General features: G+C 41.0%; 2 protein-coding genes across 7 annotated transcripts; one reads left to right on the top strand and one right to left on the bottom strand.

Annotated features, from left to right (window-relative positions):
* Positions 1 to 36,015: 36,015 nt before the first annotated feature.
* On the bottom strand, positions 36,016 to 52,692 carry LOC135619346 (CRAL-TRIO domain-containing protein C3H8.02-like). Of its 6 annotated transcripts, none has more exons than XM_065121264.1 (6): positions 52,533 to 52,692; positions 50,660 to 50,812; positions 49,674 to 49,850; positions 37,587 to 37,739; positions 36,556 to 36,678; positions 36,016 to 36,416 (listed from the first exon to the last, which is right to left on the bottom strand). In XM_065121264.1, exons 1-6 carry the CDS (start codon positions 52,665 to 52,667, stop codon positions 36,339 to 36,341), a joined length of 819 nt encoding a protein of 272 aa, XP_064977336.1. In that variant the 5' UTR covers positions 52,668 to 52,692; the 3' UTR covers positions 36,016 to 36,338. The 6 variants fall into 6 exon arrangements, with proteins under 6 accessions (XP_064977336.1, XP_064977337.1, XP_064977338.1 ...); XM_065121265.1 differs by having other exon boundaries at positions 49,689 to 49,850; XM_065121266.1 differs by having other exon boundaries at positions 49,674 to 49,835.
* A 3,048-nt stretch (positions 52,693 to 55,740) lies between these two features.
* On the top strand, positions 55,741 to 58,709 carry LOC135619345 (protein neprosin-like). Its single transcript, XM_065121263.1, has 7 exons — positions 55,741 to 56,202; positions 56,281 to 56,367; positions 56,449 to 56,667; positions 57,243 to 57,407; positions 57,625 to 57,678; positions 57,794 to 57,940; positions 58,164 to 58,709. The coding sequence occupies exons 1-7, from the start codon at positions 55,789 to 55,791 to the stop codon at positions 58,542 to 58,544; spliced, it is 1,467 nt and encodes a 488-aa protein (XP_064977335.1). The 5' UTR covers positions 55,741 to 55,788; the 3' UTR covers positions 58,545 to 58,709.
* The last annotated feature ends 13,380 nt before the right edge of the window (positions 58,710 to 72,089 follow it).

Here is a 72,089-nt window from a genome sequence, read left to right as displayed (position 1 = left end):
CGCCTATTGAAGGAAGGCCTCTAGTGGAAGTCGATGACCTCGTCGAAAGAGGAAGCCAAAAGTGAATGTAGGTCAAGATTGATCGAACCACTCTAAAATTGTGGTGCTCTCTGGTTTGCATTTCCTCTTGCTGCTTACCTTACTGCAAACCTTCATATGTGCTTTACTTATTACTTTTGTTGCACTCCTTTACGAACTCGCTTTCAAATTAAGTTTCCGAAAACGGTTTTACGTCGGAAATGATTTCATCGTACGAATGCAGTTTTTAAACATCGAAAGTTTTCCGCTGCACTAATTCAAACCCCCCCCCCCCCCTCCTCCCCCCTCTTAGTGCTCTTGATCCTAACAATTTGTATCAGAGCGGGGTTAACTCTCAAACGGATTAAAACCCAAGAGAGATGGCATACGCCGGAAACCAAGAGGGCCACTCTATTACACGTCCACCTATGTTCAATGGGATGGACTACACCTATTGGAAGACCCGAATGAGGATCTTCCTTATTTCAATGGATTTTGAACTTTGGAATCTTGTCGAAAATGGATTTTTGAAGTCTTCTTTTCTAATGATTGATTGGAATGAATTGGAGAAGAAGACTTTCGCTTTTAATGCAAAGGCTATGAATGCCTTATTTTGTGCGCTTGATAAAAATGAGTTCAATCGTGTTTCGATTTATGAAAACGCGTTTCATATTTGGCATACACTCGAAGTGACTCACGAAGGCACAAGTAGCGTGAAAGAGTCAAAATCAATTTTTTGATGTATTCTTTTGAACTTTTCCGAATGAAACCGAGCGAGACTATTGGCGACATGTACATTCGTTTCACGGATGTCGTCGATGGTCTAAAAGGACTCGGTAAAAGATTTTCCGATTTTGAGCTCATAAATAATATTCTAAAATCCCTTCCTAAGAGTTGAGACCCTAAAGTTACTATTATTCAAGAGGCTAAAGATTTAAACAACTTCCCACTTGAAGAACTAATCGGGTCATTAATGACCTATGAAATGATTTGCAAGGCTCATGAAGAGCAAGAAGACATCCTTCTAAAGAACAGGAAGGATATGGCACTTAGAACTTTAGATGACCACTTGAGAGAAAACTCAAGTGATGAGGACTGTGACGATGACTTGGCACTTCTAACAAGGAAATTCAAAAAATTTATTAAGAGAAACAAGTTTTAAAATGACACAAAAAATAAACTTGAACCTAAAAAGGACCAAGTTATTTGCTACGAGTGCAAAAAGCTGGGACACTACAAAAGTGATTGTCCCCAAGCCAAGAAGAGAACATCAAAGAAGAAGGCGCTCAAAGCAACGTAGGATGACTCAAGCGCATCCGAATAAGAGGAGTCCAACACCGAGCAAGTTGCTCATTACGCCTTAATGGCCATCGGAGAGGAGGTAACAAATTTAATTGATGCAGATTTATCATTTGATGAATTATTAAATGCCTTCCATAACTTATTTGATGAATGTAAAACAATTCGTAGAAAATATAAATTGCTGAAAAATAAGCATGATAGTCTTGTTAGCAATTTTGATAAATTAAAAACTGAATATCATGATAGTTTAGCTCAATGTGAAAAATGACATGATCTAGAAACTCTCCAAAAGGAGAACTTGCTACTTAAGGATGCCTTGAAGAAATTCGAGGTTGGTAGCAAGTCTTTGAACATGATCCTTACAAATAAGGATCACGTTCCCAAAAGAAGTGCAATCGGATTTATGAGAAGTCCTCACCAAAATCCAACCACCTTCATAAAAGGCCCCATCTTACATGTTCGACACCAAAGCAAATGCAACTTTTGTTGCAAACATGGACACAAAATGCATCAGTGTCCATTCAAGAAAATTAGTCCGAACAAATTAATTTGGGTTCCTAAAGGAACCATGATAAACTCTATGCAACATAATAAACAATGTAGATCAGTTTTTGAGGCACTCAAAAATAAATGGGTACCTAAAAATTATCCTTTCTTGTAGAGACATACACCATCACAAGCTATGAGCAAGAGATGGTACCTTGATAGTAGATGCTCAAGGCATATGACCGGAGATCCATCTCAATTCTCTAAGCTCTTTAGCATAGATGAAGGTTATGTCACCTTCGGAGACAACAAGGGTAAAATCATTGGTAAAGGAACCATAGGTAACAAATCCAACTTCTTTATTGAAGATGTTTTGTTAGTTGATAGTTTAAAACATAACCTCTTGAGTATTAGTCAATTATGTGATAAAGGATATATCGTCAAATTCGAATCTAATACTTGCATCATTGAAAAACCACACAAAAACACTTCTATGATTGCATTAAAACAGAATAATGTATACACCAATAATATCAATTATCTTTGCAATGAAATGTGTTTCTCGGTTTTGAATGAGGATGCTTGGCTTTGGCATAGGAGATTAGGTCATGCTAGCATGAAACTAATCACTCAAATATCATCCAAATAACTTGTACGAGGAATTCCTCACATCAAGTTCATCAATGATAATGTGTGTGATGCTTGTCAATTAGGAAAATAAATTAAGAGTAGTTTCAAATCTAAGAATCAAATAAGCACATCTAGGCCCTTACAATTGATCCATATGGACTTGTTCGGACCAATATCTACATCAAGCCTAGGAGATAGAAAATACGCCTTCATCATTGTAGATGACTATAGTAGATACACATGGACTTATTTCTTGAAACACAAAAATGAATGCTTTAGATATTTCACCAAGTTTTGTAAACTTGTTCAAAATAAAAAGGGTTTTATGATTTTATCAATTCGAAGTGATCACGGTGGTGAATTTCAAAACCGTGATTTCCAAGAATTTTGTGAATCTAATGGATACAACCATAACTTCTCTACTCCAAGAAATCCTCAACAAAATGGAGTAGTAGAAAGAAAGAATAGAAATTTATAAGAAATGGCAAGAACCATGTTGAATGAACATAGCCTACTCAAATATTTTTGGGCCGAAGCCGTAAACACTACATGCTATATTTTGAATAGAGTTCTAGTAAGACCCTTACCCACCAAAACTCCCTATGAGTTGTGGAACAATAAAAAACCCAATGTTCCATATTTTAAAGTTTTTGGGTGTAAGTGTTTTATATTGAATGAAAAAGATGCCTTAAGAAAATTTGATGCTAAATCCGATGAAGGAATTTTTCTTGGTTATTCTTCAGTTTCTAAATCTTTTCGTATCTTCAATAAAAGGACTTTAATTATAGAAGATTCATGTTGTTTTTAATGAGATTTCCGAAATCAAGAAAAATGACTTTGATGATGATGTTAATTTCGATTCTTTGAATTTAAATGAAACCCCTTCTCCAACTAGCAACTTGGATGCATTCACTTCCGAAACATCCTTACCCAAGGATTAGAAGTATGTAGATCCTCATCCTAAGGAGCTAATCCTAGGAGACACATCTAAGGGGGTTCAAACATGTTCATCTCTTAAAAAATTTTGTACCAACGTCGCTTTTCTCTCCCAAATTGAACCTAAATGTATTGACGAAGCCATGAAAGATGATTCATGGATTATCGTAATGCAAGATGAGTTAAATCAATTTGAGAGAAATGAGGTGTGGAAGCTTGTTCATAGGCCAAATGACCATTTAGTTATTGGTACTAAATAGATCTTTAGAAACAAACAAGATGAATATGGTATCGTGGTTAGAAACAAGGCTAGATTAGTGGCCAAAGATTTTAACCAAGAAGAAGGTATCGATTACGACTTACCAACAAAAAAAAACTTACCAAAAAAAAAAAGGTATCGATTACGAAGAAACCTTCGCTCCTGTGGCTAGATTAGAAGTCATAAGGATGCTCCTTGCCTATGCTAGTAATAATAATTTTAAGCTGTTTCAAATGGATGTTAAAAGTGCTTTTCTTAATGGCTTTATTTCTGAAGAAGTTTATGTTGAACAACCTCCCGGATTTGAAAATAATAGCCTCCCTAATCATGTATTTAAATTAACCAAAGCTCTCTATGGTTTAAAACAAGCCCCAAGGACTTGGTATGATAAACTAAGTACTTTTCTTATTGAAAATAATTTCACAAAAGGCAAGGTTGATACTACATTATTTATCAAAAATTTTGAAAATAATTTTCTCATTATTTAGATTTATGTTGATGATATTATCTTCAGTTCTACGAATGAATCTCTTTGTGAATTTTTTGCTAAAACCATGAGTCTCGAATTTGAAATAAGTTTGATGGGAGAATTAACCTTTTCTTAGGCTTACAAATTAAGCAACTAAGCAATGGCATCTTTATTAGTCAAACTAAATATGCTTTAGATCTACTGAAAAGATTTAATATGGATAGCTCAAAAGCTATTAACACCCCTATGAGCACCTCCACTAAGTTAGAAGCTGATGAGAGTAGAGAAACCTTCAATCAAAAAACTTATAGGGATATGATAGGAAGTTTATTTTACCTCACTGCAACTAGACCAGATATCATGTTCAGTGTAGGACTTTGTGCTAGGTTTCAATCGAACCCTAAGATATCTCATCTCAAAGTGGTTAAAAGAATACTTAGATATCTTAAAGGTACCACAAATCTAGGATTATGGTATCCAAAATCTAAGAATTTTGAGTTAATTGCTTATGCTGATGCGGATTTTGCTGGGTGTAGACTAGATAGAAAAAGCACATCAGGAACATGTCAATTTTTGGGACATTCCTTTGTTTCCTGGTCATCTAAGAAACAAAACTCGGTTGCACTATCAATAACTGAAGCTAAGTATATTGCAACTGGTGCATGCTGTGTACAAGTTGTGTGGATGAAAAACACCTTAGAAGATTATAAAGTCCATCTTAAAAATATTCTCATTAAATGTGATAACACAAGTACAATATATTTAACAAAGAATCTCATTCAACACTCAAGAACAAAACATATTGATATTAGACATCACTTTATACGAGATCATGTTACTAATCATGATGTAATCATAGAGTTCATAGATACTAAGCATCAACTAGCTGATATTTTTACAAAACCTCTAAGTGAAGAACAATTTGATTTCAAAAGAAGAGAATTAGGAATGTTGATGTATCCGAATGCATAAACTTATTAAAATTATTTTTCAGACTTTATTGATTGAATGATTGAATCACTTGATTGCCATTACATGCCTAAAATAACATGTTGGAAATTAATACAAAAATTTCCATAACAATAAGCATGTTTTGTCTTCATGATTGTATTTGAAAATCTATAGTATAGTCTTGTTCAAATGCATGAAAGTGTTAATTTCATTTTCGGATTCTCTTAACTAGTGGTATCCTAACAATCGGATTCTCTCGATACATTATCCTCTTCCGAACTTAATAAGCATATATCATATCGAGTTTGATTCTCATTATTGATTTTTGACATATGGAATCAACTAGCAAATACATCTCTCATACACTTATCATGTGAAAAATATTTTGAGAAATGGATGATTCCTGCTTGTAAATTCCTTCTTGAAATATGGATGTTAGTATTTTTACTTGCAAGGATCCTTGTAAAAATGAAGTATGATTTAATCTCTCATCGATTTTAACTTCATTTAAAGTAAACTTACAAATAGCTAGTATCACAAATAGCCTTCCTCCTTCATGCAAAAAGATAATAACAAATAAAAAGGAAGAAGTATTCAAAGCTATCTCCATGTCATGTTTTCCTTGAGATGTTTGCATAATTGGTATCCTATCACTCACTGTTGGAAAATGACAAGAACCTAGTTATGGCATGAATAATTACTGCACTTATGCATAAAATTTACATATATCGTTCTCCTTTTTGTTGATGACAAAGGGGGAGAGATATATAAATTGATGCTACGAGCATTGATGCTATGATTATGGCATGCTTGCATCATCAAAAATATATGAATTGATGATAACTATGATTGCCATATTTGCACTATGCCATATTTGCACTATGTTATTGCCATATTTAGAGCATACATCGTAATTCTACAAATTGATATCTTGTCATGTGATGAAATGCTATGATTGCTAAAAATGTTTGTATCATGTTAAAGATATCAAAATCTTACTTCGAAATTTTACATGTTGATATCTTACCATATGATAAATTGCTACCATTACCAACATTCACATTTGAAATTTGAAAATAAATATCAAGCCTTGACATCATTTTCAAAGAGATACATTATGATAGGAATCATGATGGGAGTATTGATAAAGTTAAATGATTTTAACTTATCAATATGTCTCTTGAATTCAAAGGCTTTGAATTCAAGAATGACTTATCTCAAGTATGGAATATAGATAGAGGGAGTTAAGGTTAACTCTGTTATCAATTGATTGTCATCATAAAAAAGCGAGAGATCGTTGAATCTCGGATTTTGATGATGAAGTCAATTGTCATTTGTTATCTAATCCATATATTGAGATAAGTGTGCAGGATTAACTACGATGGAAGAAAGACATGCAGCAGAAGTTACATCGGAGTCAAGACTATGATCACGTTGGGAGTTCGAGAGTTCGACGGAAGTCCGGACGATCGTCGGAGGTTCTACGGGAACAAATCCGAGAAGTCCAGGAGCTTGCCAAAGAAGCTCGTCGGAACTCGCCAAGTAGATCATCGCAAGTCCAAGAGTTTGCCGGAAGTCTGTCGGAGCATCGCCGAAGGTTCGTCGGATGTTCGTCGGAAGTTCGCCAGAAGCTCACCGGAAGAAGCGATTGATGCACCGGAGCAAGTTGTAGTAAATGTCTTAAGAAATATCGTAGTTAGCATATAGATTAAGTTAGGAATGGGAGGTGATCCCATTAACTTAATCTATGGGCAATTGGGCCCTTGACAGACCCAAATTTGGCCGAATGGATCAACCCATTCAGACCAGAATTCCTACCAAGCGGTGGCACTGCCCAGGAGATTGTCTCCCAGGAAAGCTGGGCGGTGCAACCGCTCTAGTCAGGCGGTGGCACCGCTTGGGCTCAGTCTCCGAGCGAGACTGGGCGGTGCAACCACCCCTATCAAGCGGTGGCACCGCCTGGGCTCAGTCTCCGAGTGAGACTTGGCGGTGCAACCACCCCAATCAGGCAGTGGCACCGCCCAGAGGCTCAGTCTCCGAGCTGCCAGGCGGTTGTACTGCCCCAATCAGGAGGTAGTACCGCCAGGACCCCGGAAATCCGGGAAAAGACATTTTTGAGCTCCAAATTTAAACTAGTTTGGGACCTATATACACCCTACCCTTTCTTGCATGAAAGAGCACCAAAATCCAATCTTACTCTGTGATTTTTAGAGCTCAAAAGTGTTGTAAAGACTAAAAGTTCTTCTCCCTCTTTTCTTCCAAATTTTGATCTTTCAAGAGAGGAGAGAAAAGTTGTAAGGGTTGTCTCCTAAGCCTGTCAAAAGGAATGAAACCATAAAAGGGTGGTTGGTCTTCGCCTATTGTAGAAAGGCCTCTAATGGAAGTCGATGACCTCGTTGGAGGAGGAAGCCAAAAGTAGATGTAGGTCAAGATTGACCGAACCACTCTAAAATTGTGGTGCTCTCTGGTTTGCATTTCTTCTTGCTGCTTACCTTACTGCAAACCTTCATATGTGCTTTACTTCCTTATTACTTTTGCTACACTCCTTTACGAACTCGCTTTCAAGTTAAGTTTCCGAAAACGATTTTATGTCGGAAACGATTTCATTATACAAACGCAGTTTTTAAATATCGAAAGTTTTCCGCTGCACTAATTCACGCCCCCCCCTCTTAGTGCTCTTGATTCTAACAAACATGGTTTCAAAATATTTAATATTTTTATTACATAATTACATCATTATGCATCATCCAAATTGATTTCATAAAGTATTTTTCTTTTTAGGTGAATCAACTTTTCATGCTTAGTTTTCCATACAAAAGCCATGCATCATCATTAAGCATGATATCAAACTTCTTAATATTTTCATTAAGACATCAAGCATGGTTTCACTCAAATTCGAAAATTATCAAGATACATATTATTTATTCTTAAAAAAAACATACATATGATCATTATTAGATTTAAATCTAACATTCTATTCCATTATAAAACATGCAATTTTCATTATCATTTTTAAAATTACTAGCATGATCCTAATTTTTTATATTTTCATTATATTTTTAAACATACATTTTTCAAAAAATAAATTTTTTAAACTAAAAAAATGCATCATAAAAAGCATCATGTAATTTTGAAATAAATTAAGGAAGTTTTGATTACCTCATCATTGAAAGCCATTAAGGCATAGTTGGCCACCTCGCCTTTCTTGATTTTAGACGAGCTCGATTCATCCCAATTTTTATTCTTCTTCTTACGTTCAAAGCAAGTAGTTGCATTCTTTTTATTTTTTAATTTTTGTTTTATGAACTTTTTAAATTTCTTAGTGAGTTCAAGTTCATCATCACTTGAGCTTATGTTCGAGTGGTCTTCAAATGTTCTAAGTTCAAAATCCTTCCTATTCTTTGGAAGGTGGTTCTCGAGTTCTTCACGTGCACTGCATGTCATTTCGTAGATCATCAAACATCTTATTAGTTCTTCGATCAAAAAGTTATTTAAATTTTTTGATTCTTGAATAGCGATTACTTTTGAATCCCAAGTTTTAGAACGTGAGCGCAAAATCTTATTAACAAGTTCAGAATTCAAAAAGCTTTTACCAAGTGCTTTTAGACTATTGACGACATCCGTAAAACGGGTGTACATGTCTCTAATAGTCTCTCTTGGTTCCATACAAAACATCTTAAAATCGTGCATAAAAAAATTTACTTTAGAATCTTTTACACTACTTGTGTCTTCATGTGTAATTTCGAGAATATGCCATATATTGAAGGTCGTTTCGCACAAAGAAACCTAATTAAACTTCGATTTATCTAAGGCGCAAAATAGAGCATTCATAGCTCTAGCATTTAAAGAAAAAGTCTTCTTCTCCAAATTATTCCAATCTTTCATTGGAAGAGAAGACATTTTAAAATTGTTTTCGACTATATGCCATAAATCGGGATTCAATGAAAGCAAGAAAACTCTCATTCGAGTTTTCTAATCAATGTAGTCCATCCCATTGAAAAAGGGAGGACGAATGAGAGAGTGACCCTCTTGAAAGCCGAAAAAAGTCATTTCTCTTGGGTGTTAAACCAAGTGAGAAATAATGAGACTCTGACACCAATTGTTAGGATCAAGAGTCGGCACTAAGAGAGGGGGTGAATTAGTGCGGTGGAAAAATCACGTCTTCAAAAACTTCGTTTCGATTAAAATCGTTTCTAACGTAAAATCGTTTCGTAAAGGTAATACTTTAAAAGCATACATAAGAGAGTAATGGATGTAAAGAGCAACTAAGGAGGTTTGCAGTTAAAGTAAATTACTCAAAGAAATGCAAACCAGATTTTAGAGTGGTTCGGTCAACGTGACCTACATCCACTTTCGACCTCCTCCTCTGATAAGGTCACCGACGTCCACTAAAGGCCTTCCTTCAATAGGCAAAGGTCAATCATCTTTTACACCCCTCTTCTCCTTTTACCGGGTTTAGGAGACAACCCTTACAAGCACTCACTCTCCTCTCTAAACAAAAATCTAAATTTAAGCTAGAGGAGAGAATACACTTATGATCGCAGCAGCGTTTTCTCTCTTTTAATCTCTCTATGCTTGTGTGCTTTAACCAAGGATGAGAGGGGTATTTATAGGCTTCAAGTTGATTCAAACTTGGAGCTTAAAACTTTCTCATCCTGTGTTCCTTAGGCACGGGCGGTACCACCGCCTGCGTTGGGCGGTACCATCGCCCAGTGTCAGTCTGCCCTAGGCGGTACCATCGCTTGGGGGGCAGTGCTGGGCGGTACCATCACCCAGACTGGCGGTACCACCGCTTGACATAGTCTCAAAGATTGTGCCACAACGGTGAGACTTCTTGGGATATTATTTGGGCTTCTTATTGGGCTCAATACAGTCCTTACATGGGCCTAGCTGGCCCCTAATTGGGTTGCCCAAATCCAAGCCCAATTACGTGCTAACTATGAAATCCTAAGACATTTGTTAAGCTAGACAAGTCCCTATGCCTATTCTTCCGGTGAGCTTCCGGCGATCTTCCGGCGAACTTCTGACGATCTCTCAGTAATGTTCTGGTGGACTCCCGACAAGCTCCTGAACTTCACGACGATCTTCTTGGCGAGTTCCGATGAGCTTCTCTAGCAAGCTCCAAGACTTCTCGGTTGGTTCCACCAGAACCTCCGACGAACGTTCGGACTTCCGACGAACTCTTGAACTCCCAACGAAGTTGCATCCTTGACTTTGGGACTTTATTTTGCTTCATGCCTTGCTATCGTAGTTAATCCTGCACATGTAAAAACACACTTCGATCTAGACAATTAATACTAAGCATTAATCAAGTTGTTCGGCATGTCATTGGTCCCTTGACACTTCGTCCGATTCTTCAACGCATCGTCCTCTCTTGCGACCTATTGCCTAATCGGCCAGTTGACTCCGCAACTCCGATATCCTTGGCGCACTATCTGCTCTTCTTGGTCCGATGCTTGAATCCACAGCCCGAAGCCTTCCATCGATACGTCGACCGATCCACCGGCCCGATGTCCAATCTTCTTACATGTTCCTCTGGCACAACATGATTTTTCCTGCTTTAATTGTCTCATTCTAATCGAAGCATCCTGCGTCACTCAAAACGCAGATTAAACATTGTTAGGATCGGAGCGGCACTAAGAGGGGGGGGGTGAATTAGTGCAGCGGATAAAAACTTCGATTTTAATCAAAATCTTTCGTACGTTAAGAACGAAACTTGAGAAATTTAACTTGAAGGCGTATTCTTGAAGTTGCGCAACAAGAGTAATAAGGAACTAAAGCAGTAAGAAGATTTGCAGTAATGTAAATGACAATAATAAAGAGCAAACCAGAGATTACGCCGATTTTTAGAGTGGTTCGGTCAAATGACCTACTCCACTTGCGAGGCCCCTCTTCGATGAGCCTCCCACCTTCCACTAGCAAGTCTCTTGAAATGGAAGGGTAAACACCCCTCTTACAACCTTTTACAAGCAGCTCAACCTCTTACAAATTTTCAATAAGAAAGAAGGAGGAGAACTCTCTAGCAAATTGAAAACAAGACTTGCTAAGACTTTCTAAGACTTTTCTCTCAATCAAAATGCTTCTCAAAAGTTGTAACCTCAGTTGAGATTTGAGGGGTATTTATAGGCCTCAAGAGGATTCAAATTTTGGGTTTCAAAATTTGAATTCTTTTAGGGTTCCCGGTGCTGGAGGTTCCACCGCCCAGCCAGGCGGTGCCACCGCCCAGCACTCGGGTACTGGACGGTGCAACCGCCCAGCCAAGGAGGTGTCACCGCCCAACTAGGCGGTGCCACCGCCTACAGTATTTTCAGCCCAACTACAGTGTTTTCAGCCACTAGTTGGGCTTCAATCTTGGCTCTCTAGTTCGCTGGTTTAGCTTAATTTTTAGCCTAAACCAACTCTGACTTTGGGCCCAGTTGGCCCCTAACCAGGATATAGGATTATCTCTTAATCCTAATCCTAATTACAAGTGGACTACATAACCAAAACACATCCTAAGCAAATTTTCAACCGCGAACGTCGAGTCTTGTTCCAGCGAGCTTTCCGATGAACTTCTTCCGACGGACTCCCTGCAAGCTCCCAATCTTTGTGATGACTTTTAACGAGTAGCCGAGCCTTCTCGATGATCTCCGCGAGCCTCCGACGATTTCTTCGGCGAACTTCCGACACGTTCCCGATTTCTTCTCGGATGGTTCCGGCAGCATCTCCGATGATTCTTCGGTCTCTTAAACGTCCATCGAGCTCGACTCCGGTATCCTTGCTTTATGTTTTCTGGTTATCGTAGTTAATCCTGTGCACTTAACTCAATAATATGGATTAGATCAATTAACCCACCAATTGATTATATCATCAAAATCCAAGATTCAACAATCTCCCCCTTTTTGATGATGACAATCAATTGATGACGGAGTTAAACATAACTCCCCCTATCTATATGCCATATTATGAGAAGATAAAAAAACACTTGAATTCCATCCCATTGGATTCAAGCATAACCCGATAAGTTCTAATCGTAGAACTCTATCGTTATCCTCATTAAACAATAGTAAGTACGAAACTTTGATGAAAATCTTTTTCAAGTCGAAAGATAAGAGACAAATTTTACTATAACAAGAGATAAAGATTTTCAACTTGAATTGCATGATTATACATTTTAGACATGCATTCAATATGATCAATCAATCTTACGATATTTTCAAGGATTTTGCAAGGCATATAAGATAATCATCGATCGATCACTTTTCTCAAGGATTTTGCAATTCATATTTTGTCATGCTATTAAGAATGATATAAGTCATCACTTTTCTCCCCCTTTGTCATCAACAAAAAGGAAAATGAGACTTGAAGCACATATTTTGTCATACAACGATTTTATCATTGAAAATTAAGTATGCAAAAATATTTACGCAGAGTTCATTTTAGAGGAAAATTCAGCATGCATTCATATTATCTAATCTCTTCTTTCTATGAATAATAGAAATTGTAGATGTATAAGAGAGAGATTGGGATAAAAAATTCAAGTAGTAATTTCACGAAGTCAAGATCATAATTCGAATACAAACTCATTCAAATCGTCAAATTCATGAAAATCTCAACATTACTTTTTAATCATCACATAAGGCATTTAAAGAATTTTTGAAACATAGGAGAATGATGAATTTAAGCATACAATGTTTCAATCAAATTCAAGTCATGAATACCAATACTTTCATATTTGTAAGTATCAATTCATGAATGCCAAGAGATATTATTTGTGATTCCAATTTTGCAAGATCAAGATTATGATTTAGATAAAACTTATTTAAATCAAATCGCTAACTTGAAATTCATAATCAAGTCATCAAAGTCGATTTCGAGATTTCACAACATGTCATATGGAATTTGAAGGAGAATGAGAGATGGAAAGAAGATGAAAAACTTTACAGAAAATCCAATCAAACAAGTTTATTGTTTAGGGACAATTTAACATACCTAATTCCCTTCTAATGAATTCAAATTGGTCTTCATTCAAGGCTTTTGTGAATATATCTGCTAATTGATGCTTTGTGTCAATGAATTCTAGAACAACATTATTGTTAAGGACATGATCGCGTATGAAATGATGCCTAACGTCGATGTGCTTAGTTCTAGAATGCTGAATTGGATTTTTAGTAAGGCATATGGCACTAGTATTATCGCATTTTATGGGAATATTTTCAAGGTGAATTCCATAGTCTTCTAATGTATTTTTCATCCAAATTACTTGTGCACAACATGCACTTGCAGCAATGTATTCGGCTTCCGCCGTAGATAGTGCAACTGAATTTTGTTTCTTGGAAGTCCAAGAAACAAGTGCATGTCCTAAAAATTGGCATGTTCCGGATGTACTTTTTCTATCTATCCTGCATCCGCCAAAATCGGCATCTGCATAAGCTATTAGATCAAATTTTTCAGATTTTGGATACCACAATCCTAAATTTGGAGTTCCTTTAAGATACCTAAATATTCTTTTAACACTCTTAAGATGAGATAATTTAGGATTAGATTGAAACCTAGCACAAAGTCCTACACTAAACATAATATCCGGTCTAGTCGCAGTGAGGTAGAGTAGACTACCTATCATTCCCCTATATGTTTTTTGATCGAAACTTTCACCATTTTCATCCATATCTAACTTAGTCGTAGTACTCATAGGGGTGTTTATTGCTTTTGAATTATCCATGTTAAATCGTTTTAACAATTCTAATGTATATTTGGATTGGTTAAGAAATATACCATCACTAAGTTGTTTGATTTGTAATCCCAAAAAGAAAGTTAATTCACCCATTAAACTCATTTCAAATTCAAGACTCATACATTTGGCAAATGATTCACATAGGGATTCATCCGAAGAGCCAAACACAATATCGTCAACATAAATTTGCACAATAAGAAAATTATTTTCAAAATGTTTAATAAACAATGTAGTATCAACCTTGCCTTTGGTAAAATTATTTAAAATAAGAAAGGAACTAAGCCTTTCATACCAAGCTCTAGGAGCTTGTTTTAAGCCATAGAGAGCTTTAGTCAATTTGAATACATGATTAGGAAGAAGAGAATTTTCAAATCCGGGAGGTTGTTCGACAAATACTTCTTCGGAAATAAAACCATTCAAGAAAGCACTTTTAACATCCATTTGAAATAGTTTAAAATTATTACTACTAGCATAGGCAAGGAGCATCCTTATGGCTTCTAATCGAGCCACGGGAGCGAAGGTTTCTTCGTAATCGATACCTTCTTCTTGGTTGAAACCTTTGGCCACTAATCTAGCCTTGTTTCTAACCACGATACCATTTTCGTCTTGCTTGTTTCTAAAAACCCACTTAGTACCTATGACTAAGTGGTCACTTGGTCTAGGAACAAGCTTCCATACCTCATTCCTCTCAAATTGGTTCAATTCTTCTTGCATTGCAATGATCCAAAAATCATCTTTTAAGGCTTTGTCAATGCATTTAGGTTCAATTTGAGAAAGGAAAGCGACGTTAGCACAGAAATTTTTGAAAGAAGAACGAGTTTGAACCCCTTTTGATGTATCTCCTATAATTTGCTCTTTTGGATGAGCATCTACATACTTCCATTCTTTTGGTAAAGAAATTTCGGAAGAAGATGCATTCAAATGGCTATTTTGAGGAGAGGGTTCATTTAAATTCAAATTATCAAAACCAAGATCATCATCAAAATCATTTTTCTTTAAATCGGAAATTTCATTAAAAACTACATAAATAGACTCTTCAATTACTAAAGTTCTTTTATTAAAAACCCGAAAAGCTTTAGAAACGGAAGAGTAACCAAGAAAGATGCCTTCATCGGATTTAGCATCAAATTTTCCTAAAGCATCCCTTTCATTTAAAATAAAGCATTTACAACCAAAAACTTTAAAATAGGAGATGTTTGGTTTTTTGTTATTCCATAATTCATAGGGAGTTTTGGATAAGGATGGTCTTATTAGGACTTTATTCATGATGTAGCAAGCCGTATTTACGGCTTCGGCCCAAAAGTACTTAGGTAAACTATGTTCATTCAACATAGTTCTTGCCATTTCTTGTAGGTTTCTATTTTTCCTTTCAACTACTCCATTTTGTTGAGGATTTCTTGGAGTTGAGAAGTTGTGATTGTACCCATTACTTTCGCAAAAATTTTGAAAGTCACGGTTTTGGAATTCACCACCGTGATCACTCCGAATTGATGAAATCATGAAGCCTTTTTCGTTTTGAGTGAGTTTACAAAATTTAGAGAAACACTTGAAGCAATCACTTTTGTGAGCTAAGAAATAGGTCCAAGTGTATCTAGAGTAGTCATCCACAATCACAAAAGCATATTTGCTTCCACCTAGACTTGTTGTATCAATTGGTCCAAATAGGTCCAAATGGATCAATTGTAATGGTCTAGTAGTGCTAATTTGATTTTTTGGTTTGAAGCTTGTTTTTATTTGTTTGCCTAGTTGACATGCATCGCATACTTTGTCCTTAATAAACTTTATATTTGGAATTCCTCGTACTAATTCTTGAGATGAGATCTTAGATATTGTTTTCATGCTTGCATGGCCTAATCTCCTATGCCAAAGCCAAGCATCATCATTTATGACGGAGAAGCACATTTCATTACTTAGTTCATCAAGATTGATGGTATAGACATTATTTTGTTTTAAAGCAATCATAGTCATGTTATGATTTGGTTTTTCAATAATGCACATATTTGATTCAAATCTAACGATATAACCTTTATCGCATAGTTGACTAATACTCGAGAGATTATGTTTCAATCCATCAACTAGTAAGACATCATCAATGGAAAAATTAAATTTGTTACCAATAGTTCCCTTGCCAATGATTTTGCCCTTGTTGTTGTCTCCGAAGGTAACGTACCCTTCTTCTTTGCTAGTGAGCATAGAGAAATGAGATGGATCTCTAGTCATATGTCTTGAGCATCCACTATCGAGATACCATCTCTTGCTCCTAGCTTGTGGGTTTGTCTACAAAAGAGGATGATTTTTAGGTACCCATTTGATTTTGGGTGCCTCAAAAATTGACCCACTAACTTTGTTATTTATGATTGAATTCTTTATAGTTCCTTTAGGAACCCATATTAATTTTTGTGAACTAATTTTCCTAAATGGGCATTTGTAGGCAATATGTCCGGATTTGCAACAAAAGTTGCATTTCATATAAGAGGAAACATGTAATGTAGGTCCTTTTATGAAAGTGGTAGGATTTTGATGTAATCCTTTTACAAATCCAATTCCATTTCTATTTGCGATGTGACCCTTGTGTGCAAGGATCATATCTAATCCTTTGCTACCAACCTTAAACTTGTTTAAGGTTTCCTTAAGAAGCAAATTTTTATTTTTTATTGCTTCTAAGTGCTCACACTTAGAGCATGGAGGAGTTTGAAGACTATCAAACTTATCTTGTAGCAAAGCATGCTCTTTCTTTAAGATACTTAACTTCTTGCTAACAGTTCTACATTCATCAAATAATTCATGAAAAGCGATAGATAGTTCTTCAAAAGATAAATCTTCATTAAATAAATCACATACCTCTTCTCCTAACGCCATTAGCGCGTAATGAGCAACTTGCTCGGTGTTGGACTCCTCTTCTTCGGACGCGCTTGAATCATCCCATGTTGCCTTGAGCGCTTTCTTCTTTGATGTCCTCTTTTTGGCTTGAGGACAATCGTTCTTGTAGTGTCCCGGTTTTTTGCATTCATAGCAAATCACTTGGTCCTTCTTTTGTTCAAATTTATTTTTTACATTATTTTTAAGTTTGTTCTTTCTTAAATATTTTTTAAATTTTTGAGTCAAAAGTGCAATGTCATTGTCACTATCCTCATCACTTGATGTTCCTTTCAAGTGGTCTTCTTGTGATTTGAGTGTCATATCCTTCCTGTTCTTTGGAAGGGGGTTCTCAAGCTCGTCATGAGCTTGACATGTCATTTCGTAGGTCATTAGAGACCCAATGAGTTCTTCAAGAGGGAATGCTTTAAGGTCTTTGGCCTCTTGAATGGCCGTAACTTTTGGATCCCAACTTTTAGGGAGGGATCTTAAGATTTTAGTTACTAGTTCAAAGTTAGTAAAATCTTTACCAAGAGCTTTGAGTCCATTGATGACATCCGTAAACCGGGTGTACATGTCTCCGATGGACTCACTTGGTTTCATTCGGAAAAGTTCGTAAGAGTGCACAAGGATGTTGATTTTGGACTCTTTCACTCGGCTAGTGCCTTCATGAGTGACCTCAAGAGTTCTCCAAATATCAAAAGCCGAATCACACATTGAAACACGATTAAATTCGTTTTTGTCTAATGCACAAAACAAGGCATTCATAGCCTTTGCATTTAAAGCAAAAACCTTCTTCTCCGATTCATTCCATTCACTCATCGGAAGAGAAGATTTTTGAAATCCATTCTCAACAATAGACCAAAGCTCAAAGTCCATAGAAATGAGGAAGATCCTCATGCGAGTCTTCCAATATGTGTAATCCGACCCATTAAACAAAGGTGGTCGTGCAATAGAATGGCCCTCTTGCATGCCGGAATAAGCCATCTCTCTTGGGTATTAAACCAAATATGAGAGATAACCTCGCTCTGATACCACTTGTTAGGATCGGAGCGGCACTAAGAGGGGGGGGGTGAATTAGTGCAGTGGATAAAAACTTCGATTTTAATCAAAATCTTTCGTACGTTAAGAACGAAACTTGAGAAATTTAACTTGAAGGCGTATTCTTGAAGTTGCGCAACAAGAGTAATAAGGAACTAAAGCAGTAAGAAGATTTGCAGTAATGTAAATGACAATAATAAAGAGCAAACCAGAGATTACGCCGATTTTTAGAGTGGTTCGGTCAAATGACCTACTCCACTTGCGAGGCCCCTCTTCGATGAGCCTCCCACCTTCCACTAGCAAGTCTCTTGAAATGGAAGGGTAAACACCCCTCTTACAACCTTTTACAAGCAGCTCAACCTCTTACAAATTTTCAATAAGAAAGAAGGAGGAGAACTCTCTAGCAAATTGAAAACAAGACTTGCTAAGACTTTCTAAGACTTTTCTCTCAATCAAAATGCTTCTCAAAAGTTGTAACCTCAGTTGAGATTTGAGGGGTATTTATAGGCCTCAAGAGGATTCAAATTTTGGGTTTCAAAATTTGAATTCTTTTAGGGTTCCCGGTGCTGGAGGTTCCACCGCCCAGCCAGGCGGTGCCACCGCCCAGCACTCGGGTACTGGACGGTGCAACCGCCCAGCCAAGGAGGTGTCACCGCCCAACTAGGCGGTGCCACCGCCTACAGTATTTTCAGCCCAACTACAGTGTTTTCAGCCACTAGTTGGGCTTCAATCTTGGCTCTCTAGTTCGCTGGTTTAGCTTAATTTTTAGCCTAAACCAACTCTGACTTTGGGCCCAGTTGGCCCCTAACCAGGATATAGGATTATCTCTTAATCCTAATCCTAATTACAAGTGGACTACATAACCAAAACACATCCTAAGCAAATTTTCAACCGCGAACGTCGAGTCTTGTTCCGGCGAGCTTTCCGACGAACTTCTTCCGACGGACTCCCTGCAAGCTCCCAATCTTTGTGATGACTTTTAACGAGTAGCCGAGCCTTCTCGGTGATCTCCGCGAGCCTCCGACGATTTCTTCGGCGAACTTCCGACACGTTCCCGATTTCTTCTCGGATGGTTCCGGCAGCATCTCCGATGATTCTTCGGTCTCTTAAACGTCCATCGAGCTCGACTCCGGTATCCTTGCTTTATGTTTTCTGGTTATCGTAGTTAATCCTGCGCACTTAACTCAATAATATGGATTAGATCAATTAACCCACCAATTGATTATATCATCAAAATCCAAGATTCAACAAACATAAACACATATTGATTGCTTTCATCATCAAAATCCGAGATTCAACATATAGATCTCTAGAAGAGGGTGAAGGAGGTCAAGCGCCTTCCTCTCTATCGGTGATCCACACAACAGGGCTACAACGATGCTCCTGTAGTCTCCAGGCCTACTATCTGAGGTGGAGAGGGGGAGGAGAATAGGAGAGGCAACCCAAAAAGGCTCTAGCCTACAAACCATTGGTTCCCTCCTATTTATAGTGTTCTCTTATCATCTCAACCCAAATGGATCCCACCCTATTGGGTATTGAATCTCCATCCAAATACTCATGCATCTTAGATTAATGGATCTCTATCTAATAATCTCTCATTGTCTCTTATTGGATCACATCCATAGGATCCAATAATTCAAGGGCTTATTGGATATCCAATAAGATAGGGGCTCTAGCAGATATCTCATATTCGAACCTCTACTCATCGCAATGCTTACCATATGTATGTGACCCTCTATGCCCAATATCAAGCTAATCGTGTGTCATACTTGTCAAAACTCCTTCTGGCTCAATGAATTATTATCTCTATAATAATTCACTCGACTCATCGACTGCGGACGTACTAGACCACTACGCTGCAGTCCCCAGACGATACAGGGGAATCCAATCTATTGGACCTGTCTGTCCTCAGTTACCGTATACCTATAGTCTCTCATTCATCTAATATCCCAAAGACCGTATACCGGGCATGGTGTTGTTAAACCCATACGGTTTTTACTCGAGTCTTGCTCTAATCGAATTCTCCCAGAGAACTCTTTCTCTCTTAATATGAATGACCCTGGCCAGGGATTTATCTAAGCAAGAACACATGGGATATTCCTCTCATGACACTGAGAGTAGATAATCCTCTATCGATACTCAATAGTCCTCGTAAGGTTAGCTACCACTCCCAATGATCGGTTGTGCTAGATCTGGAACCTCTAGACCTATAAGTCTGGTATTAAAGAATGGAGTACTCATACAAGATATCCTTAGTGTCTCAAGTCTAAGGACCAGATACACCACTAGGACTACGAAATCGTTGTCTGACAATAAGGCATCATCAACCTGTTAGGATCGAGAGCACTAAGAGGGGGGGGGTGAATTAGTGCAGCGGAAATCTTACAGCAATTTAAAAGCTAAAGCTGCGTTCGTCCGATAAAAAAATGATTTCGATATAAAAGCAGAATTACAGTGCAGTTTGCGTCTAAGCGCAGTTTTGCGTCTAAGCGCAGTTTACGTCTAAACACAGTTTGCGTCTAAGCGCAGTTTGCGTCTAAGCACAGTTTGCGTCTAAGCGCAGTTTGCGTCTGAGCGCAGTTTGCGTCTGAGCGCAGTTTGCGTCTAAACTCAGTTTTACGTCCAAACGCAGTTTTACGTCAAAACGCAGTTTTACGTCTAAACGCAGTTTTACGTCTAAACGCAGTTTTGCGTCTAAACGCAGTTTTACGTCTAAACGTAGTTTTACGTCTAAACGTAGTTTTACGTCTAAACGCAGTTTTGCGTCTAAATGCAGTTTTACGTCTAAACGTAATTTTACGTCTAAATGTAGTTTTGCGTCTAAAAGCAGTTTTGAACCTTGAAAAGCGTTTTACGTAGAAAGCAATTTGCAGTTATAAATGGAATCCGAATGTAAGAGTAAACTGCAGTGTGAAGATCGTATGAAAACATGATTTACGTTTGAATGCAGATTCTGAAAGATCAGAGCTTAGAAACTCGTTCGTAAAGGCGCAGAGGGCAGTAGCAATGTAGGAGGTTTGCAGTAATGATAAAGTGCTCAAGGTAAAAGCAAACCAGAGATTTAGAGTGGTTCGGTCAGTCTTGACCTACTCCACTTTTGGCTTCCTCCTCCGACGAGGTCACCGACGTCAACTAGCTGCCTTCCTTCAATGGGCGAAGGCTAACTGCCCTTTTACAGTTTCTCTCCTTTTGACAGGCTTAGGAGACAACCTTTACAGATCCTTTCTCTCCTCTCTTTACAATTCAAGACTTAAAGAACAGAAGGAGGAGAACTTTAGGACTTTACACAAATTTGAGCTCTTAGAATCACTGAAAAGATCAAGAATTCGGTGTGGATCTGTTTCCTTTCAGTGTTGAATGGGTAGGGTATTTATAGGCCCCAACCCAATTCAAATTTGGAGCTCAAAACGATCAAATCCCGGAATTCCGGGATCAGGCGGTTGCACCTCTTGACTGGAGAGGTGGCACCGCCTGGCAGAGCTCGAAGACTGAGCTCAGGCGATTGTATCTCTCTGCCAGAGCTCGAAGACTGAGCTCAGTGGTTGCATCGCCTGGCAGAGCTCGAAGTCTGAGCTCGGTGGTTGCATCACCTGGCAGAGCTCGAAACTGAGCTCAGGCTGATGCACCTCTCTGCTAGAGGTGGTTGCACCTCTCTGCCAGAGGTGGTTGCACCTCTCTGCCAGAGCTCGAAGACCGAGCTCAGGCGATGCATCACCTGTCCAAAGAGGTTGCACCTCTCTGCCTGAGCTTGAAGACCGAGCTCGGTGGTTGCACCTCTTGGCAGAGCTCGAAACTTGAGCTCTGGCGGTGCTACCTCTTGACAGAGGAGGTTGCACCGCCCAGTCTCGCTTGGAGACTGAGCCCTGGGCGGTTGCACCTCTTGGCTGGGGCGGTTGCACCGCCCAGTCCCGCTAGAAGACATGGCCTGGGCGGTTGCACCGCCTGGCTGGGGCGGTTGCACCGCTCAGTCCAGCAGCTCAGGCGGTTGCACCTCCTGTCGTAGGCGGTTGCACCGCCTGGTGCAATCAGGGTCCGAATGGTTCGCTCCATTCGGCCCAATTTGAATCTTTTCAGGGGCCCAATTGCCCCAAGATTAAGCTAATGGGATCACCTCCCATTTTCAAGCTTAATCATCGTGCTAACTATGATTAACTCTAAGACAACTTCTGCAGCTATGCTCCGATGCGTCAATCGCTTCTTCCGGCGAGTTTCCGACGAACTTACGTCGATCATCCGATAAACCCTCGGTGATCCTTCTGCGGACATCCGGCATACTCCTGGACTTTGCGACGATCCGCTTGGCGAGTTCCGACGAGCTTCGCTTGGCAAGCTTCTGGACTTCTCGGATCTGTTCTCGCTGAACCTCCGACGACCGTCCGAACTTCCGTCGAACTCTCGAACTCCCAACGTGATCATGATCTTGACTCCGGCGCAACACCTGCTGCTTGTCTTACTCTTATCGTAGTTAATCCTGCACAACAAATCAAAACTTCGATCGAGACAATTAATCCTAAGTAATTAACCAAGTTGTCCGACATGTCATTGGTCTCTTGACGCTTCGTTCGATTCTTCGGCGCATCGTCCTCTCCTGCAGCCTATTGCCCAATCGGCCAGTTGACTCCGCAACTCCGATATCCTTGGCACAATACCCGCTCTTCTTGGCCGAATGCCCGAGTCCACGGCCCGAAGCCTTCTGTCGATACGCCGACCGATCCACCGGCCCGACGTCCAATCTTCTGACATGTTCCTTCGGCACAACATGATTTTCCTACTTTAATTGTCTCATCCTGATCGAAGCATCCTGCGTCACTCAAAACGCAGATTAAATCATAAACATATATCAAGTAGTTTCATCATCAAAATACGAGATTCAACAATCTCCCCCTTTTTTATGATGACAACCACTTGATGACGGAGTTAAACTTAACTCCCGGAGTTTAAACAAACTCCCCCTATCAATATGCCATATTGATAGAACCTTGAATTCAAACTGAATTCAAGTCATTGCAATATTCATCATGAATACTTGCAATACGTCAACATGAACATATGCATAAACTTATGCATCACATGTCATGTCATCAACATACTTTCATCAACATACTTCTCCCCCTTTGTCATCAACAAAAAGGAGAAGTATCACAATCAAGTGTTTGTGTGTGATATTGGTTCAACTCTTTGCATGAAAATCATAATATCAAGTTTTATCATCATGCAATCTTGGAGCTAGAAGATTTAGCAAGTGTTACATCATGCTTAGAACATTCATGCTATCAAGTTTTAGATATTCAAGTTTTATAACATATAAGATAGCACTTTTGGTAATGTTCAAGATAGCAAGTTCTATATCATGCAAGTTAGCAAATTAGAGATGTTCAAGAAGGCAACTCTTGCTTCTTGAAAATTTTGCTCACTTTGCTAGATGCGCAAGTTAGCATTTTTGCCTCTTGAGATAGGCAAGATAGCACATTTGTTTCTTTTGAGATAGCAACTTTTTGCTTCTCTTTAGACCAACAAGCTAGCAATTTTTATGATATACAAGTTTCACAATATATAAGCTAGCAAAGATTTCGAAAGCAAATGCAAGATAAATTTCTTGTGTAAGCTCATGATTCTTGCTTCCTATTGCAATGTGCAAATTGCAAGTTTTGCTTCTTGAGATATTCAAGATAGTGATGTTCAAGAAGACAATTTTTCTTCTTGAAATAAGCAAGTTAGCAATCTTTGCTTCTTAAAATAGGTAAGCTAGCAATCAAGTTTTTGCATCTTCTTGACTTGTACAAGCTAGCTATCTCCCCCTTTGTCATTGTAAAAATGAAAGAGAGAATACAGTTTTGTAGTTCTCTTTTCCTTTTAGAACGATTTCAAAATCATGACAATTGATGGATAATCAAGTTATGAATGTCAAGACAATTTTTCATCATGAATATTTTATCATTGCATGCATCATTATCATAACTTGAAGTATTACATGCATGATATCATATCACCATTCATAATTACATTAATATTTCAATATAACAATTTCTTCTCAAAATGTGTAACTTGGCACTCATAGCATTTTAAATCATGATTTACATCATATACAATACATCACATCATAATTAGAAAGCACAAGTATTGCATGCATAATTGTACATCATAAATGTTTCATATCATGATGGTATCAATTTTGTCAAATTATATCCTACCATGCATGATCAAAACTTCTCCCCATTTTATCATTGAAAACAAGAAGAAAGTAGGGGGTAGAGCATAAAAGTGTTAAATATTTCAATCATTTCAAGGCATTTATATCATAGATCAAGTCATGATTCGTAATTCATCATAAAGCAGATTAGTTTTCAATCATCACATAAGGCATTTAAGGAATTTTTGAAACATAGGAGAATGATTAAATTAAGCATACAATGTTTCAATCCAATTCAAGTCATGAATATCAATGCTTTCATATTGTGAGTATCAATTCATGAATACCACAAGATATTATTTGTGACTTCAATTTTGCAAGATCAAGATTATGATTTAGATAAAACTTATTCAAATCAAATTATTAATTTGAAATTCATAATCTAGTCATTAAAATTAATTTTGAGATTCACAAAATATCATGAAATCATTAATCTCGATCAGATGGGAAAAGAATTTTTTAAGAGATTCTTTTTCACCTAAGCATGCCTTAGTCTTTATATGCCAAATTAAGATAAGCATTAAAGTTCAAGACATAAGGCAAAGAAATCTTGTATTATGAAATATATGATATCAAGGCTCATGATTCATTCGAAAAGATATAGTACAAAGAGCAACTTGAAACATTCTTATCAAGATCACATTTTAAAATATTCCAAGTTTCAAGATATCAATATGACACTTCATTGAATTGCATTTCATTTGAAGAACTCCTTTTTGATAAATGTAGGGAGCATAATGAACGATCTTGATTCATAAAGAGCTTCATGTTATCAAGATCATGATTTTAATAATTATTCTCTTTAGCAAAGAATCACAAAAGCACTTTATTTTTGCATAAGAAATCACATTGTGTTATGATTTATAAATTCTTTTTCTGCACACGAATCATAGGAGATATGAATGTGAAACAAATCTTTGCAAGCAAAAACACTATCATTCATATTTCAAGATGGAGTTTATAAGCATAAATCATTTCATCAAATCCATTTTAGAAAAATATCTTTCATAAGTGTATGAGAAAATCCGATTGTTAGGATACCAATTGTTAACTGAATCCGAAAATGAAATTAACACTTTCATATATTCAAACATGATTTTTGCTATAGATCTTGAAATTAAGTCAAGAAGATCAAACAAGCTCATGATCATGGATAACTTAAAATCACATGCATAAAATTGTTAATAACCATTTCATATTACATCTATATGCATTACTTTAAATCAAACGTGATTTCATTCAACAATGTTAATCAAACATGATACACATTATTACTTCTTAACCATGATCAAAATCATTTTGTTTGTTTATCATAAAATATGCAATATTATTTTCGAAATTATCAGCATGATCATAATTTTTGTATTTTTATTTTTAAACATGTAATTTTCAAGAAAATTAGTTCTAAACTAAAAAAGAAAATATATCATGAAAGCATCAAGTAATTTCAAAATAAACCAAAGGCATTTTAATTACCTCAATGTCGTAAGCTAGTAAGGCGTAGTTTGCCGCCTCGCTTTTGTTGACTTTCTCGTCTTCAGATGAGCTCGATTCATCCCAATTTTTGTTCTTCTTCTTGCGTTTAAAGCAAGTAGTTCCATTCTTTTTGCTTTTTAATTTTCGTTTCATTTGTAGTTTAAGTTCACCATCACTTGAGCTTATGCTCGAGTGGTCTTCAAATGTTCTATGTCCCAAATCCTTCCTGTTCTTTGGAAGGTGGTTCTCAAGTTCTTCACGTGCATTGCACGTCATTTCATATGTGATCAATGAACCAATTAGTTCTTCAAGTGGAAAATGGTTCAAGTTTTTCGATTCTTGAATAGCAGTTACTTTTGAATCCCAAGTTTTAGAAAGTGAGCGCAAAACTTTGTTAACGAGTTCAAAATCCGAAAAGCTTTTACCAAGTGATTTTAAACCATTGACGACATCCGTAAAACGGGTGTACATGTCAACAACGGTTTCGCTTGGTTTCATATGAAAAAGCTCGAAATCAAGCAGTAAAATATTAACTTTCGAGACTTTGACTCTACTAGTTCCCTCGTGCGTGATTTCAAGAGTGCGCCAAATATCGAAAGCCGTTTCACACGTAGAAATCCGATTGAACTCATTTTTGTCCAATGCGCAAAATAAGGCATTCATAGCTTTTGCGTTTAAAGAAAAATTCTTCTTCTCCAAAACCGACCATTCATTCATCGGTTTGGAGGGAAGTTGAAAACCGTTTTTAATGATATTCCATAAATCCAGATTTAAAGAAATTAAGAAAACTCTCATTCGAGTTTTCCAATAAGTGTAGTCCAATCCGTTAAAGAACGGTGGACGAAAGACCGAACAGCCCTCTTGAAAAGTCATTTCTCTCGGGTGTAAATCCGAAATAAGAAATACCCTGCTCTGATACCAATTGTTAGGATCGAGAGCACTAAGAGGTGGGGGGTGAATTAGTGCAGCGGAAATCTTACAGCAATTTAAAAGCTAAAGCTGCGTTCGTCCGATAAAAAAATGATTTCGATATAAAAGCAGAATTACAGTGCAGTTTGCGTCTAAGCGCAGTTTTGCGTCTAAGCGCAGTTTGCGTCTAAACATAGTTTGCGTCTAAGCGCAGTTTGCGTCTAAGCACAGTTTGCGTCTAAGCGCAGTTTGCGTCTAAACTCAGTTTTACGTCCAAACGCAGTTTTACGTCAAAACGCAGTTTTACGTCTAAACGCAGTTTTACGTCTAAACGCAGTTTTGCATCTAAACGCAGTTTTACGTCTAAACGCAGTTTTACGTCTAAACGCAGTTTTGCGTCTAAACGCAGTTTTACGTCTAAACGTAATTTTACGTCTAAATGTAGTTTTGCGTCTAAAAGCAGTTTTGAACCTTGAAAAGCGTTTTACGTAGAAAGCAATTTGCAGTTATAAATGGAATCCGAATGTAAGCGTAAACTGCAGTGTGAAGATCGTATGAAAACACGATTTACGTTTGAATGCAGATTCTGAAAGATCAGAGCTTAGAAACTCGTTCGTAAAGGCGCAGAGGGCAGTAGCAATGTAGGAGGTTTGCAGTAATGATAAAGTGCTCAAGGTAAAAGCAAACCAGAGATTTAGAGTGGTTCGGTCAGTCTTGACCTACTCCACTTTTGGCTTCCTCCTCCGACGAGGTCACCGACGTCAACTAGCTGCCTTCCTTCAATGGGCGAAGGCTAACTGCCCTTTTACAGTTTCTCTCATTTTGACAGGCTTAGGAGACAACCTTTACAGATCCTTTCTCTCCTCTCTTTACAATTCAAGACTTAAAGAACAGAAGGAGGAGAACTATAGGACTTTACACAAATTTGAGCTCTTAGAATCACTGAAAAGATCAAGAATTCGGTGTGGATCTGTTTCCTTTCAGTGTTGAATGGGTAGGGTATTTATAGGCCCCAACCCAATTCAAATTTGGAGCTCAAAACGATCAAATCCCGGAATTCCGGGATCAGGCGGTTGCACCTCTTGACTGGAGAGGTGGCACCGCCTGGCAGAGCTCGAAGACTGAGCTCAGGCGATTGTATCTCTCTGCCAGAGCTCGAAGACTGAGCTCAGTGGTTGCATCGCCTGGCGGAGCTCGAAGTCTGAGCTCGGTGGTTGCATCACCTGGCAGAGCTCGAAACTGAGCTCAGGCTGATGCACCTCTCTGCCAGAGGTGGTTGCACCTCTCTGCCAGAGCTCGAAGACCGAGCTCAGGCGATGCATCACCTGTCTAAAGAGGTTGCACCTCTCTGCCAGAGCTTGAAGACCGAGCTCGGTGGTTGCACCTCTTGGCAGAGCTCGAAACTTGAGCTCTGGCGGTGCTACCTCTTGACAGAGGAGGTTGCACCGCCCAGTCTCGCTTGGAGACTGAGCCCTGGGCGGTTGCACCTCTTGGCTGGGGCGGTTGCACCACCCAGTCCCGCTGGAAGACATGGCCTGGGCGGTTGCACCGCCTGGCTGGGGCGGTTGCACCGCTCAGTCCCGCAGCCCAAGCGGTTGCACCTCCTGTCCTAGGCGGTTGCACCGCCTGGTGCAATCAGGGTCCGAATGGTTCGCTCCATTCGGCCCAATTTGAATCTTTTCAGGGGCCCAATTGCCCCAAGATTAAGCTAATGGGATTACCTCCCATTTTCAAGCTTAATCATCATGCTAACTACGATTAACTCTAAGACAACTTCTGCAGCTATGCTCCGATGCGTCAATCGCTTCTTCCGGCGAGTTTCCGGCGAACTTACGTCGATCATCCGATAAACCCTCGGTGATCCTTCTGCGGACATCCGGCATACTCCTGGACTTTGCGACGATCCGCTTGGCGAGTTCCGACGAGCTTCGCTTGGCAAGCTTCTGGACTTCTCGGATCTGTTCTCGCTGAACCTCCGACGACCGTCCGAACTTCCGTCGAACTCTCGAACTCCCAACGTGATCATGATCTTGACTCCGGCGCAACACCTGTTGCTTGTCTTACTCTTATCGTAGTTAATCCTGCACAACAAATCAAAACTTCGATCGAGACAATTAATCCTAAGTAATTAACCAAGTTGTCCGACATGTCATTGGTCTCTCGACGCTTCGTCCGATTCTTCGGCGCATCGTCCTCTCCTGCAGCCTATTGCCCAATCGGCCAGTTGACTCCGCAACTCCGATATCCTTGGCACAATACCCGCTCTTCTTGGCCGAATGCCCGAGTCCACGGCCCGAAGCCTTCTGTCGATACGCCGACCGATCCACCGGCCCGACGTCCAATCTTCTGACATGTTCCTTCGGCACAACATGATTTTCCTGCTTTAATTGTCTCATCCTGATCGAAGCATCCTGCGTCACTCAAAACGCAGATTAAATCATAAACATATATCAAGTAGTTTCATCATCAAAATACGAGATTCAACACAACCATCTAACATTCCATAAGCGGATCAATCAGTAAACTCATTCTCCAATGAGCACCTATACTCTATCTCTAGTGTCCCCACACGAGCAGCTATAAGACTAGCTGCATCCATCATATGGACGGGTATACAGCATACCGGTCTATTCGGTTATCTTGATGTCCCTCTCGAGTAACCTATAACCGAGATTATTTAGGGTTTGTGTTTAAAGGCGAATCGGTCTCATTATCGTGATCTCATCATGATCTGATTCCCATTGCACAGATCTATAGACATCACAGAATATTCAAGAAACAGACAATATAAAGTGATAAAATGTCAAATAATAATAATAATAAGTAAAAAGACTATGTGTCAAGTCATACATGTCATCACTCACGTTATTGGCTTACAGGGCACCTATGACTAGCAATCATTTGGTATCAGAGCAATGATCCTCGGCATTCTCACTACAATTATCATCATCTCAAAAAAAAAGAAAAGGTCGGCAGTCATGCATGCCACCTTCTCGACCGAGAACCCATACTTCCCATCTCCACCATCGTCGTTACAGAGCAACTCATCTATCCACCACCGCTGTTGCTTCCCGGCCAGCAACCTTCCCCTCTCCACCACCGCCACTGCTTCTCGGATTGGGAAACTCACCTCTCCACGCCGCAATCACCCAACATTCAACCCACACGTAGCCTCCCAGCCCTCAGCCAGCAACCTCCCCTCCTTATTACGCCGTAGCCTCGGTGACCACCACTTCCTCTCCTCCACCGGCATCAACAACAAAGCATCCTCTATTGTCGCAACCGCCGGACTCTTCGCTGCCTCTTGACCTTTGTCAACATCGCTGCAGCCACCCAGCCTTCAATCCGCACGCAGCCTCCTAGTCCTCAGCCAGCAACCTCCCCTCCTCATTTTGCCGCAATCGCCCTCCAACCATGCACACACATCCTACTTCCCGACCAACAGACCACTGCTGATGCTGCTCCCCAATCGCACCACCACTGTTGCCTCTCGACCTCGGCAGCAACCTCCTCTCCTCGTGACGATCGAAATAGGGCAACTTTGCATCTTCCTCCCCTTTTGCTACTGCTTCTCGACCAGCGACCACCCCCCTTGTTCCGCTATTGTCATGCTCCAGCTGCACACGCAGCGACTGCAGCGCTACCCATGGCATTCGCTTCCTCGGTAGCTTTGTGTCGATAGTGTTGATGCCCTTGACCAGATATCAGAAACAAGAACTGAGGATTATAGATTTACAGTCTTATGTAATGGCTACTGATAACTCAGTGAAAGCACAAATTGAAGCATTGGAAACCAGAATTGAGAATCTGCTATAAGAAACCCTTCACAATTTCAAAAAGCGCTTATTATAGCACTTTAGCATGTTTCAACAAGAGGGGAGCTCAAGTTATACGTTGAACAAATCTGGAGATATAGGAAAAGGGCCCCAAGATTATGACATAAGCTATCCACGCATTAAGGTAGAATTTTCAAGATGGGAATATGGTGATCCGACCAGTTGGATCTCTAGGGCAGAAAAAAAAAATTTGTTTTCATAGTACCCCAGAAGAATCCAAGGTAGAAATAACCTCAATCCAGCTAGATGGAGATGTAATCCAATGGTATGATTGGTATGAAACTTACCACGGAGTTCCCTCTTAGGAGCAGTTCAAGAAGGGGCTTCTTGTTCGCTTGATGGACAGCTTTCCAAAATTCATCATATTTCTATAGTATTGGAATATCAAAGCAGGTTTGAACGATTGTCAAATCAAGCTAGAGATTGGTCTGAACAACAACTGGTGGGTACATTCATCAAAAGACTTAATCTAGATATTTGATGTGACATTAAGGCTCGTCAACCTGGACTATGATCGTTGCGATATCATTTGCATGTTTACATGAGAAAAAAATCAGTAGGAAAAATCATCAAAACAGAAGTGACAACAAATAGATGATCAGCAAGCCACCCGCCCCATCTATTCCCAACTGGAACCCTAACACCCAAAGGCTAACCCAAGAATAACTCAAGGAAAGATCAACGAAAGGTTTGTGCTGGCACTGTGATAAAAAGTGGAGTAGGGAGCACCAATGTAAATAAGGGTAACTTCTGATGATTGAACCAATTGGGGAGGAACCGGAAGCTAACAATGTGGACTCCGATCATGAAGGTATAGATTATGATGACAATGTTGGACCAATCATACAAACAGTGCATGCATTAGCTGGCTACTCTAACCCGCAAACTATGAAAGTTGAAGGAACTTTGGAACATCAGCATGTTACAATTTTAATTGATATTGGTAGCACTAACAATTTTATGGATAGTAAGGTTGCTGACCGATTGGCCTACCATATTGAAGATTGTAACAAATTCGAAGTAAAAGTCACTGATAGATGGATTTTAACTTGTGATAGCAAGTGCTCAAAGATAAAACTAATTTTACAGGGCCAAGAGTTGCTTATGGACTTCTTTTTTCTACCCTTGGAAGACTTCGAAGTGGTGCTTAGAATTGAAAGGCTATCAATCTTGGGTGATGTTTCATGAAATTTTTCTAAACTAATCATAAAGTTTTTTATTAATGGAAAGCATGTGATCCTAAAGGGAAAACATGGAAGCAAGGTCACAACTACCACTAGCCATCAGATTGAGAAGATTTTTCAGAAGACTACAACACCGAAAGGCCAACCTATTGCTTACACTATCAAAAAGTGGAGACTATACTTACTTGATCAATGGGTTGTGATGCGTCGTAGATAGCATGTGACTGAAGTGCTGAAAGAAAAACTCCCCGAGTTTGATGTTGCTCAGCCTTGAGGACAAGGCTGATTTGAAGGGAGAGGAATTGTTAAGATCTCTTTATTTTCTAAGCTTTTGAATAATGTTTATTGAGTCTATTTAGTTCAGTTAGAGTCAGATACAGGTTTATTTAATATTTATTCATTATTAAGAATCCAAGTCCTAGTGGACTCTGGGTGGAACTCTATAAATAGGGATGTAATTGTTTCTTTTTGGTAAGCAATAAAATATTATTCAGTATTTTGACAAACCCTAGAAGACCGATCGCCTCGAAGTGATCAAGGAGGTCGATCCCCTCGAAGTGATCATCCCCTTTTTTTCCTCTTTCTTCCATGATAAAACCCTAGGGTCTTATCAGAGATAATACCATTTTGTAAAACAACCAACCCAAATCTTGGAAAGAAAAGAACATGTTTTAAGGAATAAAAGTATACCCTTGGTAAAGGTTTGTTGGCAACACCATTAAAACCAAGAGGCAATATGGGAAAGAGAAGAAGATATGCGAGAGTAGTATCCTCATCTATTCTATTAAGAGAAGTTAAACTTGGGGACCAAATTTCCTTTAGTAGGGGAGAAATATAATCAAATCAAATATTTAATTTATGAATCAATTTTTATTTCATTACTTGCCATTGTAATTTAGGAAATATTAATCTTATTTCCTTGTTTACAATTGCAAATTAGGAAATAACTATTGAGTATTCCGAATAGGATGATATCATATTTGTTAGTGTATTAAATAAAAATAAATATTAAATAAATATAAAATTTAAAAAAAAAATCTTTTAACAGTGACTCATTTCCTCCTATTTAAGGGGAGGGATTTCTCTCCTTCGTTACTCACCTAGCCGAGCCCAACAATGAAAGGAGCGATGAGTTACATCCTGCTACGAAGAAGTAGGTTTTCCTACCTTACTTGAAAATAAAAGTTTTTATTTTGATTTCTTAAATATTAAAATTTTTATAGTTTGAAAATATTTATCAATCTTTTTAATATAAAAATATTTATTGTTGGATTAAGATATGTTATATGAAGTTTTTAAGAGATTCATCAATCTTCTTTAAAGGTTTCTTTGGATTTAAATACATTGAAATTATACATGTTTTATATATTGAATATATGATATTTGATTTTTCATATTTAGATTAGAAATGTTATTTCCTCATGTTACAATTTACCTTTTAATCTTATCTAGATTAAAATATACGAGCAGTTCAAAAAATATTTATTAATCCTTTAATTGTTAAAATTTTTATTGTTAGATTCTGATATATTATCTAAAAAAAAATTTGATCTCTTTTAAGATTTAGAATTTTATTATTTGTTTAGATCATGTTGAAATTATTCATGTGATATGTATTAAAAGTTTGAATTCTAATTCTTATTGAATTAAGGATCTCATTCTTTAATCTGTTGAAGTTTATCTTTCAATCTTATTCTTTAATCCGTTGTTATGTTTTAATGTATTATTGTTAGTGAATATATGTTGTCATAATTGAATATTGATGAAATTGGATAGGCATTGGTTAGCACAGCTCGTAAACTAGGTCTAACCCATAGGTCAAGCTATAGCTCACTAGCTAGGCCCAGTTAGCAAACTAGGCCCAACTCATGGGTCAAGCCCTAGCCCATAGGCTAACCCAGCCCAGCCCAACAAAGGCAATCACGTGCGACGCATATGACTAATCCATGGGCTAAGGTTGGCCCAACCTACTATGGTGCATGCACAGTTATGTGCAATGCACATGACCAAGTCAGCCTAACCTAGTCCAATAGTATGTAATTGTTGGATTTGAGCTCAAACGTTGATTGACCTAAACGATCTTATTCAGAATTATTCTGAATTGGTCTTATTCAAGTCAATTTAACCTAAATTGAATATAATCTAGTCCAAATTATACTAGTCTAGGGTAGTTTCAAACAGTTAAATGAGGATTAGAGATTGATTCAATTAGGTTCTGGTAAATCAAGTTCAATTGGATCGATTGAACTATGATTCAAGTCGGTTGAGGACTAATTAGTATTATTTGATATTGATGATGTTTGAAAGATATGTTTTAAATATACTATTTCATCGCGATATAAATATGACCAGTGTGAGATTATGTTATTTCTGATAGTAAATAAGATTTTCTCAACTATATGAGGAAATCTCTTACTTTGTTGAGGGAAATCCTCTATTCCGTTGAGGAAAATCCTCCCTCCTAATCTGTATAAATAGGAGAGGGACATGTTTATGTATTAAAGCTAAAGCTTCTTCAATAAAGCTTCTTCAATAAAGCTTCTTCAATAATTCTTCTTATCTTTTATTCTCTTATCTTCAATAATTCTTTTATTCTTTCTATCAATTTCCCTACTGAGAGCATGTAGGGTGATTCCCTTCAAGGATTAATGGGTCATCAGACGTGACGGCTGGACGGTTCCTCCATCCGCTATTGGAAGGAATGTGTCTCCACTTTGGCAAGTGAGGGATGAGTTTGCCTCTATCTGTTGTTGGGAGAACACAAACTCATCCCGTAGGATAAAGTCTCTCTATCCGCTATTAGGGAAGTGCTCCTTCGGGTATTTGATATATACCAATGATTGATTTTTTATCATATATTCATTTTGAGTTGACTTTTGGGATTACTACTCTGAATTTTTTTTATTTTTTATTTTCAAAGCAATCTCCTACTATTACTAAATCGGATTCTAGTGAAGAGTGGACCTTCCTCTACCGCTAGGTAGAGCTACTTTGATGATTCTTCGAATTAACATCACTATGTTTGAATAAATAAATTATAATCAATATTTATAAATGATGAATAAAGTGATATTTATCTGCTTGGCTCTGAATACGTGGAAAGATGTGATTAAAAAAAAATCACTTTATCCTACCAAGGAGTGTTATGATGCAACAACAGTCCTTCATGTTGTTGCTTAGCCTCAACAATAGCTCTTGGTATGACTAGTGTGCAACATTCTTTTATTAGGTAAATTTTCTAATGTCATTCTATTAAAGTAGAATTTGGTCATCTGATGCAGAGGATTTAGATCCAACCTTGGTTCTGAGTTCGAGTTTATCACAAACTTGATGTCCAAAGATGAGTTAGTTCGACAAGCAAAACTTACAAGAAAATTATATTAGGGACATACCTAATAAGTCATAGAGAACACAAGTATTTAAACAAATTCAAGAGAACACACTTACAGGAGTTTTCATATAATGAAGTATGACCAGCATGTTTAAATGTCCAAAACGATTATATACTTCCACCAGCCATAGACGTGATCATGTAGCACAATTTTTAAAAATGTGGGGTAATAACCAGTTGAGTTAGTTTCCTGCATACTTTTGTCATATCATTTGAATGAAAAGATATTGATGATATGATTATAAGATATCGATAATATGTCAATCATGAGACATCGATGATATGACTATGAGATGTCAATAATGTAGCAATAGGATAGAAACAACATGATGATAAGATTAGATTGTCAACCATCTTTCGCATGTCATTCATTACACAATAGGATAGAAATACTTTCATCGCATCGGTTGCATCAGTGTGCAATAAATATTTTAGCCACATCGGTTGCATCACGTGCTCTAAATGTTCTTTTTAAAAGAATAGGCACATTTCTTGCAATAGAGATGCCTTGATTACATCGATCACATCGAGCGTTTGGACACATACCAACCAAAGGGACATTTTAATTGCGTCGATCATGTTTGGAGCTTTGGAATTTTTTTAATCCGACATGGACGTGTAAGATGCATGCTTTGGGCCACCTCAAGTAATATGGAGACAACATATAAGGGGATCAATTTATACCCTTGTATGTTAATTCAGAGACGAAACTCGTAGACCGGACGAGATCGACTGTGGCGTCGTAGGGGCACGGCGTGATGAAGTCAACTTTGAGCATCGTGGGATTGATGAAGTTATTACAAGTATTGAGCACCATCGGTGACGGTAACAAAGTCAAACGTTAAGCATTTTAAGTAAAAATAATAAAAGGTCCTCGTTTGTCATCTGACTTGTACGCTCTAAGCTCACTGACGGGATCCTACTTTTCCCCTCTACATAAATATAACGACAGCACAATCCGGCCCGGCCTGAACCGAAACCCAACTGTTTTGTTTGGATGGGCTACCATCCATGGAAGTTGGCGTACGGGGGAGTTTGGATAGGCTTTCAGCGGCAAAACGAGAGGTCGAATGTCAAAGCGGAAGAAAATCGAGACGTTGCCAGGTCGAGGATAAGGAATTGGCTTTTGGTTTGGATTTGGATTTGACATCCGCGTTTGCTCCTCCTCCCACTATACCTTTTGCTCTGTGAGCCCTCACTATCTCTTCGTCTTGGTCACAATTTTCTCGAGACGGCGACTCCTAACCGCTCGGTGGCGAGCGGTGGGAGTCAGCTGCGGTCACGGTGTGGCAAAGTCACAGTTGAAACTATGGGTTCCGGTCACCACGATGCCTCACGGCAAGATGATTGGAAGATTGAAGCTACGGGTTCCAGTCACCAAGAGTGATAATAATCACTTGAAACCTTTAGAGAAATTGATGGCAAAAAATTTGTTTTTGCGTCTCTTCTGTCATCAGACTTGTGGGGTCGCCTCCATCAACAAACAGATACAAAGGTCGATTACTGATATATATATATATGCTCTCTCTCTCTCTCTCTCTCTCTCTCTCTCTCTCTCTCTCTCTCTCTCTCTCTCTCTCTATTTTATTTTCTTAATTTCCATAAAGGAATTGGCCGGTTTGTAACACCAGATGGTAAGGTCTTGGAGACGGTAAAGACTTACAGTAGTACGTCCATGAGACACTGGAAGCTCAATCTTTAAAGTCTGTTGGCACCGTGGATTCTGTAAAATACTCCTTCCTCACTGTCTCCATGTCACAAAACCTCACCTTGGAGAATTAGGAAAGAAATAAAGATATCAGCAAAGCAATCTTCAACGAAGCATCAATTTGGAAAGTTCCTATCTAATCGAATTTAGAATATGTGTCCCATAGCACATTAAATTTCTGCCCCAGAAAAAAGGCTCACCAGCGAGGCATACGACCTCATCAAAGGCTTAACAAGCTGCCAAATGGGCTGAAACACGAAAGGGGCATCTACAAAGAGCACCTGCCCTAGCCTCCTCGGGTAGTAATAGTAGAAAACATCCATCTGTTGACACAATGAATGCAATAATAAATGATCTTTCCTGAACAAATTTAGCATATGTATGTATATAGGTTCCACTAACACAAAAGTAGATAATACACATGCATTTCTTTAGCTGAGCCAATATCAAAGTAAAAAAGACATCTGAAAACATCTCTAGAGTAAGGTGATAACTGCAGGTTTCAGCAGTAATTATATCAGTTACGAGAATACCTTCGAATTAATTTTAATCTAGATGGGTTTATTGTGTCAAGGCAGAATAATACCATTGCACCTGTTTATCTACATCAAGGAATATCGGTCTATTAAAGAGGTAAATACATCAAACATTTTAATTAGTCCAAAGATGACTATCCACCACAAAGACATGGATGCATGTTAGCTTGTGGTCATACATATTCTATTACAATGACCTCTTAAACTCAACAATCTCCTATGACATATTCTTACTCATTTCAAAAACTAAACAATCATGTCTCCTGAAGAAAATCTGCAATAACATTAAAAGAAAGCCCAAAAGACCCATCCTAAAACTTCCATCTGCATTTTTATTGTGTATTTTTGGATGGGTTTGTACAATGAAAAAACTCACAGCAAGAGGAAAGCAACATCTGTGGAGTGCCAAGATTCTTACACACAATAATGATTTAACAGTGAGGTTTGCATATGGGAGTATTTGCACCACTCATTTTAGTATTAAATATGCATGTAGAGGAGTACTAATCTAATGTTTGAAGTGTGCAAGCAAATGTCAGATATAGTTTGTATTTCTGTTGGGTCATAGGAAAAAATATTAATCTTTTACCTATTTTCTAAATGCAAGTAGTCTAGATACATCAACAATGACATAATTTAAGGAACTTCACAACTTTAACCAGCAGAAAGGGGCAGCAGCAGCTTGCAGAAGTTACCAAGAACTTCAAAAATTGAACATCCCCGTTCTCTACACGGAAGCCTCTCAGATCAAATATGCCCAGAATTTCTTCAGTCCCAGGAGGAAGTTTATTTAATGCAGTCTCAATGAGATAGACACAAAGTTTTTCATCCTCAATAGGTTCCTGTTTCTGTGGACAAATTATTACTTGTACATCAGTAATCGTGCACCTGAAGGAAGCAACCTTTGATTTAAAAAAGAGGCAGGTAGGCCACAATGTATTAATTTGCCTTCAACAGTTACACAAGTTAAAAGGATAAGCAATGAAGACAAGGCTTCACTTTCATTAATATGATTAGTGAAATTTACAGTCTTGTGCACAAGAAAAGAAACACATTACAGATAATATCCATTGCGACAATGAATCATTTTACACAAGTTAATACCATATGCAAGAATTGTCAGGTTTCTTAGTTGACAACATTTTACGTGGAGTCCTTCCCTTTAGTTCATTAGTTCCAATTGTCAGAATAGTGTTGAATCTCGGATTTTGATGATGAAGTCAATTGTCATTTGTTATCTAATCTATGTGTTGAGATAAGTGTGCAGGATTAACTACGATGAGATTAAGACAAGCAGCAGGAGTTGCCCCGGAGTCAAGATCATGATCACGTTGGGAGTTCGAGAGTTCGACGGAAGTTCGGACGGTCGTCGGAGGTTCAGAGAGAACAGATCCGAGAAGTCCAGAAGCTTGCCAAGCGAAGCTCGTCGGAACTCGCCAAGTGGATCGTCGCAAAGTCCAGGAGTATGCCGGATGTCCGCAGAAGGATCACCGAGGGTTGTCGGTTGATCGACGGAAGTTGGCCGGAAACTCGCCGGAAGAAGCGATTGACGCATCGGAGCAAGCTGCAGAAGTTGTCTTAGAGATAATCGTAGTTAGCACGATGATTAAGCAGGAAAATGGGAGGTGATCCCATTAGCTTAATCTTGGGGCAATTGGGCCCCTGAAAAGATTCAAGTGGGTCGAATGGAGTGAACCATTCGGACCCTGATTGCACCAGGAGGTGCAACCGCCCCAGCCAGGAGGTGCAACCGCCTGGGCTGAGGGGCTGGGAGGTGCAACCGCCCCAGCCAGGAGGTGCAACCGCCAGGGCTGCACGGCTGGGAGGTGCAACCGCTCCAGCCAAGAGGTTGCACCGCCAGAGCTCAAGTTCCGAGCTCTGCCAGGCGATGCAACCACCAAGCTCAGTCTTCGAGCTTTGGCAGAGTGGTGCATCAGCCTGAGCTCAGTCTCGAGCTTTGCCAGGTGATGAATTCACCAAGCTCGGTCTTCGAGCTATGGCAGAATGGTGCATCAGCTTGAGCTCAGTTTGGAGCTCTGCCAAGTGATGCAACCACCAAGCTCAGATTTCGAGCTCTGCCAGGTGATGCAACCACCAAGCTCAGTCTTCGAGCTCTGCCAGGTGATGCAACCATCGAGCTCAGTCTTCGAGCTCTGGCAGAGAAGAAGCAATCGGCAGAGCTCAGTCTTCGAGCTCTGCCAGGCGGTGCCACCTCTCCAGTCGAGAGGTGCAACCGCCTGATCCCAGAAATTCTGGGATTAGATCGATTTGATCGTTTTGAGCTCGAATTTTGAATTGGGTTGGGGCCTATAAATACCCCACCCATTCAGCACTGAAAAGATACAGACCCATACCAAAATTGTGATCTTTTCTGTGATTCTAAAGAGCTCAAACGTGTTGTAAAGCCTTGAGTCTCCTCCTTCTGTTCTTCAAGTTTTCAACTGTAAAGTGAGGAGAGAAAGGTCTGTAAAGGTTGTCTCCTAAGCCTGTCAAAAGGAGAGAAACTGTAAGAGGGAAGTTTGGCCTTCGCCCATTGAAGGAAGGCAGCTAGTTGACGTCGGCAACCTCATCGGTGGAGGAAGCCAAAAGTGGAGTAGGTCAAGGCTGACCGAACCACTCTAAATCTCTGGTTTGCGTTTAATTTCGAGCACTTTATCATTACTGCAAACCTCCCTCATCACTACTGCTCTCTGCGCTTTCACGAACAAGTTCTAAGTGCTGTTCTTCCAAATCTGGATTCAGACGTAAACTCGTATTTTCGTACATTACAGTTTACGTTTACGTTTGATTCTGCAGAACTGTTTTCCGCGCTTTTACGAACGAGCTTCCTTGCAGTTTACATTTACATTTTAATCCTATTAATAACTGCAATCTGTCCTCTACGATTTTACGAACGAGTTTCAACATTTAGACGTAAAACTGCATTCGGACGTAAATCGGCTTTCTTCGCTCAATCATCAGATTTCAGTTTACGTTTACGTCTTGATTTCAACTGCATACTGCCTTCTGCGAATATACAAACGAGTTTCAAAGTTTAGACGTAAATCTGCGTCTAGACGTAAAACTGCGTTTAGACGTAAAACTGCGTTTAGACGTAAATCTGCGTTTAGACGTAAAACTGCGTTTAGACGTAAAACTGCGTTTAGACGTAAATCTGCGTTTAGACGTAAATCTGCATTTAGACGCAAAACTGCGCTTAGACGCAAAATTGCGCTTAGACGCAATCTGCGCTTAGACGCAAAACTGCGCTTAGACGCAATCTGCGCTTAGACGCAAACTGCACTTAGATACAAACTGAGAATTTGCTTTTGCATCTTAATCATTTTTGAACGAACGCAGCTTTTTGTTTTTAAATTATTATAAGACTTCCGCTGCACTAATTCACCCCCCCCCTCTTAGTGCTCTTGATCCTAACAATTGGTATCAGAGCAAGGTTAACTCTCTGAAGGATTAAAACCCAAGAGAGATGGCATACGCCGGAAACCAAGAGGGGCATTCAATTACACGTCCACCCATGTTCAGTGGAACGGACTACACTTACTGGAAGACCCGAATGAGGATCTTTCTTATTTCTATGGATTTAGAACTGTGGAACCTTGTTGAAAATGGATTTTCAAAATCTTCTCTTCCAATGATCGATTGGAACGATTTGGAGAAGAAGACTTTCGCTCTTAATGCAAAGGCTATGAATGCCTTATTTTGCGCTCTTGATAAAAACGAGTTTAATCGTGTTTCAACGTGCGAAACTGCTTTTGATATTTGGCACACACTTGAAGTGACCCACGAGGGCACAAGTAGAGTGAAAGAGTCAAAAATCAATCTGTTGCTGCATTCTTTTGAACTTTTTCGAATGAAACCGAGTGAAACCATTGGCGACATGTTTACCCGTTTCACGGATGTCGTCAACGGTTTAAAAGGTCTCGGAAAGAGCTTTTCGGATTTTGAGCTTGTTAATAAGATACTAAGATCCCTTCCTAAGAGTTGGGATCCTAAAGTCACCGCCATTCAAGAGGCAAAAGATCTGCAAAATTTCCCTCTTGAAGAACTAATCGGGTCATTAATGACCTACGAAATGACCTGCAAAGCTCATGAAGAGCAGGAAGACATCCTTCCAAAGAACAGGAAGGATATGGCACTTAAGACTTCTGAATGCCACTTGAGAGAAAACTCAAGTGATGAGGATTGTGACGATGACTTGGCACTTTTGACAAGAAAGTTTAAAAAATTCTTCAAAAGAAACAAGTTTAAAAACGATGTGAAAAATAAACTTGAACCTAAGAAAGACCAGGTGATCTGCTATGAATGTAAAAAGCCGGGACATTACAAAAGTGATTGTCCCCAAGTCAAGAAAAGAACAACAAAGAAGAAGGCGCTCCAAGCAACATGGGATGATTCGAGCGCATCCGAGGAAGAAGAATCCAACACCGAGCAAGTTGCTCATTACGCCTTTATGGCCATCGAAGGGGAGGTAACGGATTTATTAGATGCTGATTTATCTTTCGATGAATTATTAAATGTCTTCCATGATTTATTTGATGAATGCAAAGTTATGAATAAGAAATACAAGTTGCTAAAAAAGCTACATGATAATCTTACTTGTGAGTTTGATAAGTTAAAAGTCGAACATCATGATAGTTTAAACTCATGTATCAAATGTCATGATTTAGAAACTATACGAAAAGAAAACTTGCTGCTTAAGGACACCTTGAAGAAATTCGAGGTTGGTAGCAAGTCATTAAACATGATCCTTACAAACAAGGGTCATGCTCCCAAAAGAAGTGGGATTGGATTTGTGAGGAGTCCTCACCAAAATCCAACTACCTTTGTAAAAGGCCCCATCTTACACGTTCAACACCAAACCAAGTGCAACTTTTGTTGCAAATCTGGACACAAGACACATTGTTGTCCATTCAAGAAAATAAGTCCAAACAAATTAATTTGGGTTCCTAAAGGAACCATGATAAACTCTATGCAACATGATAGAAAATGTAGATCTATTTATGAGGCACCCAAAAGCAAATGGGTACCTAAACGTCATCCTTTCTTGTAGAAAACTAAACAATTGCAAGCTAGGAGCAAGAAATGGTACCTTGATAGTGGATGCTCAAGGCATATGACCGGAGATCCATCTCAATTCTCTAAGCTCTCTAGCATAGACGAAGGATATGTCACCTTCGGAGACAACAACAAGGGTAAAATCATTGGCAAAGGAACCATTGGTAACAAATCCAACCTCTCTATTGAAGATGTTTTACTAGTTGATGGTTTAAAACATAACCTCTTGAGCATTAGTCAATTATGTGATAAAGGATATATTATAAGATTTGAATCTAATGCCTGCATCATTGAAAAACCACACAAAAATATATCTATGATTGCATTAAAACAAAACAACGTATACACTATTGACATCAATGACTTATGTGATGAAATGTGCTTTGCCGTTATGAATGAGGATGCTTGGCTATGGCATAGAAGATTAGGTCATGCTAGCATGAAACTAATCAATCAAGTATCATCTAGAGAACTTGTAAGAGGAATTCCTCATATCAAGTTCATCAAAGATAATGTATGTGATGCTTGCCAATTAGGTAAGCAAATTAGGGGTAGCTTCAAAGCTAAGAATCAAATAAGCACCTCTAGGCCCTTACAATTGATCCATATGGACTTGTTCGGACCAATCTCTACATCGAGTCTAGGAGGTAGCAAATACGCCTTTGTCATTATTGATGACTACAGCAGATATACATGGACCTACTTCTTAAAACAAAAAAATGAATGCTTTAGACATTTTACCAAGTTTTGTAAACTTGTTCAAAATGAGAAGGAATCTATGATTTCGTCAATTAGAAGTGATCACGGTGGAGAATTTCAAAACCATGACTTCCAAGAATTCTGTGAACTCAACGGATACAACCATAACTTCTCTACTCCAAGAAATCCTCAACAAAATGGGGTAGTAGAAAGAAAAAATCGAAATTTGCAAGAAATGGCTAGAACCATGTTGAATGAACATAGCCTACCCAAATATTTTTGGGCCGAAGCTGTAAACACTGCATGTTATATTTTAAATAGAGTCCTAGTAAGACCCTTACTCACCAAAACTCCTTATGAGTTATGGAATAACAAAAAACCCAATGTCTCATATTTTAAAGTCTTTGGGTGTAAGTGTTTTATCTTGAATGAAAAGGATAACTTAGGAAAATTCGATGCTAAATCTGATGAAGGAATTTTTCTTGGTTATTCTTCGGTTTCTAAAGCTTTTCGCATCTTCAATAAAAGAACCTTAATTATTGAAGAATCCATCCATGTTGTTTTCAATGAGATTTCAGAAATTAAGAAAAATGATCTTGATGATGATATTAATTTTGATTCCTTGAATTTAAACGAAACCCCGTCTCCAACTAGCAACTTGGTTGCATCTACTTCCAAAACATCCTTACCCAAGGATTGGAAGTATATAGATGCTCATCCTAAGGAACTAATCCTAGGAGACACATCAAAGGGGGTTCAAACACGATCTTCTTTTAAAAACTTTTGTGCCAACGCCGCTTTTCTCTCCCAAATTGAACCCAAATGTGTTGATGAAGCCATGAAAGATGATTCATGGATTATCGCAATGCAAGATGAATTAAATCAATTTGAGAGAAATGAGGTGTGGACGCTTGTTCCTAGGCCAAATGACCATTTAGTAATTGGTACTAAATGGGTCTTTAGAAACAAGCAAGATGAAAATGGTATCGTGGTTAGAAACAAGGCTAGATTAGTGGCCAAAGGTTTCAACCAAGAAGAAGGTATCGATTACGAAGAAACCTTCGCACCTGTGGCTCGATTGGAAGCCATAAGGATGCTCCTTGCCTATGCTAGTTGCAATAATTTTAAATTATTTCAAATGGATGTTAAAAGCGCTTTTCTAAATGGTTTCATTTCCGAAGAAGTTTATGTTGAACAACCTCCTGGATTTGAAAATAATGGCTACCCTAATCATGTGTTTAGATTAACTAAAGCTCTCTATGGTTTAAAGCAAGCCCCAAGGGCTTGGTATGAGAGACTTAGCTCTTTTCTCATTGAAAATAATTTCGTAAAAGGCAAGGTTGATACTACATTGTTTATCAAGAATTTTGAAAATGATTTTCTCATTGTTCAGATTTATGTTGATGACATTATCTTTGGTTCTACAAATGAATCTCTTTGTGAATCCTTTTCGAAAACTATGAGTCATGAATTCGAAATGAGTCTAATGGGAGAGTTAACATTCTTCTTAGGCCTACAAATCAAACAACTAAGCAATGGCATCTTTATTAGTCAAACCAAATATGCTGTAAGTTTGCTAAAGAAGTTCAAAATGAATAATTCAAAAGCCATTGACACTCCTATGAGCACCTCCACTAAGTTAGAAATTGATGAGAATGGAGAAAACTTCGATCAAAAAACCTATAGGGGTATGATAGGAAGTTTACTTTACCTCACTGCCACCAGACCAGACATAATGTTCAGTGTAGGACTTTGTGCTAGATTTCAATCAGACCCTAAGATATCTCATCTCAAAGCTGTCAAAAGAATACTCAGATATCTTAATGGAACTACCAATCTAGGATTATGGTACCCAAAAACAGAAAATTTTGAATTAACAGCCTATGCTGATGCGGACTTCGCTGGCTGTAAACTAGACAGAAAAAGCACATCAGGATCATGTCAATTTTTAGGACATGCCCTTGTATCCTGGTCATCTAAGAAACAAAACTCGGTTGCCCTATCAACAACCGAAGCTGAATACATTGCAGCAAGTGCATGCTGTGCACAAGTTGTATGGATGAAAAACACTTTAGAAGATTACAAAGTGATTCTTAAAGATATTCCCATTAAATGTGATAACACGAGTGCAATATGCTTAACTAAAAATCCTATACAACACTCAAGAACAAAACACATTGATATTAGACATCACTTTATACGTGATCATGTCACTAATCATGACGTGACCATAGAGTTTATTGATACCAAACATCAACTGGCTGATATCTTCACAAAACCCCTATGTGAAGAACAATTTGATTACATAAGAAGAGAATTAGGTATGTTGATGTGTCCAAATACTTAAACTAGTTAAAATTATTTTTCGGATGTTATTACTATTACATGCCTTGAGAACGCTTGATCAAACAACATGTTGCAAATTATGTGACAAATATTTTTAACCAAATGCATGTAAAAAGTTCATTTTTCGAGTTGTATGCTAAAAATGGGATGTTCCCGTACACTCTTATGAAAACTCCTTGGAAAATGACTTTCCTCCGTCAAGCAAAAACAATAAAGTGATATATGTGTCATGACTACCTTTATTTGCTTGATAATGCTATCATGCTTTTTGTTGATGACAAAGGGGGAGAAAAATATGAATTGATATACACTATGTCATAGCTGAACTGCCATCATGCTTTCTATGTCATAGTTGCAAATACTTGAGTGATGCTATAAACAATATTATGCCATCCTTGCATCACCAAGAGATATGTGAACATGTACTATAGTTTGCATCATATCTTAATTTGATATTGTGAAGAAAATGCAAACTTACTAGAAAATCTCAAATGTAAGCATCATGTAAAAAGTCCTTCGTAGCTTTATATGATTGCATGATGATTGGTTACAAACACTATCATACAAACTTGTTGATGTATGTCATGCCTTGACATAATTCTTGAAGAGATACATCATGATAGGCATCATGATGGGAGCATTGATAAGTTTAAACTGATCTAACTTATCGATGCGTCACTTGAATTCTTAGGTCTTGAATTCAAGGTTGACTTATCTCAACTATGGCATATAGATAGGGGGAGTTAAGGATAACTCCTTTATCAATTGATTGTCATCATCAAAAAGGGGGAGATTGTTGAATCTCGGATTTTGATGATGAAGTCAATTGTCATTTGTTATCTAATCTATGTGTTGAGATAAGTGTGCAGGATTAACTACGATGAGATTAAGACAAGCAGCAGGAGTTGCCCCGGAGTCAAGATCATGATCACGTTGGGAGTTCGAGAGTTCGACGGAAGTTCGGACGGTCGTCGGAGGTTCAGAGAGAACAGATCCGAGAAGTCCAGAAGCTTGCCAAGCGAAGCTCGTCGGAACTCGCCAAGTGGATCGTCGCAAAGTCCAGGAGTATGCCGGATGTCCGCAGAAGGATCACCGAGGGTTGTCGGTTGATCGACGGAAGTTGGCCGGAAACTCGCCGGAAGAAGCGATTGACGCATCGGAGCAAGCTGCAGAAGTTGTCTTAGAGATAATCGTAGTTAGCACGATGATTAAGCAGGAAAATGGGAGGTGATCCCATTAGCTTAATCTTGGGGCAATTGGGCCCCTGAAAAGATTCAAGTGGGTCGAATGGAGTGAACCATTCGGACCCTGATTGCACCAGGAGGTGCAACCGCCCCAGCCAGGAGGTGCAACCGCCTGGGCTGAGGGGCTGGGAGGTGCAACCGCCCCAGCCAGGAGGTGCAACCGCCAGGGCTGCACGGCTGGGAGGTGCAACCGCTCCAGCCAAGAGGTTGCACCGCCAGAGCTCAAGTTCCGAGCTCTGCCAGGCGATGCAACCACCAAGCTCAGTCTTCGAGCTTTGGCAGAGTGGTGCATCAGCCTGAGCTCAGTCTCGAGCTTTGCCAGGTGATGAATTCACCAAGCTCGGTCTTCGAGCTATGGCAGAATGGTGCATCAGCTTGAGCTCAGTTTGGAGCTCTGCCAAGTGATGCAACCACCAAGCTCAGATTTCGAGCTCTGCCAGGTGATGCAACCACCAAGCTCAGTCTTCGAGCTCTGCCAGGTGATGCAACCATCGAGCTCAGTCTTCGAGCTCTGGCAGAGAAGAAGCAATCGGCAGAGCTCAGTCTTCGAGCTCTGCCAGGCGGTGCCACCTCTCCAGTCGAGAGGTGCAACCGCCTGATCCCAGAAATTCTGGGATTAGATCGATTTGATCGTTTTGAGCTCGAATTTTGAATTGGGTTGGGGCCTATAAATACCCCACCCATTCAGCACTGAAAAGATACAGACCCATACCAAAATTGTGATCTTTTCTGTGATTCTAAAGAGCTCAAACGTGTTGTAAAGCCTTGAGTCTCCTCCTTCTGTTCTTCAAGTTTTCAACTGTAAAGTGAGGAGAGAAAGGTCTGTAAAGGTTGTCTCCTAAGCCTGTCAAAAGGAGAGAAACTGTAAGAGGGAAGTTTGGCCTTCGCCCATTGAAGGAAGGCAGCTAGTTGACGTCGGCAACCTCATCGGTGGAGGAAGCCAAAAGTGGAGTAGGTCAAGGCTGACCGAACCACTCTAAATCTCTGGTTTGCGTTTAATTTCGAGCACTTTATCATTACTGCAAACCTCCCTCATCACTACTGCTCTCTGCGCTTTCACGAACAAGTTCTAAGTGCTGTTCTTCCAAATCTGGATTCAGACGTAAACTCGTATTTTCGTACATTACAGTTTACGTTTACGTTTGATTCTGCAGAACTGTTTTCCGCGCTTTTACGAACGAGCTTCCTTGCAGTTTACATTTACATTTTAATCCTATTAATAACTGCAATCTGTCCTCTACGATTTTACGAACGAGTTTCAACATTTAGACGTAAAACTGCATTCGGACGTAAATCGGCTTTCTTCGCTCAATCATCAGATTTCAGTTTACGTTTACGTCTTGATTTCAACTGCATACTGCCTTCTGCGAATATACAAACGAGTTTCAAAGTTTAGACGTAAATCTGCGTCTAGACGTAAAACTGCGTTTAGACGTAAAACTGCGTTTAGACGTAAATCTGCGTTTAGACGTAAAACTGCGTTTAGACGTAAAACTGCGTTTAGACGTAAAACTGCGTTTAGACGTAAATCTGCATTTAGACGCAAAACTGCGCTTAGACGCAAAATTGCGCTTAGACGCAATCTGCGCTTAGACGCAAAACTGCGCTTAGACGCAATCTGCGCTTAGACGCAAACTGCACTTAGATACAAACTGAGAATTTGCTTTTGCATCTTAATCATTTTTGAACGAACGCAGCTTTTTGTTTTTAAATTATTATAAGACTTCCGCTGCACTAATTCACCCCCCCCCTCTTAGTGCTCTTGATCCTAACAAATAGTACTTCCTATGTTTCTTTCTGCTTCTTACATTTCTTCTATCACTAGTTCATCCTTTCCCCCACATTTTCAGCTTTTTCTCCTCTTTTACATTTTGCTTCCTTTCTACTCTACAACCAGCTTAATACACTTTGGTAAAACATATATCGAAACAAAATGATGTTTTCCAACATATCATTTGAAAACACTCTATTTAAATATTGCATCAAGTACTAGTAGTGTGGAAGAAATTCTCACACAGAAAAGGGTAGTTTAATAAGTTCGAAGGGACCAATATGTCAAATGCAAGAAATGAGCAACTGCAACATTATGACAGCTCAGAAGAAGATTATGCGAGTTATCAATCAAGCTTTGGTATAATCTACTACAAATTTTAAACTATATCAGTTGAAATTAATAATTGGCTGACACCACATAACTGACTTTTTGTTACTCAAAACCAGAACAGATATTTCATTCTCGTTCACCATACAACTTCATCTACAGAATATGACAAGTTAGGAAGAAATTAACACAAGCCGTACAGGTTACTCAAGTCTAGAAATGCAAACTTAAATACCAACAAAATTTAGACATAAAAACCAATATTGCTACTCTAGTCTGATACAATTGCATGCAAGCCAAGCAGCATAGAGTAAACATCAATGATTGTACAGGCTCCAGTAAAGAGCATAATTTTCAGAATGATTAAGCTTTTCCTATCAAATGTCATCTTTGCCAAACCTAATTCAAGAATATTTGAATGGATACTGTACCCAGGGACACCTCTAACACCAACTAAAAGGTTTTGCATGCCAGCCATGTCAATGCACGGAGGCCATTATCTCAAAGTGCCAATTTGGTAATATGTTCATCACTTCATCATGTCATGTGTGTGCCTCAGCACTTCTTTTTCCCTGCTTAGCTTGTGATATTAGACATAAAACCTGCCCATAGCATGCTGACATGTCATCAATAAAGGGCCAAGCTAAGCAATGTTTTTGACACTACATATTGTTTTCATCGTGATGACATAATAATATTTTCTGTAAAAGAGATTATGCTTGTCAATGTTATATTAGTAAAAAGAAGATGGTCTGATGTACGCAATCTTACCCCTGTAAAAAAAGAAATTGTTCCGATGGTTCAAACCTTAGTCACTCTGATCGCAAAGGAGAAACCTCACCATAACATCAAAGCCCACCATCTCGAAATGTTATATTGGAGTTGAACTTATTTTTTGTATAATATTCTATTTGTAATTTATATCAAGCACTCAGAAACTGAATAGTCCTATCTGATATTTATGGGTCCCATCTATATTGGTGTATGATATTCTGACTATATGGAAGTAATACCAACAAATGACATTTTAAATATTATTTTGCTAGTGGCAAACCATGATATTTTGTCCTGTGCTGATCTGACAATGGACCAATCCCTGGCTGGTATTTAAATCTGTTTTATAAGTTTATGGTCCAAGATGTGAAAGTTATGATTTATTTAATTTAACATTCTAGCTTTGGCATGTTCAACCATCAAAATATATTTTAACTCCAATATATTAAAAATTAAGTCCTACACGGCAACAAGTATTTACATGAAGCATCATGATATGGCAATCATAATAGAGCTTATGCATGAGTAAAGAGAAAAAATTTCACTGATTTTATAATCAGTACCCTAGTATTTCCTACCGCAGGAAAATGCTTGGATGCCACCACCACTAATACTGGTCTGCCATTGTTGTCAAGAAAGTCATGTACATAAGCTTTGCCAGTTCCATACACACTCTTCACAGATTCTTCACACAAATCTGAAACGCCAAAGTCTTCATGCCATTTCTGAAATGATAAGGTCTAAAATTGAATAAATGTTCGAAGTACAAAATAGCTCCAAAATCTAAAAAGAAGTTAAAAGATTTCAAAATTATTCCATAATGACAAATCAAGTCCAACTTGTACTTTGGATCAAGGTTCGCAATACCGTACCGTACCGGTATTTCGACCTGGGCTCAGTACCGGTACGGTACGGTATACCGAGCGGTACACCCAGGTGTGCCGAGTAATGTAGCACTGCTATAGTGCTACAGTGCACTCGGACCGGTAACAGACGATCCGCGTACCGACAATCTATCGGACTGGTACGTACCAAACGTACCGGGCGGTACGATTCGGTACGGCAGACCCTGCTTTGGATGAACATCAAATTGACGCTAAAATTTCACATTTCCAAGTGGTAAATGCCTCTATATATATAAATGGGAATCCTAATCTATCACAGGGTTAAAGTGAACTAACACAATGGAAGGTTGTAAAATTCGCTTACATTCATGTACCGCCTAATAATATAACTCAATAGTTCACAAAATGAAAAATTAAAATCAGCAACTAGGACAGTTATCATTATTCCACCAGATAAATATTAGTGCATTTGTTTCTTGTTAATACCACTTGCACAACAATCATGGTTTATTATTCAATAACGAATAATTTCTTCTTACCCAAACATATTTTTTCTAATATCCACTGAAAAAAGAACTTTAGACAGGATTCATTTTACAAATATATCACCAGGAGTAATAGCTATCAAGCATGTCTGACATATTTATTTATAAAACTGAGGAGATTCAATCAATTATCCATAATTTGAAGGAAATGCTGATTACAATAGCTTTCGTCAATTTCATGACAGTTTCTTCAACAGAAAACTTTCGGTCCTTCAAAAACCAAAGGATCATATCTTCATCATCCCTTCCATTTTTTCCAACTGGGAGATTTGGATGCTCTCTTTCAAGTTTTTCCTTGACTTCCAACACAAGCTGCAAATTCAGAATATGAAGACATAGTTTTATAAAGATATGATTGAATTTTGAAATCTGATAAGAAACTAGAAATATCAAGTAAGAAAATTAGCAGGATAACCATTATATGTAATTCAAGTAAATTTTGATAAATTATACAACTGCACTATCATAAAATTCGATATCATAAGACTAGATGGATATTGCAAAGTGCAAACAATGTCTCAAAAAATATCACTTTTATGTACGGGAAGACACATAGTCTGTGTCAGCTTCTTCATGATTGATAACCTATACAAGTGCACTATCATTATATTTGATATCACATGACTAGATGAATATTGCAGACAATGTCTCAAACAATAACATTTTTATGTATGGGAAGACACACAGTCTGCATTAGCTTCTAATTTAAATATCATTGCATCAAACATGTCATTTGATAAAAAATTCCAATTAATCTAATTCCTGTAGAACAGCTCTAAAATCTCAATAATGAGAAAATAGATATGATCTCAATCTGCATACCCCACTAAGCATGATTCCACGAGTGTCTTTATCTTTCACTGGAGGAATTTGATCAAACAGCTTCCTTACAGCTCTCAAGTCTCCTTGCTTAATTCATCGATGACAGAATTCCATGAAAAGTATCTCTCTCAGGCATCTAGCTGAACAGGCTTCTTGTATATTCAATCTACCCTTTTTTGTAAACCTATGAATCATTATATTCCAAGAGAACATATCACATGTTTTACATAGCCATCAATAATCATATCCCGACAATGAATTTTTTTTGGGAGCACCATTGTGCTATTCAATGAAGCAAGGGAAGAATCAATCTTATGACAGTTGGCACACAGGAATATATGACATCCCTCTGTAGAAACAAGTCCAACTTATCTAACTCTGGAGCATATGCCACACTGGATTTGTCCACCTTCTCTGACCGTTAAAGAACTAGCATAGGCTTAAGTATGAAAAGCAATGTGAATTTGTCAGGAGATATATTTATATGAAGCATTTGACAATAGGTTGGTCAGAACACGGTTTGTGCATTCGCTCAAGTATTATTATTCCAAAGAGAAGGATGACAATTTTCAACCTGCTTGCACTCGAGCACAAAACTTAACATTCTGCACATTTAGTAGCATCGTTGAGAAGTCCAGAAGCAATCACTGGATCAAGTATATGTTCCAAATCCTTCATGGTCTGACACATTGGTGTAACGAGAAATGGAAGAAATTAGTCGGTGCCATCTCACCTTCAGAATAATCTGACCGAGACAGATCAATTAAATCGTTCATCTACTCGAGATGATCTAATAATTCTCTAACTAAATCATCACCGCAGCCATTTTATGTGTCAATTCAAAATCCAAATGATCGAAAATTAGCACCTAAAACAACCTGCAGCATCCTTTCTCAAATGGGGCTACCGACTTCCCAAGCGTTTAAACAACAACAACGAACCGTATCAAGGGGGCCATAACAATAATCGCCACAACAAGAAGCAAAACCAGAACATGTCGAAAATGGGGGATTAATTGGAACAGACCATGATGGGCATCCAGGCGCCAAAGATGGCAGACCATTCAAGAAATCAACCGCCAGCGTTAACTAACCTCGAATAAGGAGCACCCAAGAAACAAAACAAATAGCTAAAAGGGAAGATGAGAAGTGGACAGAGAGGTCGTGCGATGGTGTGGTGCACGTAGAGAGAGGAGGAGGGAGGGGAATACCTTCGTGGCATCGACAGAGAAGAGAGCCTGGTTGCCCGCGGCGCACCTAAAACGCCTGCAGCCATGGGCGGGAGAAGAGGAAGAGAGAGAGGAGAGGGGAAGTGACAGAGGGTAGCGAAAACGAAGAAGAGCCATCTCAATAACCAACCTTAAAAGAATGCAAGTTATTTGTTCCATTTATCCATCCACATCTGACGTTTGAGACGGGTGCGAGCCACCGCGCACCTGATTGCGGATCAGGTGCACTCAATCAGGTGAACTCAATCATGCCGACATGGACCGAATGGGAACTGACTTGGGCCCAATCCCCACTTAATTGCCTTCATGGCATGGTTGAGCCAATACGCGCACCCAAGCAATTAGTCCTCTTCCGACGGCGGGCTCAACCTGGGCTGGCTGGGCTTTGTTAGAGTAACCCTCACGGCTGGCAGTAATTGTGGCTTTCTCTCACCGACGGACAAATCATGGAAGAGTCCCGCCTGACGTGTGTTTGATGTCTCTTTTCGTCCTCTCCCGTCGCGGTTGAAAAGTGAAAAATGGATCGCGTCGTCAACTCACAGATCGACACGACGGGACGAGAAGCAAACGGAAGAGAACAATCTTGCATAGGAGCAACACGGAAGATACCAAGAAGCATTCGGAACCCGTCTTGTCTCTTTGTGGACTTTAGATGGTGCTGCGGCTGCTGTGTTTGAATCAATTCCACCGAAGAATCTCCAGCGTATGCAAGTCAAATCTCGCAAGTGAGCAGAGTCTTATAATAAATCAGTCACCAATACGAATTTGCTCTTTGTTTTCTCTCTTCTTCTTCTTCTTATTCTTCTTCAGTGCATTCCTTCCATGCTTTTCCTGAACAGGCGAATCACTGGAGTATGTTAGGCAACGGATTTGACAGTTTAATGCAAAAGAGAGTCAGTCAAAGAAAGGGCAACCTTTCTTTCTCATGCTGGCCTTTGTCCGATCATTACCGTACATGGTGCTTGCCACTATTTCGTTTTCTTTCTTTTTATCTTAGGTATCTACGCCGATCGCTGCCAAATTGCAGGAGGGGGACGATGTCAAACTGAGATGGATGGAGCAGCCCATGTGCGCGACCCATACGAGTCACTGCAAAAGCCGTGGATGTGTATCAATTTTCAACTCGTTGAGAATCGCATTTATGAGCAGACTGCATGTAAGTAGAGTACTGTCCACCTCTTTTTAAGACTAAAGGAAATTTTTTTAATAATAAAGAATAAAATTATTTATAAAAAAAAACGATGATAAAAAAATAAAAAAAAATTAAGTATCAAACTCGAATACTATGTAATTATTTCCAAAAAATAAAAACAAAACACATAACTATGATCTTGCAAGACTCACACATAAGAAGAGTTTGATTTGCCGATTCATTCTCTATTACAATTGTTTTAATCTAGATAAAAGAATAAAATAAAATAAAATTATAATGTTTTTCTTTGAATAATATAATTTTTTTATTTTATTAATAAATAATATTTTTTTTTCTTATGAATCTTTAATTAAGTTTTATAATCTTCAATAAAAACGAATATGATTCTTTTATTTATTTTTTTCTGTATTTATTTATTTTCTCTTATTGAGTAGGTGTTGTCAGGCTACTGAGCTCGTAGACATTACAACAATTTTTTTCGAAAAATTATATCTACAATCTTGCAATCGGAAACAAATTATGCCCATACTTTTGTGACATTAGAATCTATCTCGGTAACAAATGCGTTGTCTTTGTTTATATTCAAGCACTCGGCAAAATGAAAGAGATTATGATGATCTTTGGATCACCTTAATTTGTCTTCTTCTTGAGGTGCTTAGAATCTTTTGGTGAGCTGGGTAATCTGGAAAGTTGCTTGGACTGAGATGATCGACGAGAGTGGATCCGTGTGGGGCAATGCATCTCAGGTGGTGCTCCCTCCTTTTGAACGCTGCAAAGCGATGAGTCGGCTTTGTGGGAGGGGAAGAACATGATGAAGAAGCACGGTTACGAAGGGATGGAAGTGGCCAACATAATGGCCGGAGGCCTCGATAATGGACTTGGAACAGACGTGGGTGGGGTGGGGGGGGGGGGGGGGGGGGGGGGCCACACACTAGCTTTTTGAGTGTTTGAGCACTGTAGATGGGGTCTACACACTCCCCGATTTCGTATCCGAAGAATCTTAAACACAGAGAGAGAACACATTAAGTGAGACAAACCCAAATTATATATAGAGAGCATAAGATGAACTGCAATTTTTAATGTTTTGGTCATTAACTCGATCAGACAAAATTGATTCAATCGAGTTCGAGTCTGACTGAGCCCGTGAAAATGATAAAACATTTTCATGTGTTTTAGAATGGCTTGTTTATCCAGTCTGTGCTTTGATAATTCCTGCAAACTATAATCTCCCAATGGGTACGATCGATCGATCGATCACGTCACATGATATAAATAAAGGCTGCGTCAAGATTTGTCCGAAACAATAATTTTCTCTGCATCACTCTGGTTTAGTACATAATCAAGTTTTTAACAATGGTAAATGCCATATTCTTTTTTCTCTTTCCTCGAAAGCAGTGGTAAAAATTCATATTATATACTCACAACTTGAAATTTCTTGGACACAGTGTAGAGTGACTCGAGTCTCGCTCTCACTCCTTTCCCATGCTGAATTTTCTGGAGGTTGATCGAATCAGCAATACAGAAAAAAGAAGCATCTTCTTCTTTTTTTTCTTTTTTTTTGAGATGAACTTTGTGCACCTAAATCTATCTCGAGTTCTATCAAATCTGCAATCTTGGCACTCAAGCTGGGAGTATATATAAGAGTGCAAAGGACTGCTCAGTCACTAAGGTTATGTAATTAGAAAACAAATAAATAGGAGCAGGTTTGGTTTGTTGTGATGCCAAAGAACATCTAGGGAACTGAAACGGGAAGTCCAACCACAAGGACACGCACTTTAGATGCCCAATATGTATATACACCAACCAAAAGAAGAGGAAAAGATAAAGCTTGCTGGCGTAGTCACCAAGGCCCTGTATCGTGAGCAAAGCTGTACGAAAAGAAGAGACAGGTCTGCCGTTGGGGAAGATCTCCTCCATTCCTTCACCTTTCAACAGCCATCCAGCTAACCTCATTCTCCAAAAGTTTTCCTTGTCAGAGCCCATTTCCGTGGCATTTGAAGCAGACCGAGAGGTGAAGAGGGAAGGGGAGGTGAGAGGTGGGAGGTGGGAGGTGGTAAGAGTGAGGGGCCACATGAGGGAGGAAACATGGGGTTTGGGTTTTTTTTTAGGATCCAAGTGTTGGATGGAGGTTGTCCGCTTGGAAGTGAGAATTTGGTGTCGTTTGGAGTAAAACCAAGCAGCCATGGGGAGTTTTTTTATAGCTCGCGAGAGAGGCCATTGATCGATCACGCAAGAAGAAGACAACCACGCCGATGTCCACAGATACAGACAGCTCTAGAAGAAGGATCGCAGCTCCAAAATTCCCCGGGCATGGCTTCTAGCTGCGCCAAAGCTTATCGAATCATTTCGTTTTTCCTTGCTTGTCTTCTCCTTGCTTCCAACTCGGCAGCCGCGATCAATAGCACAACACTCGATCCCAGGGATGAGATACGAGCGAAGCATAGGAGCATCAGAGCCCATCTGAAGAGGGTGAACAAGCCTGCTGTCAGGACGATTAAGGCATCTATTTTACTCTCCCTTTTATCTTCTCCCTGCTTCCTGACCGAATTCCGCAATGCTCACCTGTCGTGCTTGCAGAGTCCTGACGGTGATCTTATAGACTGTGTTCCATCGCATCTCCAGCCAGCATTCGATCATCCGAAGCTACGAGGCCAGAGACCGTCGGTGCGTGTGAGATCTTCTCTGTATGACCCGTCAAACTGATCGATCAGGCCAGTGCTGATCTTAGAAAGCTTTTGGTTGCAGGATCCACCTGAGAGACCAAAAGGCAACAACTCGAGCAGCACACTACTGGACGCCAAGTTCCAGGCGTGGACAATCTCCGGCGAGTCGTGTCCCCAAGGAACGGTGCCGATTCGGAGGGCGTCACGAGAAGACATACTGAGAGCCAGCTCCATTCAGGGGTTTGGGCGGAAGCCGGCTGCAGGCAGATTGCGTCGTGATTCGAGAAGCACTGGCCACGAGGTTAGCTTGAATTAATCTATGGTTGCCTTCGTAATCTCATCACTCAAGTCTCCTTTCTTTCTTTCTTTCTTACTTTCCTCTTACCAAGGAGAAACTCTCCACTGGTTATAATTGATTATTTCTTACCTTCTCCGTTCGTATCTTCCCACCATTTTCCCCACCAAGCCAAGCATTAATTGTCCTTCCCATAAGGAGCTCTTTATCGCTTGCTTTTCTTACATTATAGGTCCAGTACCCTTCGAGAACGACAAGAGGCACTCTCTTTATTCATGGATCGCACTAGGAGTTATGCAACAGTCTTCTTCCTCCCTACGTCCTGTAGGCAACAGCGTCCTCTTCCCTTCGTCCCTATGTGCACTTGATTCATGAATCGTAACATGAAAGATCCTCCATGTGCATCTACAGAAACTTCAGAAACGGAACCAAGATGAGGTGGCATAGTCCAAACAGTCCTCTAATTAACCTTGTGCCTTTCTCTAATAGATCAAACACCTTCGTTTCGTAAGCTTGCTTCCGAGCTGTTGTTTCCGTCTCTTCTCCATGCAGACAACTCATACCGTCGTGCATTGGTGCAGCATGCAGTTGGTTATGTCATGGGAGCTCAGTATTACGGTGCAAAAGCTAGCCTTAGCGTGTGGGCACCGAGAGTGACAAGCGTATCCGAGTTCAGCTTGTCTCAGATGTGGGTAATCTCTGGCTCTTTCGGCAATGATCTTAACACCATCGAAGTTGGATGGCAGGTAATCCAGATGTATATTGGATTTGTTTATAGCTTAGATTCCCTGTAGTAGGTTAGGTCCGATTGCACTGTCGAATACGAATCAAAATCTGCTCTAACATATTGTTTCCCTCAAATATCATCCATATGATCTTTCTCTACTCTTCATTACGAACCCTTCGTTCTACACTCTTTCTTTTCTTCGGAAAACTTCGATCCATCTATGTACATTTTCTCAGGTTAGTCCTCAGCTTTATGGAGATAGCAGGCCCAGATTTTTCACATATTGGACGGTGAGTGCCCCTAGACATAGACAAGGGACATATCAAAACGAAGATGACTGCTTATATTGCTAAGATGTTAAGGTATTGACTAATAAATAGTTGGTGATGATCTCTTGATGTGTAGAGTGATGCGTATCAGGAGACAGGCTGCTACAATCTCTTGTGCTCAGGCTTTGTCCAAACAAATAATAAGATCGCCATTGGAGCAGCAATCTCACCAATATCTGCACTAGACGGTGGCCAATTCGACATTGATCTTCTCGTGTGGAAGGTAATTAAGTACTTCTCTTGCTAGTTAATTTGGAGATGACAACATCCTGAAAAAAAATTATGTAAGAAACTATATAAAGACAACGAGTTTTAGTTAAATTACTATTGAGAATAACATATATCACGGTGGACACCAATTCAATGTAAGAACACTTCGACTAATGAATTATTGATCAAATTTAATATATGTAATTTCACTCAATCAACTCATGCAACACCATTAGGACCCCAAGCATGGACATTGGTGGCTGGAGATGGGAGCAGGCGTGCTGGTGGGCTACTGGCCTACCTTCTTATTCAGTCACCTGGCTGTGCACGCAAACATGGTGCAGTTTGGCGGAGAGATCGTCAACACCCGGTCATCGGGGTACCACACATCAACCCAGATGGGCAGCGGCCATTTCGCCGCAGAAGGTTTCCGCCGGGCTTCCTACTTCCGCAATCTGCAACTTGTCGACTGGGACAACAGTTTGATCCCATTGTCCTCTAACCTCAGACTCCTGGCTGACCATCCAAACTGCTACACCATCCAAGGTGGAGTTAATGGCGTCTGGGGGAACTATTTCTATTACGGAGGACCAGGAAGAAACGTGAGGTGTCCTTGAAATGGCTAATCTGGCTGATTCTTGTATTCTTTTTCTCTCTGTCCTGCGACCTCCAAGAAAGAATCTCTTCTCTATTCCTGTAAATGGCAAAGTAACTTCTTGAGTTACATATATAGATGCACAGTTTGACCTTGTCTTCGGCCAAGGCCTTTCACCTTTCACAAACGCAGAGAGGAATTTTAAGCTTATGCTGAGCCCCCACAAGGGAATAGACAAGTCTGCTAATGCCGGCAGAAACACATGGCTTGATCTGTTAATTTTCACGCTTCTTCATGGTGGCTCGTGCCAGTTCATGCATGCGTTCCGATGTAGCCGCCATACCATTAGACAGCAACAATGGCAGGTTATGATCACTCCACCCAGGTCTTTCCCCCTTTCTTGCGGTTAGATTCACTTTCACACCATCCTGGGTCCTTCCCCAGCCCCGTTATGGATCTCCATGTGCTCCAATGTCAGCTGCTGGCGCGCCTGGAGAGCTCGTTACTGGCGCTTGTTTCAGCTTTTTTGAATGGCTTTGTTGCAGATTTTTGCCCATTAAAGCAGACAAGGCATGCAGGGTCACATCGGTTTTCAGGTGTCACTTTCTCCCCAGTATTCAGGGTGAGCTTTGATCATATTCTGCAAGTCCACTGATGATCAGGAGAGACTTGTGTGGTTTGCCATGAATTCGATCTGGTTATTCTACCTCTATCATCCAGCTGATGGAGGTTTTCCCGAGAGAGTTGATATTCTGCAAGTCCACTGATGATCAGGAGAGACTTGTGTGGTTTGCCATGAATTCGATCTGATTATTTTACCTCTATCAACCTGCCTTTAAACGGCAGGTCTTCCTCGATGAAGTAGAATGAGAGAGGGTGATGGATCTGCTTCACTATATTTTTAATTCCACTTGAGCAATCACTTTCTTTCATGGTACTTCTTCCAAATTAATATGCCTCACATATCAATATAACATATCAATATATTTATGTGCACAAAGTAACTGTTGGGCTTGCAGCTCATAAATTCAGCCCATAGTGGGTTTGGACAGTCCACAGCTCATCCCCTCTTAACCAAACCCTAATTAATATTAGGAGGTATGTGACTGCGTTTTAGAGGCAGAAAAAGACATAAATAGAGTAGCAACGTGGGAAAAGAAAACAGTCACAGGATTCCAAAGAAAAGGAGGAAAACAAGACAGAAAATGAAGAGAAAGAAAGGGAAGAAGACAAGAACAACGCAGAGAGGTTGTTCTCAATCATCTAGTAGTGTTCTCATCTCATGTTAGATCAAATCTACAGTAGACTCTTGCTGTGATTACTTGGGGAGGTTTTAGATATTGTAGGCAGTGACGTGATCCTTGTATCCTAGTTATTCTCTTGTGATTGTTGCTAGGGTTTAGGGCAAGAGATTGAGATTTGTATATTCATTATTCTCATAGTGGATTATCTCTAGCTAAGCTGGCATCAAAGTCGACCCCCGAAGCATGGCCGGAGGTCGAGGAGCTTCCTGTCCGCGCCGTCGAAGTAGCGGCTACGGCCCCTGGCAGCGCGTCGAACACATGGGTACAAGAGCTGCTACGCTTCAAGCGGGATGGGACCCTTCCCCACGACGAAGTTGCGGCTCGGCGCTTGCGTCGTACACACGCATGGTACACTGAGGAGAATGGGCGGCTTTATAGGCGGTCCTTCACCTATCCCCTCCTACGATGCTTGGAGCCCGACGAAACCCAGACGGTCCTGGCCAAGATCCAGGAGGGAGTCTGCGGAGAACACATCGGCGGGCGAACCTTGGCACACAAAATACTCCGCCAAGGTTACTACTGGCCGACCATGTGTCAGGACGCGAAAGCTTACGTGCAGCGGTGCGGTTCGTGCCAAGAACACGCCCGCGCACCCCGACAGCCCGCGGTCCCGTTCAACCCCATTAATTGCGCGTGGCCATTTGCGCAATGGGGTTTGGACCTGCTTGGACCTTTCCCACCGGCTTTGGGGCAGCGGAAGTACATCATCGTAGGAGTGGATTATTTCACAAAGTGGGTCGAGGCCAAGCCGTTGGCGACAATCACGGAACATCAAATGGAGAAGTTCGTGTGGAGAAACCTAGTGACTCGGTTCGGGTTGCCCAAAACCATTATTACGGATAACGGACCTCAGTTTGCCGATAGAAGGTTCCGGGAGTTCTGTGCCAGTCATGGCATCTAGCTAAGGTTCAGCTCGGTGGCCCACCCTAAGACAAACGGGCTGGCGGAGGTAACCAATCGGTCCATCTTAGACGGACTCAAAAGAAGAGTGTCCGCAGCCCGATCGGCCTGGACGGACGAACTCCCTAGCGTACTATGGTCACTGCGCACCACTCCCAAGACTGCGACTGGAGAGTCCCCATACAGCCTGACATTCAGAACCGAAGCTGTCTTGCCACCCGAGGTGGCTATTGCCACCCTTCGGACAAGGAGCTATGACGAGGAAGTCTCGAACGAGGGACTTCGTGTCAGCCTCGACGTGCTCGAGGAGTGACGTGCCGATGCACACCTGAAGGCCCTCTCTTACAAGAGAGCCGTCGCAAGGGTCTACAACAGAAAGGTACGACCCCGATCGATTAAGTTAGGCGACCTGGTCCTACGAAAGGCCGAGGTCAGTGACCCGACCCGAGCAAGGGGGAAGCTGGCCCCCAAGTGGGAGGGACCTTATCAGGTCATCGAGGTAGTCCGATCGGGTACTTACCAGCTCACGACAACGAACGGTTCTCCCTTACCAAGAACCTAGAATGTCTGGAACCTTAATAAGTTTTTTGTCTAAAACGAAGAAACCTTTTCGTTTAAGGAAGAAGAAGTTTTTCGTCCGAGGGGGAAGAAGCTTTTTTCCTAGGAAAAGAAGAAGGAGGTAATAGACGAGAGAAGAAAAAGTTTTCTTTTATTTAAAAAGCAAGCCAACTTACAAGACTCAACTTACAAAAACCAACTAGCAAAACAAAATACAAAACCCTTCTTTATTATTGGGGGACCTCCAGGCGATCATCGAAGGGGACCTCCTCGGGCATGTCCACCCCCTGGTCCTCGGGAGGAGTGAAGGGGTCCTCCTCCACCTCAAGACCAGGGTGACGAGCGCGGAAACGGGACGTGGTGATTCGGTATCCATATTCGAAGGACACCCGCCCCGTCCGCATTAGCCCAAGTTCGAACCCCTCCGACCTCTTTTATGCCTCGAGGAGCTCCTTGTCTTTTGCAGGTCGAAGTCGGGCCTCCTCCGCTAGTGCCTCCGAGGCCGTCCTTGCTTCGACCTTCGCCTTCTCCAGCTTTTTGCTGAGGGCGCTCGCCTCCGTCTTCACCAAGCGGAGTTCGGTCCGCTCCACCCTCATTATTTTTTGGAGCCCCTCGTTTGCCTGCTTGGAGGCCTCAAGCTCCGACCGGAGGTGCGCCGCCTCCGCCTCAAAATCTGCCGCGCGCTTTTCAGCGGCCGCCACGGCCTCCGAGCCGACCCCGGCTCGAACCTCTGTGACCTGGCGGTGGAGCTCAACGTTGTGATTGACGAGGCCCCCAATAACCCGGCCGGCGTCACGCACCCTGTCCATCAGGGCCGTCGCATAGTGGAGGCCCTGCATAAGGAGAAACGGGTCAAGAAGGTCGGCGTCGGACAGACGAACCTGAAAAGCGAAGACATACTTACCCAGGTTAGTGACTGGGTGGACTTGTTGAGCAGCACCTCCGAGGGCAAGACCTACAAGTCCCGAGCCATATCAGGATGGAGCGCGCCTCGGAGGAACGCTGCAGAGGGATCCCCTCTGACCCACACCCTATCCCCCCGGGACAAGCCCTCCCAGTGGGCGACCAGGGGCTCGCTGGGCTCACCGAGCGGGATCTCGCTCGCCAGCCGCGTCAGATACGGCTCCCCGTCTCCGGCTGGGAGTCGGCATAGGTCACGTACGGAGACGGGGCGCAGACCCTTCCCAGTCGTCCGCTGACTAGGTCCAGCCCCGCCGCGACGGGAGCCCGCTTCAGGCCCCCTCGATGGGGTTGTCTTCACCTTCTTCAAAGGGCGCCCGACCTCGACCTCCAACGGGGCGTCCTCTGAGCCGAGTTGCGGGTCGGTTGGCGGAGCTGGGAGAGGGGGTTGCGGGTCGGCCGGGGGAACTGGAAGAGGGGGTTGCGATGCCTGATCCCCCAAGAGCGACCGGAGGTTCACCATTTCTGCAAGAGACGGAAAAAGTTAGTACCCAAAATCAACCACGCAAAAACCCGAACCAAATGTCATTAACGTACCCAGAGGCATCGGGCTAAGGCCCGCCTCGACCAGCCATTGTTCGGTCATGGTCCGGATGGCCTGGGACCTGGGGAGAATCTCTCTGAGCCTCCCCAGATCTTGGCGCTCTGCATTGCCCAAACAGGGGGTGGTGTTGTCGATCACCCTCGCGGACCATCGAACCCCGAAGCCCTAGTCCTGTGTGCGGCTAATATAGAAAAACCTCCCCTTCCATCCTTTGTTACTGGAAGGGGCACCCCCGACACGAAAGCCCGTTCGGGCCGATAAGAAATAGCCCCCCGAACCCTTACAAAGGCGATAACAAGAGAGAAAGAGGACGAGGGTGGGGGTGATGTTGGCATAATGGCATTCCCCCAGGAATACCACTAGGTAGCACCAAGAGTTTGGTGCCACCTAAGATGGCGAAATCTGCCAGAGAGATAGGCAAGACACGATAAGAGGATGAAGAGGAAAACACAAACCCACCTCCAGAGCATCGAGGGACAAGGCGAAGCCCTTCGGGATTGGGTCGTACGCCCGTTGTCCCGGCTCAGGGGCGCAGAGGACATGATCCTCCGGGATACTATAGCGCTCCCGGAGTCCCTCCAGCGAAGACCTGCTCACGGTGGAGTCGATATCATGCGGCCACATCAAAGCCTCAAGGGCTCGTGCCGCTTCCCCGTCAGAAGATTCAACGGGGGACGGAGGGGGATTTCCCTCCCCAGCTCCGAGGACAGGAGAAGAAGGAGAGGAAGATGGAGAGGAAGAGGGGGAAGAAGAGGGCGACATCTCAACTGACCTTAGAAAGAGGAAAAAACTACGCAGAAGGCCAGGGAGAAGACTGGGGAGGCGACAGCAGAACTCGAAGGAGGACACAGTAGCGAAAGATAGAGGTGAAGTCTAGCGTCCACTATTTAAAGGGGTTATCCTGCCAGAACCAACGTCCCTTCGCCTCCCAAGAGCGGGCGGCAGCCCACCCGCGCACGTGCGTAGCCGTCACGTCTCATCGGAAGACACCCAAAGGCGCTCCGCCTTAATGAAGGCCTGACGTGGCAACCCCGCTGAAGCGGCAGCAACCGGACGCCTCGACCTCCACGCCCGAAGGCGTGCGGCCAATTCCCCCTTAAGGAAATAAAATTAAATGCGGTAGCTTTTTGATCCATGCCGCCGCCAAATTTAAAGCAAAGCGGGACCACACCTGCGCGGTAGCCCGCCTGCGTTGTGCTCCTCGGCCCTCGGCTGCATGCCACCCGAGACCACACCTGCGCGGTAGCCCGCCTGCGTTGTGCTCCTCGGCCCTCGGCTGCGCGCCACCCGAGACCACACCTGCGCGGTAGCCCGCCTGTGTTGTGCTCCTCGGACCTCGGCTGCACGCCACCCGAGACCACACCTGCGCGGTAGCCCGTCTGCGTTGTGCTCCTCGGACCTCGGCTGCACGCCACCCGAGACCACACCTGCGCGATAGCCCGCCTGCGTTGTGCTCCTCGGACCTCGGCTGCACTCCACCCGAGACCACACCTACGCGATAGCCCGCCTGCGCCGTGCTCCTCGATCGCGCGCTGTCCGAGATCCCGATCTCTGCTCGGCTTCCTGACTAAGTTGTGCACCTCGGCCCCATGTTGCTCGAGACGTGACCGCGCGGCCGGCCCGCCTGCGCCGTGCCCCTCGGATCCACGTGACCAGCCCACCTGAAGTAAGAAGCCATGCATCGGACCCCCTGCATGCAAAAACCGACGCATAGCTCCTTTCGGGGGGGGGGGAATATGATAGAGGTAAAAACATATTTGACGTAATACCCCACGACGTCTGTTGGGAAATCATGGGGGGCGACATCATATGCGTAGCGGAAGAACAAGAAAACAAAAATCCCTGATTCCCAAAAAGATGTTCGTCGTCGTGCGAAGATTGGTGCGCAAAAATCCGCAAAACACAAAACTGCGTATAGAGATTGTGTTACCTAGGGAGATCGTATATCCCTGTTTCCTTGCAGATCCTTAGGAGAGGGTGAAGGAGGTCAAGCGTCCTCCTCTCTAGCGGTGATCCACACAGCAGGGTTGCGACGACGCTCCTCAAAACTCCAGGCCTACTCTGAGGTGGAGAGGGAGAGGAGAATAGGAAGGGCAAGCAAAGACTCTAGCCTATGAGGCGGTGAATCCCTCATATTTATAGAGATCCCGTGTCAAACCCTAATGGGTCCTTCCCTAGTGGGTATTGGGTATGCATCCAATAAGACAAGGGCTCCGTCGGATATCTCATATCCGAACCTCTACTCATCGCAATGCCTACCATATGTGTGTGACCCTCTAGGCCCAATATCGAGCTGGCCGTGAGTCATACCTGTCAGAACTCCTTCTAACTCAGTGAATTATTATCTCTGTAATAATTCACTCGACTCATCGACTACGGACGTACTAGGCCACTACGCCGTAGTCCCCAGACGATACAGGGGAATCCAATCCATTGGACCTGTCTGTCCTCAGTTACCATGTACCTATAGTCCCTCATCCATCTAATATCCGAGAGATCGTATATCGAGCATGGTGCTGTCAGACTCATACGGTTTCTACTCGAGTCTCGCTCTAATCGGATTCTCCCGGAGAACTCTTTCTCTCTCAACCCGAATGACCCTGGCTAGGGATTTGTCTGAGCAAGAACACATGGGATATTCCTCTCATGACGTCGAGAGTGGATGATCCTCTGTCGACACTCAATAGCCCTCGTAAGGTCGACTACCACTCCCAATAACCAGCTGTACTAGATTTGGGACAGCCAAACCTATAAGTCTGGTATCAAAGAGTGGAGCACTCATACAGGACATCCTTGGTGTCTCAAGTCTAAGGACCAGATACACCACTAGGACTACGGAATCGTTGTCTGACAATATGACATCTTCAACCATCCAGCATTACGTTAGCGGATCAATCAGTGAACTCATGCTCTAATGAGCACCTGTACTGTATCCCTAGTGTCCCTACACGAGCAGCTATGAGACCAGCTACAACCATCATATGGACGGGGATACAGCACACCAGTCTATCCGGTTATCATGATGTCCCTCTCGAGTAACCTATGACCGGGATTATTTAGGATATGTGTTTAAAGGTGAATCGATCTTATTATCGTGATCTCATCACGATCCGATTCCCATTGCACAAATCCAAGGACATCACAATATATATATATATATGCATTTATGCAATAGTTATAAAGTGATATACGCCAAAATATAATAAGCAAAAAAGATTCTGTATCAAGTCACACGTGTCATCACTCACGTGATTGGCTTGCTGGGCACCTATGACTAGCAATCTCCCACTTGACCTAAAGCCAATCACCTTTGTGTCTGATCCTCATCAGACCCCTGTGACGCTCAAAGACAATCTGAGACAACGACTTTGTCAGTGGATCTGCAATGTTATCTTCGGATGGAACTCTTTCCACTGCTACATATCCTCGGGTTACGATCTCTCTGATAAGTTGGAACCTCCTTAGAACACTTCTGATGAGACCCGGGTTCCCTTATTTGAGTAATCGCCCCGTTATTATCGCAATATAAGGAGATCGGCTCCTCGCTACCTGGCACGACTCCCAAATCTGTGATGAACATCTTCACCCAGACTCCCTCTTTTGCTGCATCTGATGCAGCAATATACTCCGCCTCTGTGGTCGAGTCAGTAGTAGTATCTTGCTTGTAACTCTTCCAGCACACTGCTCCTCCATTCAAGGTGTACACATACCTTGAATTCGACTTGCTATCATCGACATCAGACTGAAAACTTGAGTTAGTGTTGCCTTCAACCTTAAGGCTATTACCTCCATATACTAGTAAAAGATCCTTAGTCCTTCTCAAGTACTTAAGGATACACTTTACTGCTTTCCAGTGCTCCAAGCCTGGATCCGCCTGATACCTGCTCGTGACACTCAGAACATGTGCTATATCAGGCCTAGTACATAGCATGACATACATGATAGACCCTATTGCTAAGGCATAAGGTATCATATTCATGTTCGCCCTTTCTTCTTGAGTCTTTGGGGACATACTTGTAGAAAGCGATATCCCATGTCTCATCGGTATGAGACCTCTCTTGGAATTTTCCATGCCAAACCTTTTGACAATGGTTTCTATGTACTTGGACTGGGACAAGCCAAGCATCCTCTTGGATCTATCTCTACAGATTCTAATCCCCAAGATATAAGATGCTTCCCCTAAGTCCTTCATGGAGAAGTGTCTAGATAACCAAGCCTTTACTATGGATAGCATTCCTATGTCATTCCCAATGATGAGGATGTCATCCACATATAACACCAAAAAGGTGATAGCGCTCCCACTTACCTTTCTGTATACACAAGGCTCATCTTCGTTCTTAACGAAGTCATAAGATCTGATTGTCTCATCAAATCTTATGTTCCAACTTCGGGAAGCTTGCTTTAGTCCATAAATGGATCTAAGCAACCTACACACCTTATCTGGGCAGTTCTTGGAGATGAATCCCTCAGGTTGCATCATATACACCTCCTCCTCGAGGTTCCCGTTGAGGAATGCGGTTTTCACATCCATCTGCCAGATCTCATAATCATAGTGTGTTGCAATAGCCAATAGAATTCTGATGGATTTTAGCATTGCTACGGGTGAGAAAGTTTCGTCGTAGTCAACACCTTGCCTTTGACGATACCCCTTAGCCACTAGCCTTGCTTTATATGTCTCTACCTTTCCATCTACTCCGATCTTTTTCTTAAAGATCCACTTGCAACCGATGGGTACAATACCTTCGGGCGCATCAACTAGGTTCCAAACCTTATTGGAGTACATAGAATCCATCTCAGAATTCATGGCTTCTTTCCACTTCCCGGAGTCTATACTCATAATAGTCTCCTCGTAGGTCTGAGGATCAATATCCTCTACATCCTCTGCTCTAATATGTCCCACATATCTCTCAGGAGGATGGGATACTCTATCAGACCTGCATAAAGTTGATACTTGTGTATTAGGTACCTGAATAGACTCGGGCTGTAGAGTGGTGCTTGAGCTTGGTTCTCCAACCTCGCTCAATTCTATCATTCTCTCACTGTCTCCGTCAAGAATGTGTTCCTTCTCAAGGAACACTGCTCTCTTAGCTACAAAGACCTTTTGGTCATCGAGATGATAGAAATAATACCCACAAGTTTCCTTGGGGTATCCCACAATTTTGCATCGCTCTGTCCTTGATTCTAACTTATCGGGGTTGTGTCTTCTAACATGGGCAGGGCAGCCCCAAATCTTAACAACCTTAAGATCAGGCTTCTTCCCTTTCCATATCTCATATGGTGTAGACACTACCGACTTAGTTGGAACTCTGTTCAGAAGGTAAGCTGCGGTTTCTAGGGCATATCCCCAGAATGAGATGGGTAGGTCAGCGAAACTCATCATGGACCGTACCATATCTAATAATGTACGATTTCTCCTTTCAGAGACACCATTGAGCTGAGGTGTATAAGGAGGTGTCCATTGGGATAATATCCCATGGTCCTTGAGGAACTGAGTAAACTCTGTACTTAAGTATTCACCTCCTCGATCTGATCGAAGAGTTTTGATACTCTTTCCAGTCTGGTTCTCCACCTCATTCTTATACTCTCTGAATTTCTCAAAGGCCTCGGACTTGTACTTCATTAAGTACACATATCCATACCTTGAGAAATCATCAGTAAATGTAATGAAGTAGGAGTAACCTCCAATGGCATGAGTTGACATGAGTCCACATGCATCACTATGTATGAGTTCCAACAACTCATTGGCTCTCTCTCCAGTTCTACTAAATGGAGATTTGGTCAGTTTTCCACGAATGCAAGGCTCACAAGTTGCATATGACATATAGTCGAATGGATCTAGATATCCATCATTTAGCAACTTTTGAATCCTTCTTTCATGGATGTGACCTAGCCTACAATGCCACAGGTATGCACTGTTCAACTCATCTCGTTTCCTTTTGGACATATTTGCATTCATGATATGTGGAGTGGTGTCTAACATAAATAAACCATTATGCAATGTTCCTTTCGTGATGATCTTATCATTTAATAATATCGAACAACCATTGTTCTCAAAAACAAATTTATATCCACTAACTGTTAAACATGAAATGGAGATAATGTTTTTGATAATAGAAGGAACAAAATAACATGCATCTAATGTAATAAAAGCTCCACTAGGCAGATGTAGGGCGACCTCGCCAATAGCTAATACAACAACTTTTGCTCCATTACCTATCTTGAGGTCCATCTAGCCTCTCTCTAGTCTCCTAGGCCTTGCCAGAACCTGCAACGAATTGCATATATGATAAGCACTACCGGTATCCAATACCCATGTGTTATCATAAGAGTCTGACAAATGGAGACTGATCATGAATGTACCTGAAGCTTCATCAAGATTTTGTTTCGCCCTTTCTGCAAGGTACTCTTTGCAGTTTTTCTTCCAATGCCCATCTTTACCACAGTGGAAGCACTGGCCTTTGTCCTTTGCTGGGTCTTTCTTAGCAACATTTGCTTTACCTTGTTTGCCCTTGCCCTTTCCCTTCTTAAGGGACCTTTCTGCTTTCCTTTTCTTTCTGGTCTCACCAGTGTAGAGAACTGGCTTCTCTTTCTTAATAGTACTCTCTGCCTCCCTCAACATATTGAGGAGCTCTGGGAGAGTCACCTCAAGCTTGTTCATATTAAAATTCATTATGAACTGTGAAAAGGAATCTGGTAGGGACTGAAGCACAATGTCCACACACAAGTTATCCTCTAGGATCATTCCTAGACCTGTGAGTTTCTCTATCCACTCAATCATCTTTAGGACATGGTTCTGAACCGGTGTCCCCTCAGTTATCCTAGCGCGGAAAAAGGGTCTTGGATATCTCATATCGTTGAGTCCTTCCCTATTCCTCAAACAATTTACGGACATGTAGGAGAATGGATCTGGCATCCATCTTTTCATGTTGTCTCTGTAACTCTGGAGTCATAGAGCCCAACATATAGCACTGAGCAAGAGTGGAGTCATCAATGTACTTCACGTAGCGAGCGATCTCATCCTCGCTTGCCCCTTCTTCGAGCGTAAGCATCACTGTATCAAGGACGTACACGATTTTCTCCGCTGTGAGAACAATTCTCAAGTTATGGAGCCAATCAGTATAATTTGGACCAGTGAGGCGGTTGACATCAAGTATGCCACGTAAGGGATTTAAAAGCAACATTTTCTGAAAATAAAGATGTAGCAGAAATGAATAACATGCAGATTTTGCAAGAAATAAACTATCAAGATATGGACTTCTATCTTAATATGCTCCCACTATTTTACTAACGAGTCACGCGACACCCTCAGCACGTGAAACGGAAGTCTCCGGCAGACTTCTAGTGGGGATCAGGATCCAATCAGCGTCTTAGTGTAACCTCGAGGGACTCGACCAATCACACTAAGCCTAAAAGGTAGGCAACTCTTGCCGATCACAACTCCTTGTGATTCTCATCCTGTTCGGCCTCCGAATCACCATGGCCTCGAGGGACTCGACCAACCATGATGCTCGGTTAAGTCAACACCTTCGTTACAAGATGAGTCTGATTTGATGATATACCCTCGAGGGACTCGACCAAGCATACCATGCCCTCAGGTCATCGGTGACATCTCTATGTTGTAAGCAAGATAGCGAATCGCGATATAGGTGAGTCTCGAGGGACTCGACCAACTCAAGCTACACCGGGAATCGGTTCCTACTCATAACGATGGAAGGCCACATGGGTCAATCTAATTGCCTCACGTTTACCGACTTAATATTATCGAGAGATGTTTCTATAATTTGGTCTCCTAATATGACATGTCACACATATACATATTTAATATATATCTACATCGCATGCAAATATATATACATATCTAGTATGTGTATAAGCAATCACATCAGATGATCATGGACCACAACCTAATATGATTAGGCCCGAGCCAGTAGGCCTAATCACTCACATCAAGATCTATGTGTGCAACGGTGCATCTCCATGCCCTGTGATCGTCCATCTCGTCCTCGTCGGTTCCGTCGACATCTTGATGTATCTCCATGCATCACGATCGTCCGTCTCGTGGGTCCCGCTATCGCATCCACGCTCCCGCTGCGCCTCCTCATGTGATTATAACTTAATCATAGGCACGCAGGCCCAACAATAAACGAGAAATATAATGGAGGTTCGCAGACCTCAATAATAATAATCACAAGTACACACATCACACGGTCCATGATCATCCGTCCACACATCATACATCACATGTATAAATAATCATCATCATGTAGGACTACTAGATAATAATAAAAATAATAATCAACTAAACCTTTTAATTAATTAATATTTTTCTGAAATCAGGGACATGTAGGGAATTTCTCAATTCCTAAGGGTATTTTCGTAATTTGGACAAAAGATAGAAACTGGAATTTCTCAAATTCCGAGGGGCAAAACTATCTTTTCCCAAGAAAACCCTAATACCCTTTCCCCTTTTCGCTGCTGCCGCCACCCTGCCGGCGGTGGCCTGTGCGGCGGGGCGAGGGCACTGCCCTCGCCTGCAAGCGGCACGCCCGCTGGCGACGATGCCGCTGCGGGTGGGTGCCCCCTTGGACCTGTCTGTCCTCAGTTACCATGTACCTATAGTCCCTCATCCATCTAATATCCCAGAGACCGTATATCGAGCATGGTGCTGTCAGACCCATACGGTTTCTACTCGAGTCTCGTTCTAATCGGATTCTCCCGTAGAACTCTTTCTCTCTCAACCCGAATGACCCTGGCTAGGGATTTGTCTGAGCAAGAACACATGGGATATTCCTCTCATGATGCCGAGAGTGGATGATCCTCTGTTGATACTCAATAGCCCTCGTAAGGTCGACTACCACTCCCAATGACCAGCTGTACTAGATCTGGGACAGCCAAACCTATAAGTCTGGTATCAAAGAGTGGAGCACTCATACAGGACATCCTTGGTGTCTCAAGTCTAAGGACCAGATACACCACTAGGACTACGGAATCGCTGTCTGACAATAAGGCATCATCAACCATCCAGCATTCCGTAAGCGGATCAATCAGTGAACTCATTCTCCAATGAGCACCTGTACTATATCCCTAGTGTCCCTACACGAGCAGCTATGAGACCAGCTGCATCCATCATATGGACGGGTATACAGCACACCAGTCTATCCGGTTATCACGATGTCCCTCTCGAGTAACCTATGACCGGGATTATTTAGGATATGTGTTTAAAGGTGAATCGATCTCATTATCGTGTTCTCATCACGATCCGATTCCCATTGCACAAATCCAAGGACATCACAATATATAT

This window comes from Musa acuminata, chromosome BXJ2-8, assembly GCF_036884655.1.
Source record: "Musa acuminata AAA Group cultivar baxijiao chromosome BXJ2-8, Cavendish_Baxijiao_AAA, whole genome shotgun sequence".
NCBI lineage: Eukaryota > Viridiplantae > Streptophyta > Magnoliopsida > Zingiberales > Musaceae > Musa > Musa acuminata.
The sequence above is the reverse complement of the archived record's forward strand: the minus strand, read 5'-3'. Positions and strand labels throughout refer to the sequence as shown.

Excerpts from the sequence above, each read along its gene's own strand:
- LOC135619346 (XM_065121264.1), bottom strand. The coding sequence starts at position 52,667 with ATGGCTCTTCTTCGTTTTCGCTACCCTCTGTCACTTCCCCTCTCCTCT. Across the intron at positions 49,851-50,659 it reads TGAAATTGACGAAAGCTATT|ACCTTATCATTTCAGAAATG; the intron begins GTAATCAGCATT and ends ATTCAATTTTAG. Across the intron at positions 36,417-36,555 it reads TGAGGTCGTATGCCTCGCTG|GTGAGGTTTTGTGACATGGA; the intron begins GTGAGCCTTTTT and ends TAATTCTCCAAG.
- LOC135619345 (XM_065121263.1), top strand. The coding sequence starts at position 55,789 with ATGGGGTTTGGGTTTTTTTTTAGGATCCAAGTGTTGGATGGAGGTTGT. Across the intron at positions 56,668-57,242 it reads CGAGAAGCACTGGCCACGAG|CATGCAGTTGGTTATGTCAT; the intron begins GTTAGCTTGAAT and ends GCATTGGTGCAG. Across the intron at positions 57,679-57,793 it reads GATTTTTCACATATTGGACG|AGTGATGCGTATCAGGAGAC; the intron begins GTGAGTGCCCCT and ends CTTGATGTGTAG.